The sequence below is a fragment of the Bidens hawaiensis genome, unplaced genomic scaffold, assembly GCF_021521415.1.
Source record: "Bidens hawaiensis isolate Kalapana, Puna unplaced genomic scaffold, B.hawaiensis_p1.1 tig00046629_1, whole genome shotgun sequence".
NCBI lineage: Eukaryota > Viridiplantae > Streptophyta > Magnoliopsida > Asterales > Asteraceae > Bidens > Bidens hawaiensis.
In genome coordinates, this window is record NW_027505989.1 from 67,690 (window position 1) to 129,179 (window position 61,490).

At 36.4% G+C, this 61,490-nt stretch overlaps 3 protein-coding genes across 3 annotated transcripts; 2 read left to right on the forward strand and 1 right to left on the reverse strand.

The window, feature by feature from the left end:
- The first annotated feature begins 26,701 nt into the window (after window positions 1–26,701).
- On the forward strand, window positions 26,702–33,434 carry LOC143616288 (delta-1-pyrroline-5-carboxylate synthase-like). Its single transcript, XM_077089160.1, has 20 exons — window positions 26,702–26,803; window positions 27,811–27,882; window positions 27,957–28,060; window positions 29,051–29,153; window positions 29,232–29,393; window positions 29,469–29,746; window positions 29,835–29,985; window positions 30,761–30,925; window positions 31,030–31,107; window positions 31,191–31,280; window positions 31,369–31,455; window positions 31,554–31,640; window positions 31,731–31,827; window positions 31,912–32,015; window positions 32,108–32,183; window positions 32,246–32,396; window positions 32,474–32,542; window positions 32,621–32,687; window positions 32,999–33,069; window positions 33,150–33,434. The coding sequence occupies exons 1-20, from the start codon at window positions 26,744–26,746 to the stop codon at window positions 33,304–33,306; spliced, it is 2,229 nt and encodes a 742-aa protein (XP_076945275.1). The 5' UTR covers window positions 26,702–26,743; the 3' UTR covers window positions 33,307–33,434.
- Window positions 33,435–34,314: 880 nt separating this feature from the next.
- LOC143616287 (putative methyltransferase PMT12) lies at window positions 34,315–35,973 on the forward strand. The gene is made up of 6 exons (XM_077089159.1): window positions 34,315–34,329; window positions 34,882–35,097; window positions 35,202–35,221; window positions 35,414–35,512; window positions 35,604–35,687; window positions 35,823–35,973. The coding sequence occupies exons 1-6, from the start codon at window positions 34,315–34,317 to the stop codon at window positions 35,971–35,973; spliced, it is 585 nt and encodes a 194-aa protein (XP_076945274.1).
- A 464-nt stretch (window positions 35,974–36,437) lies between these two features.
- LOC143616285 (protein HESO1-like) lies at window positions 36,438–39,490 on the reverse strand. The gene is made up of 9 exons (XM_077089158.1): window positions 39,358–39,490; window positions 38,899–39,066; window positions 38,656–38,820; window positions 38,400–38,578; window positions 38,227–38,322; window positions 38,066–38,135; window positions 37,861–37,991; window positions 37,663–37,773; window positions 36,438–37,001 (listed from the first exon to the last, which is right to left on the reverse strand). The coding sequence occupies exons 2-9, from the start codon at window positions 39,035–39,037 to the stop codon at window positions 36,438–36,440; spliced, it is 1,455 nt and encodes a 484-aa protein (XP_076945273.1). The 5' UTR covers window positions 39,038–39,066; window positions 39,358–39,490.
- Window positions 39,491–61,490: the final 22,000 nt, after the last annotated feature.

Consider the following 61,490-nt stretch of genomic DNA (forward strand, 5'->3'; position numbering starts at 1 on the left):
TTTTAAATTTAACTACATATATTGTAAATTCCGACTCCTACATCTTATCCTTCATTTCTTCGTTGACGCACAAAAAAATCGATGAGACATGATTTAAAGATTTAGTGATCCAATTTGAAGAAAATATGCATCAGTGACCTAATTTGAACACTTTTAAAAATTGGTTACTATTCTATGAGATTTTCCCATGCTTTAATAATCTTTACTTGAAGTTTTCTAACCACGTTTGCAAATACATCAATATTGCACTTAACAACTTTGTCTTTCTTTAAAAACATTTAATCTTTATCTTATTTCAATAAAAATTGAATCATATTTAACTTGAAATTAAGTAAACTGAATAAAGCATATATGAATATTAGTTATTATTTAATACATGTTACTCTTTTTGACTTGATTTAAACAATTATAAAACTTGTTTATTATTTAGTGAATTTTTTTCGCTATTCTCTCTTATTTTAAAAAACTGATATTAAAATATAAATAGTTTGAACACCATTAAAATTAGATCAATTAATTTATAAGAAATTTATATTTACAACAAAGAAATACACGATTGAAACATCTAACGAAAGTTAAGTGACTACAGAAAAATAAAATATAAATTTGAGCGACTTTTTTAAAACACTTAAATAATTATGTTATTATCGTATGAATTTCTTCTTTTTCGAAGCCTCATTTGTACATGTCGATATATCTATAATAAAAATATATATTAAAAGTGACAAGTTAGTTTATCACACCTAACATATTTTAAAACGTGCAAAAAGTAAAAAGTTTAGAAAAATCAATTTTGTTTCAAAAATTGTTTGCATAAGATCATCTCTCTTATTAGATGGTTTACGTCTCTTATCTCTCTCCGCATCAGCAGTTTGCTTGCCCTATTCACATTTCTCGTCCAATTTTTAAGGATTTGAACAAATACATAGTTTAGAGCCCCCCCCCCCCCCCCTTTCTCCCTCCCTCACATACATCATCCAAAGACGCTCTTCTCATGGGCTTCACGCCTTTGCCTCCACTTGTGCCCTCCTCCAACCCTTAGACGCCCCACAGGCCAACATGTTGGCCACGAGCGTCCAACGTAAAAAGTGTTAAATAGATTATGCTCATAGGTTGGTGGGTCCAACCCAATACAAGTAATCACGGGTTGACACAAATAAACTTGTTTAACATGATTATTTATTTATCTAAATAATATTTTAAATTACAATTTTACAACCCACAACACTTTAGTTGTAAAATATTTTGTCAATTTATTTTTAACTTTAGGATAAAATATTCAGTCAATTTTGTTTTGACATAAAACATAATTTGTTCAATAAAATAAAACATAAATGGGAAAAACGAATCAATCCGCATATCTGCTAGGTTATGCGAATACGACCTTTTAACAAAACATCTTTAATTTAGTTAGTCACATTTGTATGTCATATTAGATGGGGTGAATTGCAATTATTGAAGATTGAGAGTTTAAATGCGATAATAGCCATGGTTCGTTGTGATTTAAATTTAAAATACAAAATCATGTTCTTAAGGAGTCAAGGATTTACACTTTATATCTTTGAGATTCTTATTGGAATCTGCATACTAACATCTGTACAAAATTTAATGGTTTTTATCTATTTTTACATTCCATCCCATTCTCCAAATTAGAGAGGAGATTTTGGCCCTTGGGGCTCATTTCTCATCTAACATTCGGCATTCACAATACAATTTCTATCTCTTTCTTAAATCTAAATTTAAAGAATTCCTCTATTTTGCATATTGAGAAGGATCTTCATTTCTATCTTTATATTTTGAGTTGTATGAATACTAATTCTCTAAATATAAAATTCATTATTCTTTATAAATATTGTGAGTGTATAAGAAAAAGAAAAAAAAATATGTTTATGAGTTGGACAAAGATTTAGAATGAGATATTGTATGTTAAACAAAATGTAGATTGTAGAGGATAAATTCAGAGGAAAAATGTAGCTAAATTATATAGAACATATAAAGATTCTAATGTGAATGCTCTAAGGAAATGAAATGTGAATAAGAACATCCACAAAGATAGACATGCATAAAACATCACATCATATTAATTTCAAACTTTTTATAAAAACCTTATTTTTTTCACAACGTCAAACCTTTACAAACTCTAATAAAAAGTAGTAAATTATATGTGTATGTGAGACAGGAGGCCCACTCTACCCGTTCGCCCAACAGTCGGCGGACCCAAACTTCCTCAGCCGGACCTCCCCCAACAACGCTGCTCCTCGTTCCCTCCTCGTTCGTCTGTCCGTTAGTCACATCACTCGGACAGCACCCACAACATGAACGTTGTGGGTGCTCTAAAATAAAAGTGATTTTCTAAAGGCGATTGGGACATATGGAGTTGGATAATTATAAATATAAGCAGAGGATTAGACATGTTGGCAAAACTAATGGGGGTTTATATAAAGCCAAACTAGTTGGGACAAAATTGACACTTGTCAATTCTCCAAGGACTAAACGACAAAAGACAACAGAAATTGAACATGCCACCTAACTCAAGGGAACACCACATGTGAATCGTTGTGGACACGTGTATGGCAAACCTTCAGTCCCTTTGTCTTTGTCTTTTCTCTGACGGCTCCTCTGAAACCTTAAAATTTTCGGATATGAATTACCCAAATCATCCATGTGACGCCCATAAAATTACTCAAAGAACTTTTTGAAACGGCTTATTTATACTTTTGTAAGTTTGTTTCTTATTAATTCTATAAAATATATAGATACTTTTATACTTTTCACCTATATGCCTTTAGCTAATTGGATTTAATATTTCAAATGATAACAAATTGCATGATAATAATTTACCCCGTAATTTAATCTATAACATTTGGGGAAAGTGAATACGGTGCTGTTATACAACTAAGCTTACACGTAAAACCATCAAAACTACGTAGTTTTGATAAAACTTAACTAAAATTAATTTCAATCTTTTAAGTTACCTATTTTGTCTCCGCTAAATCTGGATCCTGATTCAATCCCTATGATAATCATTCATAAAGAAAAATGGATTAATCATATAGAGATGAAAATATTCTTTATTGATATGCATAAAGTATTATTCATTTATCGGAAATTAATTATTATGTTTTATTTTATTTTATTATTAATTCTCCATGAATTTAATATCTGATTTTTATTCTCCGAATCGAAATACAGAAAAAAAAACCCCAAATCAATATATAAAAAATGAAAAAGAAAATGAATTACGTGGGAGTTCTCATATTTAATATTGTAATTATTTGATGCTTCTTTTAGCCTTTTCATTTGAAATAAACTTCGACGGTGGTTGATTGTTTGTTGCAGGTAAAAGTTAAGTAAACCTTTAATTGTTTTTAATCAAAACTACGTAGTTTTAATGGTTTTACGTCTAAGCTTATGTGCATGACAACACCGTATTCACTTTTCCCGTAACATTTATAGCTTTTACTTTTGTTGCAAATAACAATCACACTCTAATAAAGAAGTAACATTTGACTGTCACAAATTTTAATTTTTGTCGTATAAAGACAGTTACAATTTACGACTGTAATAAAAGAAACTCAATTAGTTATTACTAGAGATCGACATAATTACTTATCCGTTGGATTAGAATCGTCCATGACACTGAAAGCAAATGTTAAAAAAGTGAGTAAGAATTATTATTGTCTACGATATCATAGTTAAAACCATGTAAAAAGTTAAGGTAGAACCGTTTAAAATAGATGATGTCACGGTGCAATAATAAGTGAAGATGAACAATTTGTTAAGAGATCCGATGACATAATCTATGCAACTTTTACATTTTCTTTTAGAGCACATATGAAGAGGTAGGTCCCAGCAGAGCCCAGTTGGACCCACAGGACTCACCTTGAAGAGAGACGTCTGCGTAGAAACCAACTGGATCCGCAGGACCCACCATGCTCAGAGACGTGACGTCCTTACGCGCAGTACGCAAGCTGTTCCCGCAGGAAATGCCTCCCAATGGTGAAGTACTCCGCCTGTTCCCGCAGCTGCGGATACAAGCCATCAGGGAAGGCCACCCGCGCAGCAAGGCTACACGCACAAGGCACTTAGCTCTCAATAATTCAGTAGACACCTGAAGGAATGAGCAAAGCCGGGAACAATCCCGCACAAAGGCGGGAGGGGGAATACTCCCGCCCAAATGAGCCAGTCCGTACGATACTGGAAGATCTTTTATACTGTACCTGACGAGGTATGGGCAAAAGATCTGACCAGAGATACGACAGCCCATTGACAACAGTATGGCGAGCAGCATGCTCTTGTACTGTATGTCACTAGTAGCCGCTACCTACTCACCAACTCCTGTCATACCACGTGCATAGCCTGCAGTTGGTGGAAAAGGAATAGTACACAGCAGGCCTGGTCACTGTCAGCCGCTGCCTACCCACCAACTACCAGCATGGCACGTGCGTAGGCCACAGTTGGTAGAACAGGAATACTATTCAACCGGCTATACCCTCTTGGAAACCTACCTTCGGCTATAAATACCCCAAATGGTATGATCATCTCATCTTGTATCTTACATCTTATACCTGATATCTGCTCTAGCAATCTCTTAATATACACTTATATTCAAGAGCAATCTAGTCTGATTCTCACGCCGGAGGGTGGTCACAAGGAGGTACCCCCCCCTTCTCAGTGACGAGCTCACGGTGTCTGTTTTGCAGGTTATCAGAAGAACCATCTTTGCCGGGTCTAACCCCTCGTGGGAAACATCTATTTAACCCCCAGATTATCCGTAATCTGCCCGGGGTCACTTAGTGTTTCTTCATTGGCGCCATCCGTGCATAAAAGCTAGAACTTAAATCTTTTTCAGTTTTCTCAAAACTTCTGGAAAGATGGTTAAAGAAACGCCGGTAACCACAACCCCAACTACTGGGGGGAATACCGGCGACTACACAGTTTTTACAAACACTACCCCGGTTACCCAAGCCGGGGCAAGTGCAGTAAATTTTACGAACACTACCCCAGTTACCCAAGCTGGGGCAAGTGCAGTAAATAATCGCTCACTGGGATTCACCGATACCCGGTTAGAGAGAGAACGAACGAGGCTCCCCCGCCAAACACTCGATGAAGTTAAAGCGTGGGCGGAAGCACGTCAAAAAGAATTCCAAGCTGAGTTGGATGAACGCTTACATTCACTCCAACAGCCTGAGGAATTCGAAGAATACTTGGACGATGATTCGGAGGAATCCGATAGTGACGCAAACCCTCGTCATAGGGCGAAAGGGAAGCGTAAGGAAACGGACTCCGAACCGAGAAGGCGTTTTGAAGAAACCTTCAAACCAAAAAACGCGGGTGGAAACCCACGTGACTTCTCCAAAACATTTACACCAACTGCTGCAAAGGCGGGAACGTCCAAATTTGCAAGGGACATTGCGGAAGCAATCGTCCCGAAAAGTGCCAAACAGATGTCCAACATCGGCACTTACGATGGTATATCTGATCCAGACGATCATTTGAACAGGTTCATAGCGGGGGCAACCGTCAGTAGTTGGACGGAACCTACGTGGTGTTACATGTTCCAAATGACGCTTGTTGGGGCAGCTAGAGCGTGGTTCGATCGTCTACCGGTCCACCACATCTACGACTGGGCAGACTTCCAACAGAAGTTTAGCCAACACTTCAGCCAACAAAGAAAGTATACCGAAGAGCAATGGACAATCCTCAAATGCATTCGAGAGGAAGATGAATCTTTGCCAGACTTCATCACTCGCTTCAACTCAAAGAAGCTAAGTCTGGGTAATATTAGCGAAGATCTTGTTCGCGCTGCTTTCATCCAGGGCGCGAACGACCCAGAGCTCATCCGCACCTTAACGGGTAAAGATGGCATGCCATCCACATGGGATGCCATCATGACAGCAGCTAAACGCTTTGCGGAAACGGAGAAGCAACTGGGTAGAGATCTCCCCTAGAGCACAAACCTCTACACCCAGAAAACAAGAGAAGACAACGTCCTTACCGCCCGACTAAACAAAAAGCGGAAGCTAGGCATTTGGCAGTCAAGGGTAAACTTTGACACCTCATCCGGCTTGCAACATCGGTTAGGCGGAAGGGATAACGTACAGTCGAACCAGAACTCCTGATGGACGCCACTCACCAAAAGCGTCACCGAGATATTCGCCACTGAGGAGCTCCCATGGCCAAAGGCTCCAATAATCCGACATCGTCACAATGCTGATCGGAGCAAATACTGTGACTTTCACACGACAAAAGGCCACAACACTGAAGAATGCACAGACGTAAAGGACATCGTCGAAGCATTTGTCAGAGATGGGACGCTCGCACACCTCGTGGCGTAACGAACGCTGAGCAGGCTGATGCGTGTAGAACCCCAGCTAGGGAAAACACGAATAAAATTGCAGCTTCAATGCCGGAGACTACATACTGTGTAAACAACGAGATCCCGAACCAGGTGCATATCGGCTCGATGGCACTCCCATCCCAACAACACGGAAGGGAGCTCAATTACATAGTTTGCATGTAGATCAATTCCAAATTTGTAAAGAAAAGGCCCAGAGCCACTTCTAATGGAAATGATTCTCCTTAGAACATCGACGCTGATGATTTTACATTTATACTTATGAACTTTCCACACGGATATACCGGTCTTCACCGCATACATAAGTGTGAAAGAAGTCGTTGCGTGGGGAAGGCGGCAAAACCCGCATAAACCCAAAAAACGGCAAACCTTCACGCAGGTCAGTTAAAGGTAAAGTTCAGTCATCCCACTAAATGAAAGTGCCGGTCTATCCGCACGAATCATGAGAGGAAACTGAACACTAACCTATTAACAACCGCGCGTCGAACGGTTAATTTATTCAACACTGATATGCCGGTTTTCACCGCATAATTATGTGGAAAGTCGTTGCGTGGAGAAGGCGGCAAAACCCGCATAAACCAAAAAAAAAAAACGGCAAACCTTCACGCAGGTCAGTTAAAGGTAAAGTTCAGTCATCCCACTAAATGAAAGTGCCGGTCTATCCGCACGAATCATGATAGAGGAAACTGAACACTAACCTATTAACAACCGCGCGTCGAACGGTTAATTTATTCAACACTGATGCCGGTTTTCACCGCATAATTACGTGGAAAGTCGTTGCGTGGGGAAGGCGGCAAAACCCGCATAAACCCAAAAAACGGCAAACCTTCACGCAGGTCAGTCATAGGTAAACTTTGGTCATCCAACTAAATGAAAGTGCCGGTCCTAACCGCACAAATCATGAGAGGAAACCGAACCTATTGACAACCGCGCGTCGAACGGTTAACTTATTCAAAATACTTTAGAAAATTTCTAACAGAAGGATGAGGAAAACCTCCACGCAGGTTAGATGTAGGTAAAGTTTAGCCATCCTACTAAGTGCAAGTGACGGTCCTACCCGCACAATCACGAAAGAGGAAGCAAAACTTCAACCTATTATCTACCACGTTTAAAGGTTAACTTATTCTAAAAACTTAGAAAATTTCTAAAAAGATGAGGAAAACCTCCACGCAGGTAAGATATAGGTAAAGTTTAGCCATCCTACTAAGTGCAAGTGACGGTCCTATTCGCACAATCACGAAGGAGGAAGCAAAACTTCAACCTATTATCTACCACGTTCAAAGGTTAACTTATTCTAAACACTTGGAAAATTGCTAATTTAAACTAAAGTATGCATGAGCAAGTCATATAACGTTTATAAAGCAAGTCATCCAGTGAAAGTAGCGGTCTTACCCGCACAAAGATTTATATTTCATAATATTCATTACAAGGGCCGGGTAACTACCCGCCTACAAGAATATAAATCTATACAAGCTAAACCTATCCTAACAGTGGGAAGGGATCTTCAGGATCAAGCTTCAGACCACTTCCACTTGGACCAGCACCATCAGTAGAGCGTGGCGGTTCAAGGAAAGCTTTAAGGATAGCTAGCCCATCATCAGCAGCAGCAACTTCGTTCACCTTCTCCACCACCGGATGCGGGAAGGCGGCATACTGATTCACTGCTTGGTCATAAATAGCTTCAGTATCCACATCATACAAAGGGAAGTTGGAAGGCGGGATGCCTTTCTCAACGAACCCTAGACCAAGCAGGAAGCCGGCCTTTTCCCCATCCTCATGAGAAGCGTTGAGGGCTGCGCTCATGGCATCGTCGTATGATGTGTCCGTGAAGACTCGATGCACAACCTACAAAAAAAAATATACAAGTATCAAAACCTTTTCTATTTACAAAGAAAAGCGTGAAGACATTATGAAGCTAAGCTTACCTGAGACAACGCTTCTCGAAGAAGCCATTCCTTGGTAACCAGAGCTTCCTGGAGGGCAGCTTGAGCTTGGTTACGGGCGCGTTCGGCTTCACTTTTGTTAAGGTTGGCAAGCAACACTTCTTTAGCCGCAGCCTCTTCAACGCCCTTTAGCTTCCGCTCAGTATGATCAAGCACCCCCCTCTGGTCCAAGATCTCTTGGAGCTTCTTGGCGTCTTCCATCGCCAAGGCATCATGAGCCTGTTGGAGCGCCTCTAGTTTGGCTTTAAGTTCCTCATTCTCGAGGCGTAAAGGCTCAGCAACAGCTTCAGCCTTGGTGGCCCTCTCGGTTGCGTTCCGTGCAGTTTCCTTAGCCAGCCGAAGCTGTTCGTTAACAGCTTGGGCAGCCTTGGAACGGGCCTCGAGACGGGCCTGAACTTCAACCTCGAGGGCCTTGAAGGCCTTCTCCTTTTCCGCAGCCACTGCGATAAGCCTCTTGTTCTCCTCCCGGACAGCCCGCGCCTGAGCTACTTCTTGGATGCGAGCTGCTTTTAACTTGTCGTTTTCACGACAAAGCAGCTCGACGCGCGGCTGCATCCGGGCCAGGAGAATCCGCAGCTCATTGGTTAGCCTACCCTCCTGGTAGCTAGCCATTGCTTCCCCCAACGTACCACTGGGAGCTGCGTGACGAGCCCACTCCACGCACTCCACAGGAGTGCGAAGGGTTGTTCCTCGGCGGATGTTCCAGCGTGGAACATACACTTCATTGGAATCCGACACTGCAAAAAACAAAAAGCAGTTAGGAAAAGATGATAAAAAAGGGCCAAAAGAACCCTACGCACCTGTAGGGTCGACAACAGGCCGATAGCCGCCAAACCCATCACCTGAACCCAAGGGAAATCCATCCAAGAGGTCAGGCAGATGGGAAGGAGGCAGAGGTTGGCGAGAAGCCCCAAGCATACCTGGAGGATCGGCCGTAGCTGCCGACGTCGGAGGCATGGAGGCCGCCGCGGTAGAAACCAACGGAGGTGAACTCACCGGAGGTGAACTCACAACCGTGGTCGCCGCTGCGGAAGTACCCGCAGGAATAGTCACCGCCGGCTCAGTAACAGATTCAGTAAATATGGCACTGACAGCCGGCGATGTCATCGCAGTTGGAACAGTTGGCTCAACTGGGTGAGCAACTGAACCAACTGAAGCAGGCGCAACCGCCTGGGTCATCGCCTCAGGTAGGTTGACCAAACCTACCGTCATGGGTCCGGAGGTGCTCCTCCCCGCTCCACCCTGGAATGCGATAGCATCCACGCCTGAACAAAGAAGATATAAGTATAATGATGGAAAGCTATGAAGTTAAAAGTAAAGGAAGTTTGTACTTACGGGTTTTCTTGAGCCTAAAAGTGCGAACAGGCGGGGACGAACCCGATGGAGCCGGCCTCTTTACGCCGTTCACCGTCGTCGTCCTGGGCTCTCCGGAGGTGACAGTCGCAGCCTCCGGAGCAGTGGTCTTATCACCACCAGGGTTCCCCGCCACCTCCTCGCTCTCGGTCTCTGAATCAGACCGAGGCACCGGATCGGCAGTGGAGGCCACCTTCGCCTTCCCCTTCCCGCCGGCAGCCTTCTTTTTCCGCACCAACGGAGGACCATCTGCGGATTCCTCATCAGAACACAAGATTAGAGGAATTCCAGCAGAGGTTTCAGCATTGAGGGGTCGAGGGTTGAATAACTCCTTACCTGGCCGCCTGGCGCTCAGGATCTCGTGGCCTGGCGGGTAGACCTCCACGAACCGATCTGCCGTCTGTTCAAGGATGGGCAACTTGTTCTCATCTAGAGCACGAGTACCCATCCGAGCGGGACTATCAGCCTCCCGCGGATGCAAGAGCGACTGCAAGTCGTTCCCCTCTGAATTAAAAGAAACAGTTAGAAGACAAACCTATATAAACAAAGAAGAAAGAGCATACCGTAAGGAACAGAGTTCAAACCGTATTCGAGGACGATGGGAACCTGTGACGCCTCCTTCCACACCCGGCTCATCCCAAGCATCACCATCCCAGACTCCGTAAAGCGGTATACCGGAGTCTGGACACGGGAGATCTTGGCGAACCACTCCGCCTCCAGGTAGTTGAGGGCGTGAAGGGCGGGGAGTGCTCTCCCATTCTTAAAGGTCATCGCAAGGGGGATGACGCGAGCGGAGATATAAAAAAACTCACGCTTCCACGACCGAAGACTGCGCTCGGTAGCGCAGATCTTCAACCCCTTGATCCGATTGACCAAGGTGTACCACCCCTGGATGCACCTCCAAGAATAGAAGGTCATCAACCGGTCAGCATGGGGCTCCACGCCCAGAATGAGGCACACCCACTCAAAGTGGCGGATCTTGGCGATCGCCATCGGGTGTACCTCCGTCAGATGCACGCCGTGCCTCTCCAAGACACGGTATACAAACTTCGTCAATGGGAACCTGAGATTCCCATAAACGAAGAATGCAGCGTACACCCCTATCTTGCCCTGGGGGGCATCGTACACCGTCTGGTGTGGCTCCGGAAACTCAGGCTCGAACGGCTCGAGCATGAACTTCCGGACGATGTACTGAAAAAGCTCGGCAGGAAGAGCGCACTGGCACTCGCCAGCAGTGCTCTTGTCGTCCTTATCAGAAGTGGACGACGGATTCTCGACGAACACGTCAGACTCCTCGGCAAAAGAAGACATGTTTGGATGTACAGAAAAATGATTTCAGAAGAATGCTCGACGGAACCGTTTAAAATAGATGATGGCACGGTGCAATAATAAGTGAAGATGAACAATTTGTTAAGAGATCCGATGACATAATCTATGCAACTTTTACATTTTCTTTTAGAGCACATACAATCAATATTAGTATTATTTGTGTGAGTTATACTTTTTAAAAGCATTATATCTAACACGCAAATATCAAATAATCAGCCACGCAACATGGATTTTTTGAACCAAAACAGATTCGTTCTTAGATGACATACAAATATCCATGCTTTCTTTGGGATGGCATGGAGGTTCCCCTACCTTTACAATTTTGAGAAGCAAAGGAGTTAGCTAGCTTGTTCATAAAATCATCAAAACGACTAGGGATGACAATGGGTTGGATTCAGATCGAATATAACCGTATAGGTAGTCACAATCTTATACACAGTTGTAAAATCGTGTTCCATACTTAGTCCAACAGTCATTAGGTATTTTTCAGATAATTACAAGTCGAGTATCCCTGTATTTTGTTATATATATATATATAGATAGATATATATATATACCCATTTGTATTTCCTAATACATTTATTTTTCTACCACTATGATTGTTGTATCATTTATATTCGTATAATTACAAATTTAAATATGATACATTATGTAAGTATCCCCATAAATAACATCATTAAAATATTTATATTATTTTTGTATATACATCATAATATGAAAACCCATAAATAATATCATCAAACACACACACATTTAATACACAGTCAAATTGAGATTTAAAAAAAATAATGAAAATCATGAGAATCTTAATAAACATATGCTCGTTTAAAACTTTAAATCCTACAAGGTGCAAGTATAAGTTGTGGTAATAGTAGTAGTTTAGGTGTTTTTCAAGAAATAGTTATTGCATTAAATATGATACATAAAATGGTTATTAAATCATCTAGCTACATATAAGGCCTCAGACTTGGGTGCTCTACTTGAATGTTGGATTTACTCATAAATACAATTATAAATATCTGAGTGAATTAAAACTTTCGCGAAATAATTAAAACATTGACCATTCATTACATAAGTCATAAATTTAAACATACATTTCAACATGTCTTCTAAGTTCAAACATCACAAAACATTATAACTTCAAGTTTTCAAATGTCAGTTTCTTTATTCTTCTTCCATGTGTGCTCCTCAAGCCAAATGTTTCATTCAATTTGTCTGCGTGCATACTAAAAGTCAGCTACGCTGAGTGAGTTCTAGTTAATTAGGCGACATACATTACATTCACATACTTACATATACGTATCCGAAGATACATATTACATTCTTAACATGTTTTCCTTTCTTTCTACGTACATACAATCATACTTTCATACTTTATTGCTTTCATACTTTCGTACTTTATACTTTATTACTTTCATATTTTCATTTTCATGTTTTAACCCACTTAGTGCATACATAATTATTTCTATGTTTTAAAGAGCATTTTGCCCTATAATCTCATAAATATTATTAAAGTCTGGTCCCTATCCTCTTAGATATTATGAGGGTCTGGTCCCGATCCTCTTAGATATTATAAAGGTCTAGTCCTTATCCTCTCAGATATTATTAGGGTATGGTCCCTATCCTCTCAAATATTATTAGGGTCTGATCCCTATCCTCTTAGATATTATTAGGGTCTGGTCCCTCTTTTTCACAAGCCATACAACCATACAACCATACACACATTTCTTTATATAAATGATTATATATCTAAATGCATATTCTTAACCTTTCTATATTCATAGCACATTCACATAACAAACACTTACTAGTTAAAGTAAGTGTATTAACTTATCACATTGAGTATGCACACAGCCTCGAAACACAACAGAGAAAAGAGGCTAGAAACTCACATGGATCATGTTTCTTTCTAAGCTAATTGCAACACCTTTCTACAGTTGGGCACGACTAACTGTTTTAACAAGAACAAGTATTAATTATATACACTTCTATTCAGCCATGCAACCGCAATCGCATGGCTGAACTCAGTCACAACGCATGGCTGAACCCAATCGCAATTGCTTGGCTGAACCCAATCGCAATCGCATGGTAGAAACCAATCGCAATTGCGTAGCCGAACCCAATCGCAATTGCATAGCAGAAACCAATTACAATCACATAGGCTAGCCAATCGCAATCGCATTTCCTTTCCGAATCGCAATCGCATATCATCAGATGTGATTCGAGCTGGGCTCGGTTCCAGTTTCAATCGTTTCGTTCAACCATTTACATCATCTATCCTTTCCTTATGACCCGTTTTACAATTATAACAAGTTCTGGGTCGAACCATCCACGTTTATCCAGCTTTCTAGGGTCCGAATGTTAGTTGGTGAATCCCGTATACATCTGAACACTCATTTCTAGTAAGGTTTACATTTTCCCTACTAGTTTTAGTCCGATTTAACATCTTACTAAGTCCTATGAAAATCAGACTTCAACGACATAACCTTTTAACTAAAACATACCTTAAACGAATCGGTTTGGATCGGTTCCGAATCAACTTGTAAATCTTGATATGTTTCTTGTTTGTTTGATGAAGATGGAACGTTAACCACCTCGGTTCTTCTTCGGACTCTCGGATCCGAAATGGAAAGAAGGCTTGTGTGTGTTTTGAGTATGTGGAGGCAAAGATGAAATGAGAGAGAGTTAGGGTTTTGGTGAGGGTTTAAGGGTTTATATAGTCCAAGCCCATGGACCTTAAGCCCATAACCATCTCCAAGTCCATGCATTATTTCTAAGCCTACTACCCAATTCTATTATTATTTAACATAATTAAATAAATAAGATTCTTTTATTTATTATTTTAAAACTCGGATGTTACAAGTTTACCCTCCTTAAAAGAGGTTTCGTCTCCGAAACCTAACTATCACTAACAAACTCGGGTAAAACTTGTGCATCTCCTCTTCGACTTCCAAAGTAGCATATGATCCCTTACGGTGCTTCCATATCACCTTAACTACGGGAATAATCTTGCGTCGAAGATGTTTCTATTTCTTGTCTACTATATCCACTGGTCGCTCAATGTAGTTCAATTGCTCATCCACTTTGATGTCTGCTAATGGCACAATGGATGCGTCATCAATTAGACATTTTCTCAAGTGAGAAACATGAAAAGTGGAGTGAATTCCTTCCAACTCAGCAGATAAATCAAGCTTATAAGCAACTTCACCCATACAATCTATGATCTTAAACGGTCCAATATACCAAGGAATCAACTTCCCTTTCCTTCTGAAATGAAGAATTCCCTTCCAAAGCGAGACCTTAAGCATCACTCTGTCACCAACGTTAATCTGAATCGGTTGTCACCGCTTATCAGCGTATGACTTTTGACGGTCTTGAGAAGCTTACATTTTTGCCTTAATCTGATCAAACCTTGAAGAGGTTTTGTTGCACAACTTCTAGACTTCCAAACTCTTTTTGACCAATCTCTCCCCAACATAGAGGAGTTCTATAGCGTCTACCATATAACATCTCAAACGGCGGCATACCAATAATCGAATGGTAGCTATTGTTGTAGGAAAATTCACCTAGATGCAAATGATCATACCAACTTCCTCCAAAGTCTAGCACACAGGCACGTAGTATATCCTCTAGGGTTTGGATAGTCCTTTTAGACTACCCATCTGTTTGAGGATGATATGCCTTACTGATGTTTAGTTTTTTCCCATCGCCTCATGGAACTTCTTCCAAAATCTCGAAGTAAAGAGAGTATCTCTATCAGACACGATTGTAAACGGTACTCCATGTGTCACACCCCAACCTAAGGCGGAAATGTCGGGGCGTGATCCGATTGCTCACAGCTCGAAGATACTATCATGAATATAAATGACAATATCTAATTAATTATTTTATTCAAAGTATACACACAATATCCAAATATAACAAACAATTTAAATACATGAATGCAAGCTCAAATAATGATTATCTTGTTTATATCCTAAGATCTTGTCTAAGTGTCCAACTTCAATCTTCAATACAAAGCATCCTGCATATGCATAGAAAATGGAGTTTGTCAACATAAAGTTGAGTGAGATGATCACCAATTTTGACACAACAGATAATATATATATAATAGATAAATGTTAAGTGTTAAATGCGCAAACCAATCTATGTAATAGTACTCAATCAAATCATAACAAAGCATATATCAGCCATAAACACAACCAAAGACTTGATAATGTGCCAATGAATCGTTGTCAAGCGAATCGGGCATTGATTACAATGACTGAGATTGTCGGTTTACCTTCGCCAAGCGAATCAGGCTCCGGTTACTAAGACGGTCGTATGATCATACTAATGAGAACCCTATACAAAGGGGATATGTTGGATCTCTCCAAATGTTGTCAATTAAACAATTAAACATGTAGCAATTAGCAAATAACATTCAACTGATATTCACACAATGATTATGTTTGCGAGTTTGTGTGTATATATAGGATAGAAAATATGAGTATGTACGCATATGTCCCCAAAACATTTGAAAACAGTGTATAAAAAGAGGAATGATCAAACTCACCTTAGATTAATGACAAGTGATTAATAAATGCGATTAACGAGCTAACGAATAAGCGAGTCGTCCACTACACGTCAAATGTTATAAATGATCAGAATCTGAGTATTTGAGATATGATAATATAAGTAAAAAAAACTCATGGCCGCTGGAATCAATCCAAACGGACGTTTAGAACTTTAGTTATTTTATATTTAAGATTTAACCGAGCTGGTACTGACCAGAATCCGAACAGCGAGTTAGAAGTCAGGTTTTGGTCAGTAGCCTTAAAATTTTGTTACAAGAATAAAAGTCTTCTGGATCGAAAGCCGGTTCTGACCAGAAGCATGAGAAATCGACTAGTCAAAGATATTGACTATTATGCCCTTAAACGGGTTTGAGTCCAATTGACCACCGAGACTCCCTCAATCAGCAAACCTGATTGAGGGCTTTTATTCTAAAGATAAAAATTTACAATATTGAAGAAGGCAACTTACCCGAAAGATGAATGGAACAAGAGATAATCGAGTTCAAAGGGTCCTGAAGCTTGAAAGTCAACGAAACAATACGAACTTGATAAATTCTTGAAGAAAACGACAATGGGGAAAGGAATTTCATGGATTGTAGCTATGGGGCTGATATTAAAGTAATAATTTAGGGTTTTATGATATGTCTTGTTTAAATATTAAGGGTTAAGACTTGTTTATTAGGAAATAACTATTTTAGGAAACCGCATAATCAATTAATGACAAAATCGGGTATAATAACTTAAAGATTTCGGTTTGGATAGCAATAAAATGAAATTGAATTGTTTTATAAAATTAGTTGACATATCTTGGAGCTTAAGATTCGTTAATTTAATCGAAAATAGAAAAGAATTAGCAAAACTAGTCCCTGTAGTTCCCGAAAATGCGATTTTAGCCGTTTTAAGCGATTTTAAAGGTTTCTAATGGCTATTTGGCATAATTGAAAGTTATGAAATTATAAAATAAGTTAAATACCAATAAATACAAGATTTAAATAGTTCTAAAGATCCGAATTACATTCTCGAATCGGTTTAAACAAATACGAAAAATCCGAAATGTTACACCATGCTTTGCCACTTCACTTATGAACACCTTAGCCAGCATTTCTGATGAGACAGCCTCTCAAATGCATACATTCAAATGGATACAATACATAACTATACACAAATACATACATACACACACACACACACACATATATATGTATCCACAAATACATATGCACACAAATACACACATACATGCAGATATACATACAAATATATATACATAGATACATACATACATATACACACAGACACACACATACATACAAATATGCATACACATATATATACGCATATTCATACATACATACATATACACACAGATACACACATACATGTATACACACACACATATCTATGCACATACATTTATATACTCACTAAACAATACACATTTACACACATACACATATACACAACCATCACAGATATTTATACACATTTATATGCATATATAGAAAAATACATATATGCATACACAGATGCAAACATATACGCGCACACACACACAGAGATACACACACACACACAGATACATACACTAATGTGAAATGACACTCATGTTGTCACACCCCAACCTAAGGCGGAAATGTCAGGGCGTGATCCGATTGCTCACAACTCGAAAATACTATCATAATATAAAAGTGACAATATCTAATTAATTATTTTATTTCAAATACACACACAAGTTTACAAACATTATAAAACAACTCAAATAAATGATTATAAACATGATTTAACGATTTTCTTCATTATAACCTATGGTCTTGACTAAATATCCATACTTCAATTCAAGCAACCTGCGTATGCGTCGAAATCAAAGTTTGTCAAGATAAAGGTGAGTGAGAATATCACCAGTTTTGCATGTCAATATAAACATAAGCATAACGTAATAAATCCAGTAAATGAATCAAACCATGAGCAAATAAGTTGTTAATTAAACCATTGCCAAGCGAATCGGGCGCCGGTAAATTAACCATGAGAAAATAATAATAATAAGACCGTTGCCAAGCGAATTGGGCGTTGGTCAATAGCATGAGCACCCAATACAGGGGAATACGATGGACCTCTCCGACAATGATTGAATATACACATAAGCAAGTAAACACATAACAAGTATATTTGATTAAGTCATACACAATTACACGTATGCTATTGTTTGATTTATATATATAGTATAAAATACGGATAGGTACGTATGTCCTAAAAACGTTTAGAAAAGTTGGTAAAACGGGGAATGATAAACTAAACTTAGATTAATGACAAACAAATATAAATATGCAAACGATATAAGCAATTCAGAATATGATATTTTAAGATATGATAATATAAATAAAAACGAACTTGTTGCCGCTGGAATCAATCCAAACGGACGTTTAGAATTTAACCTATGTTTGTTTTAAGATTTAAGCGAGCTGGTACTGACCAGAATCTGAACAGCGATTCAAAAGTCGGGTTTTGGTCAGTAGCCTTAAAATTACGTTACGAGAATAAAAGTCTTCTGGACCGAACATTGAATCCAACCAGAAGTATGAGAAAACGTTACGTCAAACTAGTTGACTATTTTGCCCTTTAACGAGTTTTAAATGATTTGACCAGTCAACACCCTTCAACCACCGAAATTGATTGAAGGTTATTGACTAGGGAATGTATACGAATGATTTCCATATTTACAACTTACCCGGAAAGGGAAAGAACAAGGATATATAACGAGTCAGCGGTCCACACGCACGCAAAGTCAAACGTCTTAGAGTATGTCTTCAACCAAATAAGCAAAAAACGAGATGAATGATGATGTACAGAGGGTAGGACGGTTGGAGAAGGTATATTAGGGTATGAGAAAGTTTTGTGGCAGAGATTATGATATGTTTAACTGTTTATATAGAATAAGCAAAAACAAACCATATTTAGTAAATCTACTCGTTTAGGAAACCGAATATGTTTTTAATGACCAAATCAATATTAAAATCTGTAAAATTCGTTCTTGGATAAGGGTTAATGAATATGGACATGTCTAAGCTTTGGGGGATTTCTTGGGGCGTAATTCACTCGATTAGCCCATGGCGCCGCGTGGTGGGCCTAGGCCACCCCACCACGTGGTGCTCCGGCCAAAAGGAGGAGAATTTCATTATTTGTCAACTTTAGTCCCTATAGTTTGGTTTTAGGTCATTTAACAAACTTTTTATGCATAGTTTAAGATTTGAACAACATATAAAGTATAAGGGGCCTAAAGTGAACATTATAAACTTAATTACTTATAAACACTTGATTTTCAATAATAATAAAGGTCTAAAAATGTTTCGGTTGGTTCAAACATAAACGACTACGGGTTTGGAAAAATCCGAAATGTTACAGTCTCCCATACTTTAGGGAATTTCGTCCCGAAATTAAGGAAAACCAAATCATCATCGTTTTGAAAACAATTAAACTTTTTAAAGAAAATATCATAACATAGAACTTCCAATAACCGAAGAAACGCTTCAAATAACAATCCGATAAGGGCACTTATATATATGATGTACCAGCGGCGTATCCACCATGTCCTTATCATCTCATCATTCGTACCGTTACCCAAGCTACCTTAGGTTCTAAATCATGACACACAATTGTACTTATTATGATTTCCATGCGAGGACTTTGGTAATTACGTGTCGACCCATAATAACTTCTATCGTCGGATGGTCCGCATAACTCGTTCTATCATGTGGTTTATAAAACATTTAAAACCATTATTTGGAAAGAAGCAAACGTTTTGAAAAATTTTTAAATTCAAGAGATATTTAATAAATGTTCGAGTTTGATTAATAAAATAAGGTAAGTTCTAAAATATCTTTTGCATATGAAGAAAACAAATTTCGTGAAATAAAGGTTATTTATGAATCGTGAAAATCGAGACTAAGGAATTGAGGTATAGGTAGAAGATTCTAATAAGTCTACCTTGATGAAAGAAATTTTATTCAAGGGATGAAATACGCAAAGGTTTAACTTATAACAAATTTTAAAATAGTTAATAGCATATTGAGTCTTTAAAGATCGTATTCTTTAGGAATGAAGTTCTTAAGATCAAGAGTATAAGTTTAAACATAGTTAACGAAAACTTTGGTGAGTCGAGTTTGGTTAATTTGAGTACTTATGAGATTAAAGAGAAGTTAATATAAAGTTATAGCTTTTCAAGTTTGTGATTTCGAGATGAGATTAATTCGATTAAGATATTCTAAAATATTATAATAGTTAGTAATTAATAATTTAAATATTAATGATAATGCGAAAATATACATATGTGAATAAATCGTTAATAGATTAAATTGGGAAGCGGATATTCCCGAATCACCGAGATAGTCCTATTCCAATTAAATTTTTAAAATTAGATAAAATATAAAGTAGTTAATTAAATTAGATTAAATTGGGAATTCGTTGATTTTTTCCTTTTACACAAAATCGTTATAAATATTAGGAAATAGGTAAATTAAATTATCGATAATGGAAATTTAAGTAAATAACAAATTTTAAATTAAAGTGAAGCATATAATAATATAAGATAAATGCGAGGCTAGAAATGCATGAACCACCATGACTATTCTAACAACTACGAATTCATCAGTTAATATTGATTTGGTCATTAAAAACATATTCGGTTTCCTAAACGAGTAGATTATAAAGTGAACATTATAAACTTAATTACTTATAAACACTTGATTTTCAATAATAATAAAGGTCTAAAAATGTTTCGGTTGGTTCAAACGTAAACAACTACGGGTTTGAAAAAATCCGAAATGTTACACAACCTAACGGCGGAACATGACAGGGGGCGACAATATTTGTATAATGGCTCAAAGACACTAAAATAATAATGAGTGTAAATATCTAAATTTATTCATTCATAAACAATTATAAACAAAGAATTTAAAAAGGAAATGAAAAATACAACAATTGTTCTAACTTTATTTATTATCCTAAAGTCCAAACTAAATTCCCCACTTCAATTCTTTTGATATAACAACCTGAATTATGCGAAAAAATAATTTGTCAACAACACATGTTGAGCGAGTAACCATTGTTTTGTATAAACATAATAATAATAATAATAATGAGAAATAAAACAATTCCTTGCGTTAGTGAATATTATCAATTAACATAAACAAATAGGCTTGTCTCTTCAAGATGCCACTAGATTTCGGGCATATTTACTCGGATAGATTTGCAACCAATAAAAAAATGTGTCTTTTCGATCATGACACTAGATTCGGTCAAGTGAACTTGGACGACATATGATCATACTATGAGGATGAGGATGAGATTCCAACCAACCATAAAAACAGTAAGCACATAAATCATATAGCAATCAACAATTAACTAAACAACATCACAACCACACAAATAATGGAATTGTATTTGAGTATAATAATGTAATATTAGTACTTTAGTGCGCATAATGCCCCCAAAACAAAAATAGACAAAAATGGGATGTAATTACTCACCTTTAAAATAAGGTAGACGGTAACGGCTGCGGCGAAGATAAGTTAGTTCCACGAGGAGTCTCGATGATAAGTCCTAATTATAAAAGTATGATTACACAATAAACCTAACGACATAAACGAAATAAGAAAAGATTGTAAGGGTTTATAACGGATTTAGGATCGAGAAGGCATTAAATATATTTTGTATTATTACCTAATTAATCTAAGTATTTTTTAAAGTTACTTTTTGATTTTTAACCATTAAAACGTCAAATTAAGATTATATAGATATATACATTAAATGAAAACAAATCATTTTGGAAGCTTTGCGGTGTTCGGTCCGATAAACGAGTTAAAGTTATTAATAGATTTAAGATAATTATTATTTAAAAAAAGAATCAAAGAGAGAGTAAAAATAACAGACTTGAACCCGGGTTTTGAGTGTGGCAGCAACATGCACTAGCCAACTGGACTGGTAACTTACCTGGTTATAAGTTGGTACTAAAAATATATAAATAGCAGTAGGTTAGGTTAGTTTTTCAAAAGGAAATAAAAAAGATAGTGACGGGACTCGAACCAACGGTTAAGAGAGGTCTTAAACCTTAATGAGAAGTGTGCTGGCCATTTGAGCCAGCGTATAACATGACTATGGTCTGAAGCATTTGCCCTCTGTCAATTAAAAGCTTGAATTCCAATAGATAATCAATTGCCCACTGTCAATTAAAATTGACATAGGGCTTTGATTACACGCATCAAATCAACAAAAAAAAACACTAAAAAAATTACCAAAAATAAGTTCAAAATGAAGGAAAATGACCAGCTAGTGATTCGGCTTGAACATAGAATCAAAAATCAAACTTGGACAGCTTCTGCGGTGACATTGACTGAGGGGTTAGCTTCGAAATGATGAGAGGATAGTGTGGGTCAGTTTAATTGAGTTATGATCGTGTATTTATAGGGTTTAGAGATCCTTGAAGCTGCGGTTCGTTAAACATCGAATTAGTTAACAATTAGCTGTTTAATAACGTGATTCAGGGCGTGATTGATACATGTTTTGATCAGTTAACAAATATACGAGCCCAAATCCATGATTTCCGACTTAATTGATGGATCAAGAATCAAAAGAAAAAGGGGGGGGGGGGGGGGGGCGATGGGTTGGGGAGGGAGAAGGGAAAAGAGAATTTAAAAATATTGTAATTTGGTCTCTATGGTTAGGGTTGGGTTCAAAAGTTGTTAGAACTAAGTGTAGAGAGTTAAAATGCACATGTTTGATAGTTCTAACATTTAATTTAACAAAAATTTAAATTCATGCAACGAAATGAACGTATAAATACCAAACAAAAATAATAATCATTAAGTGCAAGGATTTTTAAATAATATGATAATAATAACAAATAAAATTGGCCCATTTTCTGAGTTTTAAAATTGACGAATGTTACACATGTCCCTGCACACTAATGTGAAATAACAGTGTAATAAACACTTAGTAAAACACTTAGTATATGCACACACAGTTATACATACACACAACCATACATACATATATAAACAGACAATCATACATAAAAAGACTGTTATGCCTCTGTATAAATACGCATACACACATTGCAAGCAATTGATTCCTTAACTAATTAGTTTGTTGTTGTTCTATAAAGTCAAACAAAGTCAACAGATGCATACTAATTATGCATACATACATCTAATTATACATGCAAACATCTAATTATACATACATACACCTAATAAAATCAAACAAAACACTTGACTCCTTAATACAGTCACACATACATCTAGTTATGCATACAAAAAATAAATACATATAAGAATACATATGCACACAGTTTTACAAATTCATATACACAAAAACAAGCAAACATAGATACATACACAATCACACCCACATTAATCATACATATGAGCACATGTTGATCAAGCTGACAACATTGCAGTTAACTAGATTGTTACTTAAGTTATTACAAAATGCCCTAATTAGTTGTTGATATAATACAAAATACATGATTACCAGTCTAGGTCATTATTAGTTAAGTTAATAATATATAAAACACCAAAACCACCAATTACTTAAACCCTACTCGATTTGATCCTGGCCACTTGCTTGTAACTGGAAATTATAGATCTTGTATGGCCGGGTTTTCACCAAAACCACCAACTCAAGTTCCGGGTGGTCAAAGCTAACATCCAGCCAAATTGCGGCTATAAAACCAATAACATAATCGTCTCAAAGACAAAGCATCGACCTAAAACTGAACTTGACCGAACAAACGAAATAACGGGGGAAATATGAATTCTGATACCTATGAAAAACATGGTATTAAGGATTGCATAAAAAATCCAAGTCATTTTTATGATCGACGGGAAGGCGGGATACGACGGCAGGAAGGTGATTTTAAGGTTGTAAGTTGCGAGGGGGCGGGGGTATATTGAGCCGGAGTTTGGTTTGTGGGTGAAAATACGTGTTACCCCTGAAACTAACAGAAGTAGCAACCGTTAACTAACGGCTGGTCCCGATTGCTAAAAAAAAAAAAAAAAAAGAACCACCCTAGGGTCTGTATCTACAAAATGGCCACCACATGATTGAAAGGTGCGTTTTAGGTTTCACAACATAGACAATAATTACAATTAACACTTATGCTTAATTAAATTGCTTTTCTTTTCTGCATCTTGAGGCAGCAAATTATAATTTAGTTTCATTTAATACAAAACTTGAACTAAACGGTTTGTTGTGAATTCTTTTTGGATTTTTTTGAAATAATCTTAGCCACAACAATGCCAAGGAATAATACATAAATGATAAATGTGATGGAATATCTACTGTTACGTGTTGAAACATTATTTCGTAACCTACTTAGAGAAAATTGACTCCAAATTTTAATAATCTTGTTTTTAAATCCATGAGAAAAGTAGCATATTTCAAATTAACGTGGTATGTTGAAACCATTTGGGATTTCAAACAAATTCGAACCTCACCGGGTAAGCCTATACATTTAGGACTGCTATTTGGGGCAAGAGAGTTGTTTCTAAGGGTGAAGTGGCACATGAAGATCCGAAGAATCACCAACCAATAAAAAAATATCTCTTTTAATTTCTTTTTAACTATTTTGAACACATATATTTTTAGTTTGTTATGTATCGTATAAGCAAAGTTATAACATGTATAACATCACGCTATCATAAAACCCTTGGCCACGTTGACTATATTTTAATTATATGTAACGGTCAGGACCGGCTCAACATTCTCAGAGACCTAAAACTAACTAAAATGCCGTGGCATTTTTTTCTTTTCTTTATGTGTAATAGGCATATAGCACCGAGAGTATCCAAGAATCTTAAATATATAACCGAAGCCTTTAAAATCTCTATGGTTGCTTTCCACCTCCTCTCAAGCCAACAGAATGCTTTATTTGTAAATGATAGTTTCTCATGAATTTGGCCCGAATTTACGGGTATGGGTATCAACAGAATGCTTTAAACAGGTTATAACATTTCATTAAATTAAAATTAATCTTAACAAATATTTGATATGAAAATCCTATAAAATAGGGATATGTTAAAAATTAATATCCGATTTAAAAAAAAATATTATTTATAATTAAAAAATAATTTTATAGTAAAAACAATAAGCAGGTTATGACTCTCATCAAACCCAGATAACTTTTAAACAAGTTATAGCATCTCATTTATTTGAGAAACTCTTTCATCATCAAACCTTAAGTATATTTTTAATTTTCTTACAATAAAAAAAAATTAAAATCCAAAAAATATATAAATATTATAAACGAAAAATGTAAAACAACCCCCGTAGATAGGGGATAAAAGCTAGTTAGGTAATATAGATAATATGCAATGATAATGAATATGAGGCAATCCTTCTTAGCTTGTGGTCAATCAATGAGTTACTAAAAAAATATAATACGCTTTTATTTAATATTGATGCCCTATAAAACTGGAGGCCTAAAAGCCTTTGCCTTATTTAGCTTACCTACGAGATGATCTTGATAACTGTAAAAGAACTAAAGTATGTTAATTACAATGAAAAAGAAATAGTTTCTCCTACATACAACTAGAAAAATATGAAAGGAGAGCTACATATAAATTATGCCTTTCAATAAATATGTGTGTATATTGTGTTAACCATTACCTAATTCAAAAGATCGTGATATATCCTATGATCAAAACAAACCGATAAAACAAACTAAATTAAATTAGTTCCATAGGTTTATATTCAAAAGTTGACGCAACTAAAAATGTGTAACATCAACGGTATAGAAAAATATATTGCACGAGTTTATAGTGATATGGTGTGTCATTCTTGTGGATAAACTATATGTAAATTGCATTAGAGCTGATGGCTGGCTTAAATAAATTATACTTACCATAACTTGTAAAACATGTCATGCTAATTATATATATATAAAATTATATATAACACTAAAGATAAACCACATCTAAAGTAGCATTATTTTTTTGTTAATTTTTAATTTCTTTCTTATTATCTTTTTTATTTTTTAATTAACTTATGTGTTATCCAATTAACTAATAATAATAATAATAATAATAATAATAATAATAATAAATGAAACGAATAGATTCATACCCTTCTGTTTATATTACGGTTATATTTAAGAGTATTTTTGTTTACTACAACGAGAGCATCAAAATTCAAAAATTTAACAACGCCCATGTAGGGGCTATAAGCGAGTTGAACCAGTGTGGGTTTTAGCTCGAAATTAAACGAGACAGCTTTACTTGAGCTCGAGCTCAGAGTTAAATAAGCCTAAGAGCAAGCTAACGAGTTGAGCCGAGCCGAGCCGAACCTGGTTTGTTTACAAAAATAAGCCGGCTTGGCTTAGGTCGCTTGAAATCAAGTTGTTTATTTTGAATAGGGGTCGTGAGTTTTATGATGTCATCATCATCATCGTACTCAGTATATCCCACCAATAGCAAAGCTATAGTAGGGTCTGAGGAGGGTAAGATGTAGACAGCCTTACCTCTACCCCATAGGGATAGAGAGGCTGCTTTCGGTGAGACCCTCGGCTCGATAGTAGTTTTGCATCAAGCCTTGGACATAAGACACATAACACTCAACCATCGGGACACCGACCGATTGGTGCGTGTACCCTTGTCTTTCGGCTATCAACGACACCACATGATGCCTGATTAACCTTCCGCCACTTTTAACGTTATTTTCACGATATTGGTAAAATAACGTCAAAATTAGTGCAATTTCGCTTTTGCCCACCCGAGGGTTCACACATATATACATTATATGCGTGCACCGCAAGCAGGGCGTGTGAGTTTTATGATGTATTATTATTTATTTAGTTGATTGAAAAACGTAACACGTAGGGACAGATATTCATTCCATCGATCATGTCACTTTTGAAAACTTAAAAAGAAGTATTAAGTTATTTAACAAAGAAAAAAGAAACCGTGATTGGGTTAACGACAGCGACATAATAATAATAATAATATAAGAGAAAAGGAAGAAAGTGTAATAAAATAAAAAAGCAGTGGCCAAAACGGTGAGAAAGCGAAAAGGTGGAAAGACGACGAATTTGCATGTGTATATTATGTACGCGGAGACCCGCTGCAAGGATCAGATGGCCTACGATTCTTTGATGCAAAATCAACCATACAACACACACACTTTCTCACACACACACAGCTTAAGCTCCTCTAACAATGGAATCGATCGATCCAACTCGCGTCTTTCTGAAAGATGTCAGGCGTATCGTTATCAAGGTGATTGTTAATTAGTTTAATCGTGTTGTTACCAGCTCAAACTGTTGTACTTTGATCCCTAATTTATTTGGTTTTCGAATGTTGCGTGTATCCTTTGTGAATTTTGTGTTTTAGGTTTCTTTTGTTTTGTTTTGGTTGATCGTTTCAAATTGTGATTTGTGGTTTTGAGATTTTATTTTAGGTTCATTTGACCGGTTAATGTTTACGGTAAAACTTGTGGACCGGATTACTTTTTATTCTTTAATCATTACTCAACAAGATTTTTAACCGACCAAATTCTACTATGTGGCATAAAACCGTGAGTGACGTCACTGGGTTTTTTTTTTCAAAAAGAAATCGTTGGAGACGGGATTATTTAGGCGTCTGATGAGATTTTTTTGTCTTTTAACGAGATTTATTTTTGTCTTCCAACTAGATTTTTTTGGTTTCTGATGAGAGTGGCGTCCGAAGAGATATATTTTGGTCAACAACCATATTTATTTTGGCTTCTGGCGAGGTTTTTTGGACAAGTGCCAGATGCTAGCTGATTAAAAATTATCGTAGAGTAATGATTAATAGGTGATTGGTCTGACGACTTTTAAAGTGGAGATTATGGGAATTGGTTGGTCAAATGGACATTTTGTCGACATTGACCGGTCAAATGGCCATTTTAGTTGTTTTCCCTTAATCGAATTAGTGGAAGTACAATTTCGTGTTTTTAGTTCATTTAGCCATCTGAGCTCTGTTCATGTGTGTCCTGGATCATCAAAATAGTAATCTAGTAATATTGTAATAATCAGCTAAATATTTGAGAATTATATCTTGATTAGGAAATGATAATTGAGGCAATTACTTGAATCACATGTGCTAGTTGTCTTATTTGAGATGGATTCTAGGGATATGTTAAATTAGATCTCTAAAACGGATTGATTAAGATGAAGTGTTTAGAATTTGTTTCCTACTAAAGGCATCTGCCCTTTTCTTTTGTTTATGCTAAATATTTATAAAATACATCTTTTGATTTGAAGGTTGGAACGGCTGTTGTTACGCGAGATGATGGAAGGCTTGCACTTGGAAGATTAGGAGCACTTTGTGAGCAGGTGATTGTTATAACAAAAACATATTCTTGAAAAACTATTTGAGATCTTTAAATGTTTGTATGTTTTAAATGCAGATTCAAGCACTAAACTCTGAAGGATTTGAGGTTATCTTGGTGTCATCTGGTGCTGTTGGAGCTGGTCAACAACGGCTTAGATACAGGAAATTAATCAATAGCAGGTACTGTATACTAATCTTTATGTAACTATTGATGGATTTCTGTTAGTATAAATGGAAACTATATTTGTATTTCTGTTGCATGACATTATTGTTGATTTATTTCTGTTCTCTATAGTGTCTGGGGTCCGTTTTGTACACGTATCTTGGATCTATTAACCATTTAGTGACCGACAGTTCAATCAATCTTGACTCTTCTAAGATGATTATTCTTGAACATAATGTGATATTGTACTTTTTTCTTTATTTGATGATATTCTGGGTTGCTTTTATCTTTTTATTTTCAAGAATTTTCAAAACAGGACGTGACACCGCATTCATTGACAAGGTTAAGTGTAATGAATGTGGGGATACTGCCATGTTCCCCTTGTTAGTTGTCATACTTTTCTCCATCTAGAAAGGACAATGATTAAATCATAACCATGCAACCTTTTAATTTCTAAAGCAAGTCTGAGATTTTAATGTCACCGCGCATTTTGCCTATAATATTACAAGATTATGAAAATTTTCATATTATAAGACTACACGGGCCTTTTCTAAACTAATCAAATTGCATTTATGTGATCGGTTTGAGCACTGACTAGTTAATAGTCTGTGATGCAAGTCATGAATGGAAATCATGTAAATTACCCGTTTAATAAAGAACAATAATTATGAATATATAGATGGGTGTAAGATTATTTAGAAAGTAAGAATTTACTTTACTCAACTTCTATCTAGTCTTTAACATCTGCCCAATTCTGTGTCACGCGCTTCAGGAAAGATATTCATTGCCAATGCCTAATAAAAAGTAATAATGAGTCATTATAACAGATACAGGAATTAAAAAGTTTTTTTGATTTTTGCATCATTTCTACTAAATATTGATGCCTTTCATTTGGTTATCCATTGTTCGTGTTCAAGTTATGATTAACCTACTAAGTTCAATTCTAATAGTAGTATCTAATACAAGAGTTATTATATTAGTGACTAATAGTTATTTATTTCTTAAAGCTTTGCGGATCTTCAGAAACCACAAGCTGAGCTTGATGGTAAGGCATGTGCAGCCGTTGGACAAAACGGCCTTATGGCACTTTATGATACATTGTTTAGCCAGGTAAAATTCATAATCCATTTGCCTTTTGGTCATTTCACTTCTTTTAATGCTCAACATGCTTACTATTTCATTTCACAGCTGGATGTAACATCAGCGCAGCTTCTCGTGACTGATAACGACTTTAGGAGTCCAGAATTTAGGAAACAACTTACTGAAACTGTGGATTCATTGCTGTCATTAAAAGTTATTCCTGTTTTTAATGAAAATGATTCCATTAGTACTCGCAGAGCTCCTTATGAGGTATATTAATTCCTCTATTTTCTAATCACATATTCTTAAACACAGATTGCTTAAAGTTTTAAACTTTTTTTACAGGATTCTTCTGGAATATTCTGGGATAATGATAGCCTGGCAGCTCTACTGGCTCTGGAGTTAAAATCTGATCTACTTGTGCTGCTAAGTGATGTAGATGGTCTTTATAGCGGGCCTCCCAGTGATCCTCAGTCAAAGCTAATTTACACCTACATTAAGGAAAAACTGGAAAACACAATTACTTTTGGTGACAAATCTAGGTTAGGAAGAGGTGGTATGACTGCTAAAGTCAAAGCTGCTGTATATGCTTCTCAAGCTGGCATTCCGGTTGTCATCACCAGGTATTGACATGTTCCCGTTTTTCGCGCTTCAGAGTGATGCTTTGATTGCATTGGTTAAACATATGATGTCTTTTCATTGGTTTTAAAGTGGCTTTGCGGGTGACAATATTATAAAAGTTCTAAGAGGACAGCGCATTGGCACCCTGTTTCATAGAGATGCTCATATGTTTGTCCCTAGTGGAGAGCTAAATGCTCGTGAAATGACAGTTGCAGCAAGAGAAAGTTCTAGACTTCTTCAGGTATCATTAGATTATTTGAATCTAGTTAAGGTTGTCTAATCAGACTTTAAATGGTCTTAATGGTGAATGGCCAATGCAAACAGTATGATCTTAATGTTCAATAGTTTTGCATATAAAGTGACCATTAGTGAAATGATAAATTTTGTAATCAGATTTGACACTGTAATATTTTTAAACATTTTTTACAATAAGTGTTTCTTGCACTTATGCAGGCTTGTAAATGAACCAAATGAAAACGAACGGGGCATGTTCGTGTTCGTTCGTTTGATTTCAACAAAACAAATGATCGAACATGAACAGTTAAGAGGATATGGTTGTTTTGTTTGTTTTCATTTGTTATGAAAATGAGCACGCTCGTGTTTGTTTATGTTCGTATGTTAATAGTATGAAAGAACATAAATGAGAACATAACTGAACATAGATGAACAAACATAACTGAGCGAACACCAGTTAAAATTAAATGTGAACATCAACCTGTCGAGCCTAAAAAACTAATAACACTAAACTGAATTGTAGCGGGTCTATAAAATTTAACCGAATATATAAATGAATGTAACTAACAAACTCAAAACATGCAGATAAACGAATGTAAACTAACGAACATAAATGAGCATTCACTTACGAGACATGCGTTCATGTTTGTTCTTTTAACTAAATGAACAAAGAATTTTGTCTGCTTATGTTCGCTTCATTAAATAAACAAACATAAACAAGCTTCTTGCCGAACAATTCACTAAACTTTCACTTTGTTTACACATGCCTTATTTTAACGCAGGCAATGCCAGCAGAAGAGAGGAGTAAAATTCTGCTAGCAATAGCTGATGCTTTAGAAGCAAATGAGAAAATCATAATTCATGAAAATGAAGCTGACATTGCGGATGCACTGGACGATGGATATGGATCATCATTACTCTCTAGGCTGCATCTAAAGCCCGGAAAGGCAAGTCACATTTTATATTTTAATCTTTATTCTTAACGTAAAACACTAAATTTTGTTTCTTTATTAAATTTATTTGCTGATTCTGATTTTATTATATGTTACAGATCTCTAGTCTTGCTAAAGCAATCCGTGTGCTTGCAACTATGGAAGAGCCAATTGGGCAGGTTTTAAAGAGAACAGAGGTAAGGAATTATAAGCATGTTCTTTTTCTTATAATTTATTAAAGTAAAATCACTTTAAAATAACACGTTTTATATTATGACAGCTGTCAGATGGATTCATCTTAGAGAAAATGTCATCTCCCCTTGGTGTTCTTCTAGTTATCTTCGAGTCACGGCCCGAGGCACTTGTTCAGGTTAAGTGATATAAGTTTACTTAGTATTTGAATATTTGTTCTATTACATTTAAGATTTTGAAATTAAATTTTTCTGTGATTTAAACAGATAGCATCATTAGCCATTAAAACTGGTAATGGGCTCTTATTGAAAGGAGGAAAGGAAGCAAAACGTTCTAATGCTATCTTGCACAAGGTCAGTTTTCTTGAATATATTTATAGATACAATTGCATTTTTAACGATATCTCATTCCATTAATGATATGTTATTAACTTATTATAAATATTTCTTAGATTATTACTTCGTGCATCCCCGAAACAGTTGGTAAAGGGTTAATTGGCCTTGTGACTTCTAGAGAAGAGATTCCTGAATTGCTCAAGGTTAGTTGTTAACTTTCGTTAAGTTTTCTTCTCTATTTTTGAAAATGTTACATTTTAATAATTTAATATGTAATAATACTTATGCTGCAGCTTGATGATGTCATCGATCTTGTGATCCCAAGAGGCAGCAATGAACTTGTTTATCAGATTAAATCTTTGACAAAAATTCCTGTTCTTGGTCATGCTGGTAAGATGGTTTTAACTTTTAAGTGACTCTAAATGCTTCGAGGGATCAAGGGCAATATGGTAATTCTGCTTTCTTAACTTTCAGATGGAATATGTCATGTCTATGTTGACAAATCTGCTGATATGGAGAAGGCAAAGAACATAGTTTTGGATGCAAAAACCGATTATCCGGCAGCCTGTAACGCTATGGTATTTATCTTCCTTCTAAATCCTTTTTATTGAAACAATATTATACATAACATCGTACTACCACATTAATTATTTTCACATTCTTTTACCAGGAAACACTTCTTGTTCATCAAGACTTAATGGAGAACGGTGGCGTTAACGAGCTTCTCATTGAACTTCAAACCAAAGGCATGAGTATAAATGAACCACTTTTTGGCCATTGGATCGTATTTTAACAGATTTGTATTCAGGTGTGAGTATAAATGGTGGGCCCAGGGCGTGCTCGTTGCTTAATCTTCCAGCAGCACCATCATTTCATCATGAATATAGTTCATTAACTTGCACAATTGAAATTGTTGATGATGTGCATGCTGCCATTGATCATATACACAAGCATGGAAGGTAAGTTAGTTTATTTAGTTATAAATGTTTTCAATAATATTATTTTTACACTTTGCTTATATCTCTATTTTTTGCAGTGCACATACTGACTGCATTGTTACAGAAGACCCTGAAGTTGCTGACATCTTTTTAAATCAAGTTGACAGGTTTTTATATCATAATCTATAAATTCCCAATTTTCTGTTAAAATTTTAGTATCCTGATGTATAAAGTATACATTTCAGTGCTGCTGTATTTCATAATGCAAGTACAAGGTTCAGTGACGGGTTCCGATTTGGACTCGGCGCCGAGGTAAAATATTTTAACGTCTATTTATAAATTTATTAAATGCACTAGGCATCCTTAAAGAAAGCAGTTTATAACAAATTAGTCATTTACACTAACTGGCGTTAGAATTTTTAGTTAAATCCAGTTTAAATGATTGATACGCATTTACCTAATATAATATAATTAAGTATATTATATTAAGGGCGTATTGGTCATTTAAAATGGGTTTAACTGAAATGTAACGCCAGTTAGGGTTAAAGGACTAATTTGTTACAAACTGCTTTCTTTAAGAATGTCCAATGAAATTAATTATTGACCGTCTACTTGCTCGACAGGTTGGCATAAGTACAAGTAGGATTCATGCCCGTGGGCCCGTTGGAGTTGAAGGGCTGCTAACAACCCGATGGTATTTCGTGATATTTACGTAGTTAACGATTGATAAAACACCACATTTTATAGTCTAACTCGTTTTATTAATATTTTCAGGATTGCAAGAGGAAACGGACAGGTGGTGGATAATGATAAGGGGGTCGTGTACACTCACAAAGACCTGACTCAGCAAGGTAAAAAGACGTGCTCGAGTATGACCTCGAACGGGTCACTTGGTGGTGAGTCACGTGCCCGAATCAGTCTTATCAAGTGAAAGAAATGAAGCTAGTCATGTGTTTGATCCTCCAAAAGGTTGTACAATTAGACTTAACATCAGCTTTTTATGTGTTTGTGATGTATATGCGGACCGGGCTGTTGACTAGAACTATTAAGTATGAATCCAATAAATATTTTAATTTGTGTTGGGGGGTTGATAAAGTGAGAGTAGTAGAACTAGAATTGGGATTTCATGTAATCAAATAATATGATATATTCAGTTTTATGTTTATGTTTATTTGAGGAAGCCTTTGAGACCATCATGTTGCAAAGTTAATTTATCATTGTTATTGATTTGTGTGGCTTTTAGTTGTGAATATATTTGGTATGCAGTAACGTTTTACTCAAACAATCATCAAGCAGTCATAAACAACGGTTTGGTTACGGTTTATACTTAATATTGATAGATTACTTATGGTCAATCGTTGTATGTATTTGAATTTTAATAATTCAATTATGATATAAAATTATTGATTGTTTTATCTATAATGATAATAGTTTTACTTTTCAGTTAAAAGATAACAGTTTTTGGAAAGCATAGTTGCTTATGTTCATGTCACCCATATAAAATTGTACAACTTTAAGATAATGATTTTTAATATGCATTATTAACACATAATTGCAGTATGTGTTGAAAAATTGATGTATATATTTATATTAAACAATATATTTCATACAAAATAATCATTTTTTTAAAGAAGATCTTTGAAGTATTTGTTTGTGAAGCTTCTTTAACTCGTTAAATACTTTAAAAACCATATGACAGACGAATCAGATTAAAATATCTACTTTTATACCAATGTATCCTCTATTATTGTATTCTAGCATGCCTCATAACATATGACACGTGAATTAAAATGGCCTCTGCTTTTTTTTACTTGTTTATCCTCCGAAAATGTTTGTCTTCCTTATGTTGCATGATACATAAATTTGATCCGAGTATCTACTTGTGATACTTGTGTATCCTCTAAATATATATTTTAGTCTATCCCGTTATGTACGATGCATGAATCAGATTCAAGTATCTACTTTTCATACTCTTGTAGTTTCCCAAAATGTATTTTCGTCTCTCATGATATATGATACGTGAATCAAATTCTTGTATCTGTTTTCTTATACTCATGTATCTTCTAAAAATGTGGTTTAGTCTATGACCCATGATTCATTTCCAAGCATATACTCGTATACAAGTCTATTCTTCAAATATGTCTTTTTGTCATTACCGTAAATCATGACACGCTAATCAAATCAAAATAACTATTTTCTAAACTTGCATAGATTATAGTTCCTTAACTGTTATCGAACCCAATGTTAAAAGAATGAAAACCTCGAAGCTCATAATTTAACTAAGAACTAAGAACCTTTTGACTAGGGTCACAATAGAATATTCTTTTACATTTGGTTTAACTATTTTATTGGCACGTTCCGTTCAGTAAAGTGTTTATGAACCGTCCGTTTGTCCAACAAAAGCTTAACGAGCGAACACTAATAAAGGATTGAAAGGTATGAGGGACTATATCACACATTTCAAATTTCAAAACAATTGGTCTACAATTTTGGTGTGCTTTTGTAGGTGGTTCCAGAGATTGCTTTTGGGTATCATACGCGTGCTGTTTTAGACGTTGGATGTGTTGTTGCGAGTTTTGGTGCAAATTTAACTTCAAGAAATGTGGTTACTTTATCTGTAGCTCCAAAAGACATGCACGAGGATCAGATTCAGTTTGCACTTGAGCGCTGTGTGCCTGCAATGGTGGCTGCTTTTGCAACAAGACGGCTGCTTTATCCAGGCGTTTGATTTGTTTCATTGGACTCGCTATGGTAAGCAGCACAATCTTGTTCAAGATTTTGTTATGTGGATGTTGTTAAACAATGCAATAGTGTGCTACATTGTAGATGGGATTTTGCTGCTTGAGGTTAATAGATTGCTTCGGGCGGGTGGATATTTTATTTGGGCAGCACAACCGGTTTACAAGCATGAACCACTCCTAGTACAACAATGTGATAACCTGGATAACCCATAGAATGTTTGGTAAGTAATTATTCAAATTTCTTAATGAACCTTCTATTTAATAAAAACTTATGATATCTATTTGTTGTCATTTTAGGTATGTGGATTTAAAGCCATGTATTACTCCATTGCCTGAGGATAAATCAAGAGCAAACATTACCACGTGGCTCGCAAGAACAATAGATTTGATGCATTTGTATCCAGAAAAGATCTGTTTAAAGCCGAACCTATGATGCTTAATCGTTATCGTTCTTGTTATTTGCTATTAACCATTTCAATCCATGTAGGTGTGAACCGTTTGATACGCACCCAAGAACTTATGATCTCTTGCACGCAGCCGCAGCAGGTCTGCTCTCAGTTGAACAAACAAGGTATATTTTTTTGAAACAAAGATTAGACTATGTTATTTATTTATTTATTTTTTTAAATTTTTTATAATTATCTTGTCTGTTTGAAATGCATCGGATGTAGTATTTCAAGTATCATGCTTGAGTTGAACAGAATAGGAAGGCGGCGCACGTTTGTGATTCAGTTACGGTGATGGATGAACTTCAAGAAACCGGGAAGGCGATGGGCTGGCGTGTAACCCTAAGGTACACAGCCAAAGGGCCTCATGCACATTACAGAGTCCTGACATGCGATAAACGCCTCAAGTAATAAACTTGTGATGCATAAAGTTAATAGCAAAGACATGTAATGTTTATTTTATTCTTTTATCACCTTAAGTTTTTATAGTCAATACAGGTACAATGTACAAATCTCTTAGTAGTTACTAATGGTTGAATGTTTATTATTCATGAAGCATTTTTATCAATTTAAAAAAGAAATAATGTGAACAATTATTTTGAAAAAAAAGTTTTAAGCCATCAAACCGAGGCTTACCGGTCTAGCCAATAAATCCCATCAAAACCAGTCGAACTGGACCATGAACAATAATAGGTTGTATACGAAAGTCAATTAAGGTCAAGTCAAAGAAACCAATACAAATCAATTCCCCAAAGAGTTGACCCGAGTTCAGTTCCCGCCAATAGTAATAATTCTCGTTGACATGCTGCTTAAAAATATAAAGTCATAACAACCAAACAGTCCCACTTCCAAGACAGCTCTTTGTTTCCAAACACCTACTCATTTCTCAGATTTACCTTCCAGCTTTGAATGCTCGGATTTTGAGAAGACTGCCCATTGCTCGAGATCCCCTTATGCGCCTCATTGTTAGAAACCACCTCATCTTGAGTTTGACTTTGACCTTGACTTTGACTTGTACTTTGACCTCCTTGCAGAGGTCTCTGATTGACCCTCTTCTTTGGACTGTTCCGATACGCGTGTCGTTGTTGTGCTTGTGTGGGTCCATGTGCACCTCTATGAGCGTGGGGCCCGCCACTCCTATTGTGGTACTGGTTACCGTTGTAGGTCTGCAAATGGGGCCCAGGTGAGCCCCCAAGAACCCCAGCCCGGTTTGTGCGGGCCTGAGGATGACTTCTTAATTGATTCATACCCGGGACTGCGTGTTGAGATCTACTAATGATGCTCAATACTTCTGGCCTCGCTAGAACCGCAAGCGGGTGGATTTGGTTGCCAGATATCAACTTCTGATAGCTACTTTGAAATGCTTGTGCAATCTTATTAAGGTTTCGTTGCCCAACCGCCCTTGCACAATTCGTTGGCTGCTCAAATGGGTCCTCGATCTATTACCAGCAAAATCAGGTTTTCTTTTTCAGTTTACAAAATTAAGAAATTAATACATGCATATACCTAAAAGGAACACGTATCAAATGGGTTCAAAGTCGTCCAAATTATATTTTTAATGCATACAACTTCCTGAGTTGCGTTAATAAAAACTTTACACCATTATTGTAATAATATTCTCTTCTCAACTACATTGAGTTGTTAATAATTATAAACATTTTTTAAAAGACAAAAGTGCTTGCATATATGCACATAAATTTTAGAGTAAATTACACTTTTCAATTTCCGTCCTTCAGGTTTAAAGACAAAAGTGCTTGCATATATGCATACATAGAAGATAATTAGAAAGGACATCCTTTATTTGAAAAGTTGTAAGATTTTCAGTTTCTTTCTACTAACAGAGATTGGTCACTAATATGGATTTAACTGAATCATTTAGCGTCTGTTAGTGGAAAAAAACTGAAAATGTTACAATTTTTCAAATAAAGGACGTTCTTTATAACTACCTTAGTTTATTTTTTTTTTGGGGGGAGGGGTGGGGGGCGTAAACCTAAAAAGACAAGTACAATTTACTCTAAACAGTACTGGAAATGGTATATGTATGTAAACATACAGAGTTACAGACACAAACATATACGAAACGAGAGAAAGAAGACGTACGAATAACGCATAAGTTTTGGGTTGCCATATCATGTTAGTATCAATGTCTTCCCATTGCCCGTTGTGCGGACTGATCCCTTGTGTCAAAGCCCTCATATCGATGTCACAAAACTGAAATAAAAATAAAAAAACAATTAAATTACAATTAAAAAATATTAACAGAAACTGACCTCCTTTGCAGGCTTACGAAAAACTTACTTTTGCAAGAAATGAAATAAACAGCTCAGCCAACGAGCTTCTATTAATCGCTCTCGACCTATCTGACTTAATCCTGTTTATATTCACGCCACATGTTTCTTCAATATTTTTCTCAGCAGTCGCTCGTACGCCTGTTTAACAAATGATTATTGTATACTTTTTAAATAAACACTTATTATTTTCTAAACATATATAAGCATAATACCATATAGATCAGCAGACATGTTCCCGGGGTATATTTCACTAAGCGGTGGTAGAATAGCCGGTTCACAAGTCTGGAAAAAAAATATGGCAAAAGATGTTCAAATTAAAAGAAAAAAGAGCATAATTTGAAGATAAAATATACGAAAATCAATTTATAATAACCTGAAAATGGAATATAATGAGTAAACTAAGCGAGTAAGAATTGAAAGTTCCGGTTTTTGGATCATTGATACCGTGTGCCTTTGCCCATTCTTTAACCTGCACACAATCATAAAAAATCAGCACATTGAATATTGTCTGCATAGTAAAATAAAAATAAAAATAAAAGCACATACAATTAGGACCATGTCACGAAAACGGTCATCAATCGCATTTATCCAAAACAACAACTTTGACTTCATTTGACCGCTCAAATTGTTGATAGAAATGTCACAGGAAATATTGCCATTGTTGCTGTCACATTTCAATATAGGCACTCTCGCATGTGAGATATATTTTATCCCATGAAATCCACCTGTCAACCAATGTTTTTCATCAACAACATTAACTAAAAAACTTATACACAAAATTCAGAAAAAACATGAAGCTTACCGAAACTTTTCAAGGCTTTTAAAACATCTAACAGCAGCGCCTGCTTATGTTTTTTCCCAGCGCTAGAAATATACGAGCCGTTCGGCAACTCAATCGAGATATCCAAATCCCCCCATCTGGTAAAGAGGTTAGACACAAACGAACCGAATGGTTCCACTGTGGCACCTATTTGCATAAAAACATAATATTCAGACAATCTAGTAACACAGGATGACGTGAGTTTGAACAACATAATATTCTTACCTCTAAGAATATCCACAGTTTGAACAACGGCTTTAAGATCATCAATAATCTGAAACCGTCTCGCCCAGTCAGCCTCTGTGGGATTGAGAACTTGAAGAATATCCGTGAGAGTAGCCGGCAACAAATAATGCGTATTCATCTTCAAGCCGCCAGCAACACAAAAACTGACTGAAAACATATACAACCGAGTTTAACATCATTTCACACGAAACAAACAACTAAAAATTCAACTTTCAATCTAGCCGGCAATAACTCTAACAAAAATAAACAAGATTAGAGCTAAAAGTGCGGGTGAGCATAAACCAGGCAAGACCCGCAAAACCCGGCACAGTTATTTACAATAGGGTCGGGTTTCTTGGAACTGTTCCATCGAAAACAACTAATTCGAAAATGAACAAGAAACCCAATTCAATTTGATTGATAAAAAGAGAAAGAATTGGATTCAAGGAAAAGGGTTACCAGGAATCTGAATCTTGGAATCATCGGAGTTGAAATTGAAGCATGATGTTGGCAAAGCTTTAAATGGGAATATACATTGGGAATTGAAGAAAGGGTTTTGGTGAAGAAAAGAATAATAAATGGAGGCGGGAAAGCTATGTCATTGGTTGCAGGCCGTGCTGTTGATGGTTGTTGCTGCTGTTGATAATAATAATAATATGAGAGAAGAAACAGAGTCCATTTTAGGGTTTGTCATTTTCCAGGAAACTACACAGGAAATGCTTCTGCAATGACCTCTTATTGTTTCAGATAATAATACTATTTTGAATTTTTTTTTTTGTTTTTGGATTTTTATTGGTGTTAATAATAAGAGAAAATTACTGTTTGCGTCCCTGTGGTTTTAAGACGGAGGCACAATGAGTCTCTGAAAATTTTTTTGAACTGATTGAGTCCCTGTGGTTTTAAAAATGAACCATTTGATTCCCTGCCATTACTTAACTTTCATGGTAAACTTTTCATTTTACTGAAACCACAGAGACTCAAATTGTTCGTTTCTAAAACCACAGGGACTCAAATTGTTCGTTTTTGAAATCACGGGGACTCAACCAGTTCAAAAAATTTTTCAGGGACTCATTGTGTCTTCGCCCTAAAACCACAGGGACGCAAATAGTAATTTTCTCTAACAATAATAATAATAAAATTAGGTGAGACTAATTTTAATTAAGGACTAGATGCTGTCTTTTATAAAGGCGTACTCGATTTTACCTCACGCTCTTAGTTTTCTCTCTCTGTTAAATACCATATTCAAGTGTATTATGATTTTATCGGTTATTTAAAATTTATCAAAGAACGTCTATTAAGTAATCTTCGATGCCTCATTCTTTTTGAAGATGATGTGAACGCTCTTGACGATTTTATGCTTATGTATGAGATCTTTTAAATAAAAGGTGAAGTTATCTTGCAAAATGTAAAAAACTAAAAAAAGTGAATTTGAATTACTAAAAGCTCACTATTTCAGTTGTTACGGTTATTAGGGTGGTACCACAATTGTAAATAAAAATACTTACATTCAATTGGCTTCCGGTAGTAGAGTACAAGGTCTGGGAGTGGCCACGAACGACTTATGCCCGCACGCACCAATGCAGCTTCGTTGGTAGGACGCATCGGTGTCGGTGTGTGGGTTATAAAGTTATACCAGCCTTGACCCTCGTAAGACGCAAAGTTCAGATCTGACAGTTTTACATCGGGAGAATGGCGGGTCATGGAAATGGGGATGACATCCTCAAGTATCCAGAAAAACTTTGTCCGCCATTTGGGATCGCTGCGAGGGGGCTCCATTCCAATAACTCCTTTATCAGTAGGAACGCAGTTGATCCATCTGCCACATATGTTCAACTTGTAAAAGAAAGAAAAATTTTCTATTGTGGGAACAATGTTGTGCGCCTTACAACATAATTCAAAATGACGGATTCTCATCAATCCCAGCGGGTGCAATTGGGAAAGATGGATCGCGTTACTCGTGAGCAGATTCCCGATAAACTTGGTAATGGGAAGAAGAAGATTCTCAAGAGAGAAATAATCGGCATATATAGTCATCTTACCTTGGGGCGGTTTGTCAGCCGTTGACCCAAGAGCAAAGACCGTAGCCATTTATAATATCTTGGAAGTATCTCTCCTTCCAATACGATCAATTGAGGGATAAGCTCGTTTATCTGTCACACGCGTCCCAAGGGGGCTAGTCGTGACCAACCTGTTGGGTTTTAACAAGATTATCAAAGTGATAAAACCTTACTTTTATCAAAAACGCAGAGGATAAAAGTTTTAAATCTTGTTAGTTTGATATGTGTAAAACCGATTTTACACATGCAAAACCCAATCCCGGATCCATATACAAAATGCATACTATCAAACACATGCATGTCACTATAAGTCCATGCATGTTATGACTACCTTTCAAATCCAAGGAATGAGTAAAAGAGATGATGAAAAGATTGGCTAGAACTTCAATGGGAGTTCCTCAAGCTTGTATACCCCAAGCCTTGCAACAAACACCTTCTTAGCTAGGATTTGAACACTTGATAATCTTTTTCCCTTTCCTTTCCTTTTGGCCAAATACAAGAAGAAAATAAAAGCTAGAGAGAAAAGTTTGTATCTTGTTCTTGTGTTGTGAAAAAAATGAAAGAGTTATTTGGTCTTTCAAAATGGCAACTTACAAGTCCACCATTCACACCCTTTGCATGCACCCACTAAGGAAATATATATTAATAAAATAATAAGGGAGAAAGAAAGAGGGGGGGGGGGGGGCGGCCACCCTCTTCCTTTATCATTATTATTATTATTATTTTTTCTTTTATATCATAAAACTCAATTGTGTTATTTCCCAAAATAAACATAACACAATATAGGTAACATGCTTGGTAACCATTTTCACATATTGTTATTTAACCATCTTAAATAGCGCTATGGAATGCTCTCTCTCAAAGTATAAATCATCCATATGATTTATTTATTTCACAAGTATATTGTATTTAGAAACCCCTTTCCAAATAACTCAAGTGTTAATATTTATTTGTTATGATCATATCATATATAAACAAATATTATTGGTGTTTGTCTAGCTTGTTATTGGGTATGACCCGACTTGGATCATAACGTACTAGCCACATCAATAATAATATGTGTCTTGGGCATACCGAGTCCAACAATCTCCCACTTGCACAAGATACATAGAAGATTGATGCAAGTAGCAAATACCGCCTAACTACGGTTTACGACCCCTAATACGCATGACGAAGTGCCATTCAATAACATCATCCCCTTCAAGTCCCTTACTTGAAATGATTTAGGTGAATCTATCATTTATCCTTTTGCCACAGATGTCATATCAAATCCAGAGACACAGAGTGTTCATTCTCTGTTGATTTAACTTTGCAGGCCTTAGACATTTTACTCTCAACGAATAAGAGGGACAAATCCCCTTTTGACTACATATGTCTTTCACAATCACTTAGTACTGTACCTGATCTTAGACTTATGTACTGTCATGTTTCAGAGCAGCGAAGAACTAAGTCAAAGCATAATACTTGGTGAATATCAAGACCCAATATGTATCTCAGGTCGGAGGATACTATGATATTTGCCTTTTACTCAAATTTACTTATGATCAATCACAAAGATTCCATGTAGTAACATTTGAAAGCGGGTCAGTCCAATATTTATATCCCATAAATATCTATGAACCTTGGCAGCAACCCTTGCTTTATATTCATACCTTATGAATATCCACCAATCCAAGTTCATAATAGTCTTACCATCATATTAGTTCCCACAAATATGAGCGACTACGGACATTTAGAATAAGTAATTTATTCACGGATTTAAACATGCTAAAATGGAACATAACTCAAAATGTCATAATCATAAACCATAATTATATGAATGAGTCAAAATAACAATTGTTCCGATATCCAAATACAAAATTTCGATCATATCCAATCACTAGAATACCGAAGTCTTAAGGCACAAATATGACCCTCATGCTTTGGCCTTTCAAGAAGCTTCGTGAGTGGATCCGCCATGTTTTGATCGGTGTGAACTTTGCAAATACATATCTTTCCCTTTTCAACTTCATCCCTTATGTAGTTGAACCTCCGTTCAATGTGCCTCGTCTTTTGATGTGCACGAGGTTCCTTGATTTGTGCAATTGCACCCTCGTTGTCACAAAAGATCTCTAGAGGGTCCTGAATGGTACGGACTACCCTAGGTCGGCAATGAATTTCCTTATCCACGCAGCTTCTTGAGCTGCCAATGAGGCGGCGATGTATTCCGATTCCGTGGTGGATAAGACTACCACGTCTTGTTTTGAGCTCTTCCAAGAGATTTCCCCACCATTCATAACGAAAACATATCCCGATTGTGATCTAGAATCATCTTGATCGGTTTGGAAACTCGCATCCGCGTAACCCTTTACGACGAGTTCCTCCTCACCCGAACCGTATATTAGAAACATATCCTTAGTCCTTCTAAGTTATTTCAATATACTCTTGACCGCCATCCAATGGCTACTTCCCAGATTATGTTGGAATCTACTTGTCATGCTTAAAGCGCATGACACATCCGGTCTAGTGCATACCATTGCATACATGATGGATCCAATAGCCGATGCGTATGGGATCCCATTCATTTTATCTTGCTCTTCATTTGAGCTTGGACATTGAGACGCACTTAATATCGTTCCTCTTTGAATAGGTACTAAACCTCTCTTAGAGTTCTCCATCTTGAACCTTTTCAGGATTTTGTCAATGCATGCACTTTGGTTTAAACCTATCAACCGCCTTGATCTATCCCTATAGATCTTTATTCCCAAAATATAGGCGGCTTCACCAAGATCTTTGATGGAAAAACAACTTCCAAGCCATGATTTTACACCTTCCATGGTTGGAATGTCATTCCCAAATAGTAGTATGTCATCAACATACAATACTAAGAAGGTAATGATGCTCCCACTAGCTTTCTTATATACACAAGCTTTATCACCATTTTTGATGAATTCAAATTTCTTAATTTCTTCATCAAAACGATGATTCCAACTTCTAGATGCTTGTTTCAATCCATAGATTGATTTCTTTAACTTGCATACTTTGTTAGGATGTTGTGGATCGACAAAACCTTCGGGTTGAACCATATAGACATCTTCCTCAAGATGCCCATTTAGAAAAGCGGTTTTGACATCCATTTGCCATATCTCATAATCATAATGTGCGGCTATGGCAAACAATATCCTAATAGACTTTAGCATTGCTACGGGAGAAAAAGTTTCATCATAGTCAACCCCTTGAGTTTGAGTGAAATCTTTTGCTACAAGTCTTGCTTTATAAGTATCCAAGTTTCCATGCATATCGGTTTTCTTCTTGAAAATCCACTTATTTCCAACCGGTTTGGAATTAAGAGGAGGTACAACGAAATCCCATACTTGGTTGTCATGCATGGATTGCATCTCTACGTTCATGGCTTCAAGCCATTTGTCACAATCGGATTGTGACATTGCATCACGGTATGTGGTGGGTTCATCCGAATCTACCACATAGCATCCATCCATGAAAAATCCATATCTTTCGGGTGGATGTCTAATTCTACCAGATTTGCGAATGTTTAGTGTGTTTTGATCAACCATTTCATCATTCTCAACAACCTCTTGTTGATTGCTTGTGTCAACCAAACGTGTATTGGCTTGTGGTTCTCGATCCTCCTCGAGTTCCACCGTTCTACTAGTACCTTCCATAAGGAACTTAGTTTCCAAGAACTCGGCCTTTCGAGCAACGAACACTTTTTGCTCGGTTGGGTTGTGAAATAATATCCCATGGAGTCCTTGGGATATCCTACAAAGATACACTTAGTGGACCGACTTTCAAGTTCGTTTTGGGTGTTGTTCTTGACATAAGCCTCACAACCCCATACCTTTAAATATGTTAATGATGGAGCCCTTCCATTCCATATTTCAAAAGGTGTCTTGTCCACTTTCTTGGTTGGGGCCATATTTAGAATACGGGCCGCGGAGAGCAAAGCGAAACCCCAAAATGGTAGAGGCAATGTGCTTCTAGCCATCATAGATCGAATCATATCTAATAGAGTTCGATTTCTCCTCTCGGACACACCATTGTGTTGTGGTGTTCCGGGTGGAATAACTTGTGAGATGATCCCACAACTTCTAAGATGATCTTGGAAAGCATCACTTAGGTATTCACCTCCTCTATCTGAACGAAGTACTTTGATGGTTTTATCGAGTTGATTTTGTACTTCATTTTGGAAGATTTTGAACATTTCAAAAGCTTCATCTTTGTGTCTTAACAAGTACACATACCCATAACGACTATAGTCGTCAATAAAGGTAATGAAGTATCTTTCACCATTCCTTGTCATTGCCTTAAAAGGACCACATACATCCGAATGTATGATACCTAATAAGTCTTTTGCCCTTTGGTTTGTTCCATTAAAAGGGTCCTCGGTCATCTTTCCTAAAATACAAGACTCGCATTTATCAAATGAATCATCACTTGATTCCAAAAGACCATTCTTTTGAAGTGTATGTATGCGATCTTTGTTTATGTGACCAAGACGACAATGCCAAAGATAAGTATTACTCAAATCCATTTTGAGTCTTTTGGTGCTTGATTGGTATAATATGTTATCATAAGATGTGTTATCATGAACTAATTCATAAATGCCATTAGATGGCATTGCTTTAAAATAAAATACATCATTCATGAAAACATAAATACAATCATCCATAAACTTAAAATCATAACCATATTGTCTTAACAAGGAAACGGAGATAATATTCCTAGTCAAACTAGGAGCATACAAAACATTATTTAAAATAACTTCCAAACCATTTGGAAGCTTCAAAACATAGTCCCCTCGGGCTTCGACAACAACCTTTGCTCCGTTGCCCATGAAGAGACTAATATCTCCCTTCTTGAATCCTTCATTTCCTTTGAATCCCTGCAACAAATTGCAAATATGAGTTCCACATCCGGTATCCAATACCCATGTGTTAGAGGAACTAATATTAAGATCAACATGAATCATGAAAGTTGTACCCGAGGTTTGCCCTACATCCCTCTTAGCTTTCAACTCTTTTAGATAGGTTGGACAATTCCTCATCCAATGCCCTATCTCCCCACATCCAAAACACGGATCCTCCGCGCAAACCTTTGGATTCTTTTCTTTCGGTTTGGGTGGTCCCACTTTCGCCTTTCCCTTGAACTTAGCCATGACTTGTGCCTTACCTTTGGCAACCTTTGCCTTAGGTTCCGGGTGATGCCTCTTCCTATTGCCTCCCTCATTGATCGTGAGAACGGGTAAAAACCTTTTTACCCATTCCCGTCTCGGCTGTCTTGAGCATTGCATGAAGCTCACCAATGCTCTTGGTTAGCCCATTTAGGATTAAATCCGTGGCTAACTCGTTTGAGACGCGACAATTAAGGTGCTCGAGACGATCAATGTGGCTTTTCATCTTAAGCACATAGGAGGAAACGGATTGGGTTTCTTCCATACGACATGCATGAAGTGCTCGAACCGTTTCGAAGCATTCCACCCTAGCTTGTGTAAGGAACATTTCCTTAAGTTGGGTGATCATGTCGTATGCCCCATGAAGTTCAAAATCCTTTTGAATTTCGGGAATCATAGTTCCCAACATGAGGCAAGCAACTTGCACCGAATCGTCATTGTGCTTAACCCAATCGTTATGATTTTGGACATCGTTAACACTAGGTTCATTGGGAATAGGATCCTTTAATACGTAGTATTTCTTTTCTTTCTTGAGAACGATTCTCAAGTTTCGATACCAATCCATAAAGTTGTTATAGTTTAGACGATCCTTGTCAAGAATAGATCTAAGTGATAGGTTGTTAACGGGTGGAATAATAACGTTAGGTGGGTTGTTGATTGTGACCATCTACAAATATAACAAAGCTCAATTTTAGTATTTTCGATATCAATGATTAATTTTAATCGTTAATACCCTTTATGTCTCCAAGACAATTAATGATTAAAATCTAGAACCCAACATTACATTCAAATAGTAGTTAGGTGACCTTTATCCTACTATTTAAATTAATAAGGTAGTCAACGTTTGACAATTGCAACCCTTTGCAACTTCTAGTTTTATGGGATTGGTTAAACATTTTATGTTTAGTTGGCATGTTTAATCCCATCAACACCATTGTATACCATGCTTCGGTAACCCTATTCACATGGTTTCCAATTTAAGTCGTCCTACTTATACACACGTGTGAGTTTACACATACATGTGGTTAGGTGACCTTTATCCCACAAGTATGGTAAACCCACCTCAAACTCACAAGTTTCCTCCAACATGGTTAGGTGACTTTTATCCCATACCGAGTTCCCAATTGATTCGAGTGTTGTACAAAAGGATGGTGTTCAACTTATTTTATAAAAGGGATTTTAGTTTTCTAAATTCCAGATTGGAAAACCTTTTATGTACCTTCCATTTGCATGCATTCAAATGTATGGTATTTAGTTGAAAAACTCATTTTCAAAATTCCTATTAATAAAACCCATTTTATTATGAAATCATTAGACTTTAATAAAACCAATTTTTTATTACCTAACGATTTCTAAGGAACCAATTTTATGCTAGTTGTTGATTTTTAGTAGTTAGCAAACCATATTGCAATAACACAAAAAAAAAAGAAAATCAACCATGAAAGCATAAAATATACAACCACAAGTTCATAACCATAGCCTCCTAATGTTGACTACACTTGTTGACCGAAGACAAGTGTGTCAAAAAGGTCTTTCCTAAGGGACCCGAAAGGACATAATCTTGTGTCGATGAACTCCTACTTGATCCCGCATCCAAATGCCCCAGGTGTTCACCCCCGTGTTGTGGTCTCCACTTTATTTGGGCCTCCATCTTTGCATCTTCTTTTACAAAATATGTCCTAATACAATTTTCTAGTAAAAGAAATGCATCTAATCTACTTATTATTACAAACCAAATGAATGAATAAATAGATTACAAACCCAAATAAATATTACAACCATATCGAATGAACAAACAACCACTTGAATGAACAAACACATCAACACAATCATTCAACCAAACACAAGGTCATCGCTAGGTTATGAACATCCAATACACATCCAAATATGCAATAATACATGACCAATATGGTTACCCTTTTTCCCTCAAAACTTTCGGCCATATCTATCCAAACCGAAAGTTTTCGGGTTTTGTCCAAACAATACAATCAATCATCCAAATGACCTAGTTTTTCAAGATTACCACATGCATGTAAAGTATAACCTTGAAAAACCATGGGGAAACCAAAACCTCAAAAACCTTTTCGGCCAAATGATGAAACCCACCATAAACCCGAAAATTTTTGGGTTTAATGAAGCATGCATCCGTATAAGCGGCTCTTGATGCCATTGTTGGGTTTTAACAAGATTATCAAAGTGATAAAACCTTACTTTTATCAAAAACGCAGTGGATAAAAGTTTTAAATGTTGTTAGTTTGATATGTATAAAACCGATTTTACACATGCAAAACCCAATCCCGGATCCATATACAAAATGCATACTATTAAACACATGCATGTCACTATAAGTCCATGCATGTTATGACTACCTTTCAAATCCAAGGAATGAGTAAAAGAGATGATGAAAAGATTGGCTAGAACTTCAATGGGAGTTCCTCAAGCTTGTATACCCCAAGCCTTGCAACAAACACCTTCTTAGCTAGGATTTGAACACTTGATAATCTTTTTCCCTTTCCTTTCCTTTTAGCCAAATACAAGAAGAAAAGAAAAGCTAGAGAGAAAAGTTTGTATCTTGTTCTTGTGTTGTGAAAAAAATGAAAGAGTTATTTGGTCTTTCAAAATGGCAACTTACAAGTCCACCATTCACACCCTTTGCATGCACCCACTAAGGAAATATATATTAATAAAATAATAAGGGAGAAAGAAAGAGGGGAGGGGGGCGGCCACCCTCTTCCTTTATCATTATTGTTATTATTATTATTATTATTTATTTTTCTTTTATATCATAAAACTCAATTGTGTTATTTTTCAAAATAAACATAACACAATATATGTAACATGCTTGGTAACCATTTTCACATATTGTTATTTAACCATCTTAAATAACACTATGGAATGCTCTCTCTCAAAGTATAAATCATCCATATGATTTATTTATTTCACAAGTATATTGTATTTAGAAACCCCTTTCCAAATAACTCAAGTGTTAATATTTATTTGTTATAATCATATCATATATAAACAAATATTATTGGTGTTTGTCTAGCTTGTTATTGGGTATGACCTGACTTGGATCATAACGTACTAGCCACATCAATAATAATATGTGTCTTGGGCATACCGAGTCCAACACAACCGGTATCAATCATGAGCAGCGGAAAATAAATAAACTTAAAGGAAATTCATAACACACTTGGAGTTTTCAAATTCAAAGATACAACTAAAGCAAACGGGTCAACCATGACCCTTAAATTGTCTTAGGTGCATGGCACCATTAATTAGTCTAGGATGTCATCTAAAGATTGCATTTTTAATTTTCGAGTATTCTTCCATGACTACATCCCTTATTCTTGAAACCAAGACTTTTATGGTTCACTAAGGCGGCTAGGGCATGACCTGATCCCTCTCCCCAATGGCTAAGTTCCATGAAAAGTACATACTAAAATACGTCAACATAAAGTTGGTGAGCTCGTGAGTTTAAGACACATAATAATAAAATTGACACATCATGGTATATCATATATCAAGTCCACGATACCTACAACTAGTATAAGTATCCCCAACTCATACTAGAAGTTATACCGTCTCGGACTATCGCCCTGCTAAAAGCAATAATCAAACAAGTAGGTTATATGCCGCAACGATCCGCAGATCTCAGTGTTGTTTACCCAACATAGGGTCATTGTGAGTGGGGGTCTCCTAAATAGAACTACCCATACAAGCCTCCGGTCCTTTCTATTGGGCTATGATAGTAAAAGTTGGGATAAAATTTTAGCAGTAACCACCCTGATATTTCTATACCATATAAAAAGTTTGAGAGTATGTAGTAGTTCCCAAAAAATTAAGTAAATTGGGATTACAAGCGAGACCCATCTAATACTCCAAGTAGTTTAACTACCGACTTCTCGTAAACAGTGGTTCCTATGGTAAATAATGAGTTATAAATACTTAATTCAACTAGTTCCAACCTTAAGAAAGGTTCAAGGGTGAAACGGGTATTTAATTCTAAGTGTTGGCCCAACTGTTAAGTTCCAGGCGGATAAAGTTTCCTTTTATGGAAAGTTTACACTTATACAATTTATAATGTTGATGATGTGTGTTCAAGTATTTAGTTTAACTTCTAAATGTGTCAGTTATCTTGTTTTACTTGACCGGGTTTTAATAAAGTTTCTATATTTAGAAAGTTTGGGCCCTTAGGTTCGGTTGCGGGTTACCGTACGACTATAAAAACTATATAATTTATTCATATCAGTAGCATAATCATTTATGTTTGGAAATGTTAGGCCTCGGGTTTTCAAAAGTTAACAATACCGGTAGTCATCGGTGTTATCGGTTTTTAACGATAAGCCTTAAAAATATAGTTTGCATAAAAAATTCCCTTATAATTAAAACTCCAAATTTTCCATATACTTAAGGTATACAAAATCATATTATTTCAGGTCTGAGAATTCAACGAGTTTGGTGCTGTAAGGACTTAGTTCCCGTACTTCCGTTTTGCATTTGTTTTGGTGAAAACCGGGTTTAAAACTTAGTTAATTTTAGGAAAATAAGTAAACACTAAAATTATGACTTTATTAAAATATAAAGACTGTAAAAAAATCAGAATGTACATATTGTTGTATTTTTGAAACTGCCCGCTCGGTTTATGTCGGTTCACTGCAACTAGCGGTTAAATGCCAAATCTTGTCCAAAGAGGTGTTGTTTTTCCATAATGTTTTATATATTTATAATAATTATTTTAAACATAATTTTTTGGAAAAAATGTGAATCTTACCTTTTTGAATCGTTTTAGTCTTAAAAACCAGCCCGTTCGGTTTTAAGCGAATCAACACTTTAAAGTTTGCAAACGGGCCCGTTTTGTAAATCCAATTTTCCTTAAACATTTCATAGCTTATATTTACCTAGGGGAAGGTTCATGTGCATTTTAATCTTAACATGAGAACGTAAGAAATAATACCAATTTATAAAAAAAATGAAAACGTAAGAAACAATACCAATCTACATAAACAATGATTTATAATAACAAAGAAAAAAACCTAAAAATTACAACAAAATAATCAAAATCAAGAATTAAATAATAACAGCATATACCAACAAATACTTATGACAGCAAAAGAAAAAATCTAATAATAACAACAAAATATAAATCAGCAAATACTTATAACGTCTCATAATAGAAATTAGCAAATACGAACAAAAAATAACAGCAAACACCTATAAAATTAAACCTAATAATAACAGCAAATTGGCTCTCACTGTTCTCATGTTAAGAATAAAATGTATTTGATCCTGTTTCTATTTACATATTTAAAATTATAATCTTCTATTTTAAAGGTTCGGTTTTATATTTTTCTAGAAGTTACGATTTAACTTGATTCTTTGTTCTAAAAATATCCTTTTTAAACAAAAATCCACTTTTAGTCATCAAACCTGTTACGACCAGTTACGATGCATAAAAATAAGTTGTTTTAGCATTCCTCAGGTTTTAAAAACATGCTCTTGCCTGCATTAATGCTAACAGACCCGGGTTTGGCCCGTTTGGCTTCTAGTTCGGTTTTTAAGGCGAGGTTCCACGAAAACCAGTTCCGGGTTAGATTATTATCTTTCAAAATATCATTTTTAGACCTCTAAATAATGTTATATTCTTATTTAGGTACACAGGATTATTTCTTAGTTAAACGAGTTGCAAAATGCGGGGTTTAAAAGGTTTTTAATATGCGGTTTAGTGTTATTTTTCAGGGCTGGTCATGTGCGGTTTATAGGGCCTTTTTAACTATTTTAACTTCTGAAAGTTATGTTTAAAATCCAACAGTTAAAGTGGTCACCTATCGGTGTGGTTTTCAAACTAGTTTGTCTATAAAAAAAATTACCAAATGTTAGTTTGAAAGGTTTTTAACGTACGGTTTAACATTAGTTTTTGGGGTTGGCTCTTTTCTAGGTTTAAGGAAAAAATAAACTACTTTTAACTTCTGGAACTTATGCTAATAGTTCAGAAATTAAAAGTCGCTTATTTGTTCCGTTTTCGAGCTAGTTCGTCCTCAAACGAGTTACCGAATGACCATTACTTTGGCCACAATTTTAGGGCCACAAGACATGTGATTTTTAAGTTTCTAGACCAGAATTAAGTTCTGCAAATTCTGATTATTCAAACGAGGTTTTACGGTTCAGCTTTTGGCCCAGTTTGTTGGGTTAAAAACATAGTTTTTGTTTATATATCTTAAATATTCAGAGGGTTAATTTACTAATGAATTGAATCAGATTTTAATATGTTCTTTAACAAGTCTTGAGATAATTTTAAGCAAAGTTATTTACTGATTTGTTCACGGGTTTGACACGGAGTCAAAGCTTAGAATTATTTGTACATAGAAACAAACATAGGCTGTGGTACATGGTGCACGTTAAGGTTTCACGAGCAGCCTGATTCCTTGCTTCTAGACTGGTTCCACAAGTAGGACAGAGAGGGATACAGATGTTAGGGTTGATGTATGTGACCAGAGTGTTAGAAACAATCGAATAGGACTCATAATAGAATGAGATTAGAACAGTGGATTACCTGATTTTTGGATGTTTCTTGGCTGGTTTAGATTCTTCAGCAGAGACAGAGAGAAGCAGAGAACAGAGAGGTACTTTGACGGTGTTGCGGGAAGAAGGATGGTAACGTTGATTTAAATTGAGAAGAAGAAAGATTTGAGCAAAGAATTTCTTGGATATTGAGGACATGAATAACACTGATTGAGTTCAAAGAAGGTACGTGTATGGGGGCAGGGGTGGTTGATGGATTCTGCAGAGATTTGTTTTTGGATTATAATAAACCATATATATATATATATATTATATTTTGGTATTTTTATAATCTTAGATAATTATATTTTGATTAAATTAAAGGAGTGTTTTTATTTTTATAAAAACATAGGTTACGGTGATTTTAGTATATATATAATGTGTCACAAATCTCATGTTCTGGTTTTTGTTTTATTTGATTCGGTGACCGGACATATTATAGATTGTCGTTTGATGTTTGAGTTATGTATTTTGGATACCCGGTAAGATTAAATACTTGTTGGAATGTTTCTTAAAATTTTCGACTTAGGGCTCGAGTTTGTTTGGGTTAAACAAGTTTCGATTCGTTTTGTTTCTATTTGGGCCAAGCCCATCGACATACGGTTCACTTCGACTAACGCTATGTTCGGTATCTAATGATAAGTTCTAAAAAAATAAAAATAATAAAAAAAAATTAGCCTACATTTGGGGTTGTCACATTATCGGCCATTAGATATTCAGCCAAAAATCGACTACAACGAGCTATTGTAAGGAATTAGCGTTTGAAAGACAACTCAGTTTTCTGGAAAGAAAGATGAGAAGGCAAAAACTAGAAAGGTAAAAGAAAATGGCTGGATAAACTCCTATTTATACTAATCGCAATAAATGTGATTAGGAATACCCAACAGAGAGAGAAAGTGAGGTCCAATAGACGTGTGATACGTCGGGCGGGAAAAGCAAAAAGTTGGGGAACGGTTTCCGATGACAGCCGTCAAGACTGCACAACTGTCAAATCACTGTTCTAACTAGCACAGACCCGTCACATGGATTCCTAAAAGTTATACTAAAACATTGTTATATGCTAAAGAAAAGAACTCAATAGTGACAATACTCAACTCACCAAACCAAACACCAGTGGGAATTCGTGTACGCGGAAGAATATTTCTACTTAATAAGCGTTGCGTCTATGGTGCGCGGGTCCGAAGTTATACAAGTCATGGCCTTAGTGCTAACAAAGCCTTCAAAGCATTCGCGTGATAACTGGGGTGAATAGGTTTATTTTCATGAAAAGGTTTATGCATCAAAACACCATGACCTGCGTGTCATGTGATACCATTACGGTTGTTTATTTGGGTATAATTCAAGAAATTCATAAGTGCATTATATAGAAGAAGTAACAAGACAGGAAAAAATCACTCTTATATATCATTCAAAAGCAGTGATTACATATGGATTTACATAGTCATTTACAACATTTAAATCCTATGGCTAAAATACAAAATTTAAGATGCGGGTGGGTCTCGAGATATCGGCAGAGGCATATACCCACCCTGTCCATCTACTTGAAAATGTTCTCGCAAACGCGTCACTCCATAGTCACGAGTTGAGCAATCTTTAATGACGTCTTAGAGGGAAAAAGATAGTTCATCAAACTCCTAGCGCGATACTCAGCATCTATCTCATGATTGTGCAATTCAAACTCAGATGCTGAGCGACCTTCGCGAGCCATCGCCAGGCACTCCTCAAATCCGGCCTTCCGCCCAGCTCGAGAAGAAGTAAAGAGAAGCTTTGCCAAGCAATCTCCAAGCTCGGGTCTATCTTTGATATGCTCGATAAATTTCAAAAAACAACAAAATGATTAGTATGATATGATTCAATCATAATATAATTACCAAGGGAAGGGCGTATTTCATGAGCCACTTCCTCTCCGTGGTAGCCAGTTCATCAATTGCTTGAACTTCAGAATAATCTTCCAAAAGTCAGGCGTTGTTAGCATTAAGCTCAGCAATCTGCTTATCCTTCTCCAAGGCTTCAGCCCTCAGCCGCTGGATTTCTTCCTCTTGGCGGTTGATAAGATCACCTTGGGAAGAGACTTGTTGTTCTAAAATAGTGTTAGTCTCTAAGGACTTCAGAAGTGCTATATCTCTATCCCGGGCGTCTTTGCGGGCCATACCCCTCTCCACCTTCGCCTCTTCACAGCCTCCTTTGGACTCTTCATGTCAACCTCCATTGACACCCATTCCTTGAATATTTTCCGACCTATAGCGATGGCATTAGCCGTATTATAATTAAAGTAATTAGCCAGATCGGACCAGGAACGCTCGTGCTGGTGCTTGCGCTCACCAGGTAGGAGGCAATGGTCATAAAAACTCGACACGGGTATCAACGTCTGAGAAACGTGAGTTTGGACCAAGCTTCCATGGAGGAAGGAAGACAGAAGGACCCCCTTGAGTAGGAGGGGTTGAAGTAGAAACCTATGAAGGTCCTCCTTCACCTCCTGTGATGGAAAAGGGATGAGCTTGAATGATTGGCTTTGTCTACAGTGCATCTTCCCCTCTCGTCACAACTTCCTTCTCAAGGGATTTCCCATTATCACGGCTAGTTGGAGGGTCTTGTTGGGTTGGCAGAGATGGAGGAGATGGTTCATTGATAACCACCTTGGCGGGGCCGGTTAAACACATAGCGTGATAAGCTACAGATACACAAAAAATCTTTACCTTGAGAAGCTTTGGTGGTAACCTTGAGGATTCGGTTACTTAGACGAACCTTCTTGGGTTTAGGAAGATTGGGCATCCCCTTCAAACCTCAGGTTGGCTAGTGGTGGTAGCCGCCGGATTTTCCGTCTCCAAAGTGTTGATGGGCAGATCCTCATGTGAGGGACCCCCCCATCCTTAGAGGTTTCACTGTGAGAGTCGTCCTTTCGCATCCTCTTACAGGTAAGATCTTCAATTGCACGTAGAACGCCCACGTAATTAGCAGGCGAATATTCATCACCACAGGATGATGACTCACTAGAAGAAAGGAGTACAATCGTCCCATGTAAATCAACAGTGGAAGGTGGGCGAGGGTTTAAGACATACTCACTTTAGCGAGGAAGTTCTCGTCAATGACGGGTTCGAGACGCCTGTGTTTAGGAAAAAGGAAGTTGTCCTTCGTCTTTTCAAGTATTGGAAGCGATTCGGGTTCGCGTGGTTAGAGATACATATCACCACTGACGCTATCCACAAGGACATCAAAGACAATTCCTATCACACCCCGGTCCAGGGCCTAGGGGCGTGACTACCCGGTTGGTACATGTTTTGAAAATATATAAGAGTTTGCGGGTTTGTTTTAGCAGAAGACTTAAAAATTTTCATAAAAGTGTCGGGTTAGAATACCCGTTTTAGTCTTTTGAATAAACTATTATTATACTAAAAACTCAGGATTTGAATATCCGTTTAATATTTCAAATACCTATCTTTTTGAAAATATAAATCTTTATTTATTCTGAAATATCTGGCACATCAGATAATGCCTAATGACTATATCTCCAATATTCTAGTTTGTCTTACCTATCTGTTCTATTCTTGACTGGTTCCCTGAAATGTGGGGTAAACATACGTCAGCACACAGCTGGCGAGACGTTGACTCGATAAAGTAATTTATAGCAATCGTTAAATACAAACATAGCTTTCTGATTCACAATCTAGGCAGGAACACCTGTCATTCCCGGGATTTGTACCACTACCCTACACACACAATTCAAAGGTTCCCCGAGTTACATAGCCCTTGTTCAGAGATAGTCTTCCCCCTAGGCTATGTCACCGTGTTGGAGAACTGATTATGACTGACTTGGTTTTGTATGCCAATTGTCAGTTATGTATGGATCCAGACACATGTGTATTCGGTCTGAGTTGCTTTTTATTATCTATTTGGTATTGCAACGATTTTAGAGATACGTAAGCTCATGCAAACATTTATCAGACTCTTTGAAATAAACAACCTGTTTATTATTAGAGTAAAATCAGTTCAGTTGGTAAAAGGTTTAACGTATTCACCTGTCTTTGTAAGTTCGGTGACATTTGAAACCTTTCCTGTCAGTATGTTGTTGACCTATATTTGAAATAGGTTTTCATAAATACCTTGATGGTATTTCTTGATTAATCGGCAGACCTTTAGTCTGGTTTTGATAGATTTAAACCTTAACTGATTATTTATTAAAAGGATATTTAGACCTGCACTCTTTTTGTTTATTTACTGATCATATGTTGAGTTTCTTCTTCATAAGAAACATCTGTAATAGGTTTCTTCTTCAAGAAGAAGAAAGGTTAATTTGGATATAATCTTAGTATGTAAAATCTTATGTTTCTTAATAAAGAAACATTAATTTGACTATATTCTTCTGTATGTAAAATTCAGTGTTTCTTAATGTTGAAGAAACAATATTTCAACTATTACCTTTGTATGTAGATATTATATTTCTTAATCATAAAGAAATATTGTTTTGACTATAACCTTTGCTTATGAAAAGTTATATTATGCTTAACTGTAATCAAGTTTGGGCTATACCCCCGACTATGGTCTAATCCATTATAATAGTAATAAAATAATACTTAAGTAGAACCCCTACCTCTCACGGGCGTTTGGAGTTAAATGCATATGACTGATCTAGCAGCACTTATATTCTCTATCGCGCATTGAAGGTTAGACTGTCAAAGCCTCGAAGCTTGGCACGTACTACGAGGTCAGCACGCTTATCGAGGCAAAATGTGTGAAAGTGGTGTGTGATTGATGTGATTTAGACAAGTCGTGAACCCACCTATTTATAGCTGAATTTCTGCTTCTTCGTGTCGTGCGAAGGACAAATAGTCTAACTATTCGCATCGCGAGAACTGCTTTAATATTGCTGAGTCATCTGTCATTCTGCCACGTGTCGCCACGTGTCCACACGTGTCAGGCATGCATATCTGTTACTTCGCGTAGCGTGAAGAAATAGCAAGTTGGTACTTCGCGTAGCGCGAACCAACTCATTGTTGGTTTAATGTATTTTGTCCATCGCGTAGCGCGAAGACTAGAAGCTTGATCTGTTAGAGTCGCGCGAAGGATCCAATTTCAAATTTTCGTTTTTAGTTCTCGTACAATCCAAAAATTTTAAAGCGGCCCTTCTGCGTCTCGCGGCGATGTGAGCGTGCGAATTGCAAAATGCGCTATCAAAACGCCACATTACACCCATCGCCCGAGTCAGAGTCCAAGTCTGTGTCCGTGCGCGTGCGCGTACGCGTCGGGTGCTTCGCACCCTCTGCTAGGACCATGGAGAGTGGTTAGCCACATAAGAATATAATTATGGAAACTCTCTTCCTTTTCTTTTCTTCTTTCCATGTGAGATGAAAGTCCTCTTTCTTATTTACACCCATGTGGAATACTTCCACTTTCTTTCATCTTTCCATATGGGCTGAAATTTTCTTATTTCCTTAAAATGAGATGTCTAAATTTTCTTGTCTCATTTTTCCTATTACTTGTCTTGAGAATATTTTTAATCCCTCATCTTTCAAAGTTGACATTTTTATCCCAAAATAAATATGAGATTTTCCGGAATGTTACATCCTCCCCACCTTGAAATGAATCTCGTCCTTGAGATTCGCTGTCATAGTTGTGGATGTTCTTACTTGTTGATTTGTGATTAGATTCTATCTAATTTGATTCTCGAGTTCAACTGTTAATACTGAATGATTGAAATTTTGGATCTGTTGCTAACTTTACATCTCAATGATGTAACAGTCAGTAGTTTAGAGCATCATAAGTAATTATAAATTGCTAAACACATTGGTCAGTTGTGTTTAATTATTTACCTTACCTTTTATATTTTAAACATTTACTGATGTTAACTCTGGTGTTCCTTGATTTAATCTGTCGAATTTATTTCATCTCTGATTCTAAGCATTGATTTCCTTGTATTCTGATAGTGTCTTTGTACCTTTGCTTAATCATATTTTGATATGCTATCAATCATATCTCTTGAATATCTCGAGCTCTTTTTCTTTAACTTTTTGATCAACTATGGTTGATATTCTATCAACTGTTCTTTTGTATATTTTGACGTCTCTTGATATTTATCTTTTCCATTTTGGGAAGATCAACATGATATCTGTTCTGATTGTTGGATAACTTTATTGTATTCTAAATCATTTTAGACGTGGATTTGATTGGCAATAAGGAACTTGGCATTCTAGTCCCTGAAATTTGTGCCTTTCCATCTTGTGATCTAGAAAATTGATTTGAATATGGTCGATTTTATGCATGGGCAAAACTATTGTAACACAAGTTCTTTGAATGCTTCTCATTTCATTTGATATACGGTTTCTCTGCCCTTTAACATGATTCTAGGGCTTCACCTTTAAATTTCAGAGGTGCGTACTGAATCTTTTGAATCACAGTATATGGACTAATGATGACAATGGTCTAGATCTCACCAAGCCATCTTAGAGCTGGTATGACACCTTAGTCACTATAAAAATTATTTAGGTTCAAAGGCTTTGAATTCCTCGAAACTACGATCTTGGGTTGTGAAATGGTCCTTGGAAATCTTGCTATTAATGTTGATATCTTGTTCGTCTATTTCTTCCAGTGAATGATAAATTTCTTGTCATTGTTATCCTTTGCCGATGTCTTTCTCTTTTTGCCCTTCTTTAGTATTCATTTCTTTCTTAAGCATCATTTCTGCTAACTTGATAACATTGATTTCAGAATGAACTATATCATCTTCAATGTTATATATTCCTCTATGTTTAGCTGTTTGCCTTGAGTGTGAGTAAAACAAGAATCTTGAATTGCTTTACAGATAAGAACACCATTGAAAAAGGTACACTATTTCCTTTAAGTGCAAATGTGGATTTTCCACATAAGCTTGCATTTCTTCATTTAGAATGTTGTTAGTATAGAATTTGTCAACTAGTTGGGCCTCTTCCCGTTTTACGTTTGCCTGTTCAGAGATTGTTAGTACGGGACCATGGTATGGTGGAAAGTAAGGAGATTAATTTTTCTTCCTTATCTTCCTTCTTCTATTTTTTTTGGTTCAGATAGAAAGCTAGCTGGAATTAAGAATGGTATTATTTCAGGGGCATGGTTTGGTTTATATCATGGTCCTGCTGTTACGTGCGGATTTTGATAATTAGGCCGTGGCGCCCCGAAGTGCCACTTACCTTGATCAAAATGGCAGTTCGTTCAATTGGATGAATCTGTACTTGATTCTTGTTTAATCTTGCTCTGGACTTCCATTTCCCCGGAAGGATGGTAAGTCGGAATTTCGGACGGATAATACTGCGGAATGCTCTCATAAGTATCGCTAGATATTTCTATTGGCATTTGTGGACTACTAGGAATATATATCGGTTGACTTTTGTAAGTCAATTATGGATCAGTCAAATCTATCGGATTTATCAAATCAGTCAAAATTATCAGATCAGTCAGATTTTCAGATTAGTTAGATTTATCAAATCAATCAGTTTTATCAGATCAGTCAGATTTATCATATCAGTCAGATTTATCAGATCAGTTAGTTTCAGTCATATCAGCCTGGTTTACCGGATCAGTTGGATTTATCAGATCAGTCAGATTTATTAGTTCAGTCAGTTTTATCAGATCAGTCATATCAGCCGGGTTTACTGGATCAGTTAGATTGATCAGATCAGCCGGTTTTACCGATCAGTCGGTTGCTTGTGACCGAAATTACAGTTATTGCTGGCCATATCAGATGGCTCTAGTTCAGGTGCATGTTTAGATCGTCTTGCTACCTGGCGCCTTTGCCCGTAGTAGTTTGTCTATGACATCTACACAGATTTACACTTAGGGATAGGTAAACTACCAATAATAGCTTATCCCTACTTATGGTTAAAGCTTAGGTACTAAAATGTTAATACCTAATTCGCTGAAACCGATGGCTCTGATACCAACCTGTCACCCCGGTCCAGGGCCTAGGGGCGTGACTACCCGGTTGGTACATGTTTTGAAAATATATCAGAGTTTGCAGGTTTGTTGTAGCGGAAGTCTTTAAAAATTTCATAAAAGTGTCGGGTTAGAATACCCGTTTTAGTCTTTTGAATAAAATATTATTATACTAAAAACTCGGGATTTGAATATCCGTTTAATATTTCAAATACCTGTCTTTTTGAAAATATAATTCTTTATATTATTCTGAAATATCTGAGCATTAGATAATGCCTAATGACTATATCTCCAATCTTCGAGTCTGTCTTGCCTGTCTGTTCTATTATTTACTGTTTTCCTAAAATGTGGGGTAAAAATACGTCAGCACACAGCTGGTGAGACGTTGACTCGATAAAGTAATTTATAACAGTCGTTAAATACAAACACAGTTTTCTGATTCACAATCTCAGCAGGAACGCCTGTCATTCCCGGGATTTGTACCACTGCCCTACACACACAATTCAAAGGTTCCTCGAGTTACATAGCCCCATTTGAGAGACGGTCTTCCCCTAGGCTATGTCACCCTGTTGGAGAACTGATTATGACTAACTTGGTTTTGTATGCCAATTATCAGTTATGTATGGATCCAGACACATGTGTATTCAGTCTGAGTTGCTTGTTATTATGTATTTGGTATTGCAACGATTTTAGAGATACGTAATCTCATGCAAACATTTATCAGACTCTTTGCAATAAACAACCTGTTTATTACAACAATAAAATTAGTTCATTTGGTAAAAGGTTTAACGTATTCACCTGTTGTTGTAAGTTCGGTGACGTTTGAAACCTTTCCCGTCAGTATGCTGTTGACCTATATTTTAAATAGGTTTTCATAAATACCTTGACGGTATTTCTTGATTAAT

What these genes read in the sequence shown, in the direction of transcription:
- LOC143616288 (XM_077089160.1), top strand. Translation starts at nt 26,744, where the DNA reads ATGGAATCGATCGATCCAACTCGCGTCTTTCTGAAAGATGTCAGGCGT. An exon ending in TAGGAGCACTTTGTGAGCAG is followed by an intron (nt 27,883 to 27,956) that starts GTGATTGTTATA and finishes TTTTAAATGCAG; the next exon opens with ATTCAAGCACTAAACTCTGA. An exon ending in TTTTTAAATCAAGTTGACAG is followed by an intron (nt 32,543 to 32,620) that starts GTTTTTATATCA and finishes TATACATTTCAG; the next exon opens with TGCTGCTGTATTTCATAATG.
- LOC143616287 (XM_077089159.1), top strand. An exon ending in ATGGGATTTTGCTGCTTGAG is followed by an intron (nt 35,222 to 35,413) that starts GTTAATAGATTG and finishes TTGTCATTTTAG; the next exon opens with GTATGTGGATTTAAAGCCAT. An exon ending in ACAATAGATTTGATGCATTT is followed by an intron (nt 35,513 to 35,603) that starts GTATCCAGAAAA and finishes CAATCCATGTAG; the next exon opens with GTGTGAACCGTTTGATACGC.
- LOC143616285 (XM_077089158.1), bottom strand. Translation starts at nt 39,037, where the DNA reads ATGAATACGCATTATTTGTTGCCGGCTACTCTCACGGATATTCTTCAA. An exon ending in AAAAGCCTTGAAAAGTTTCG is followed by an intron (nt 38,579 to 38,655) that starts GTAAGCTTCATG and finishes ATTGGTTGACAG; the next exon opens with GTGGATTTCATGGGATAAAA. An exon ending in TTATTTCATTTCTTGCAAAA is followed by an intron (nt 37,774 to 37,860) that starts GTAAGTTTTTCG and finishes TTTTTATTTCAG; the next exon opens with TTTTGTGACATCGATATGAG.